Source organism: Oncorhynchus keta, chromosome 20 (assembly GCF_023373465.1).
Source record: "Oncorhynchus keta strain PuntledgeMale-10-30-2019 chromosome 20, Oket_V2, whole genome shotgun sequence".
Classification (NCBI taxonomy): Eukaryota; Metazoa; Chordata; class Actinopteri; order Salmoniformes; family Salmonidae; genus Oncorhynchus; species Oncorhynchus keta.
The window spans coordinates 14,480,633-14,552,721 of NC_068440.1; the positions used below are offsets into that span (position 1 = coordinate 14,480,633).

A 72,089-nucleotide genomic window follows, 5' to 3' on the forward strand; every position below is an offset into this window, starting at 1 on the left:
TACAATATCACATTACAATTTTACACAAGGATCTTAAGGGACTTACAATTCTAACAGCTTTTTTGTAGAGTACAATTTATTTTTGTAGGATAAGAAAATGTGTTTTTTTGTTTGTGAATGTACATTTGTGTATATGAAATTTGTCCAAAAGAATAATGAAATTAATTACATAAAAATGTTTCAGCTTATTTCTATCGTATGTAAAGAATCAAAGCAGTACATCTCTCCACAAAATGTGTTCAATTATAAATCTACTGATGTCTTGCCACAGTTTTCATGAATTTAATGCCAAAAAAGATTCAACACTTTCTGGGTGGTGATTACAAAAGGAGCAATTTGAGTTGATGTTTTCCTTAACCTTCTTTATATAGTGGTTGGCAGGATAATATTTATGAATAATTTTAAATGAAACTTCCTCAATTTTGTTAACAAGTAGGTATGTGTGGCAACATCCAAACTTTTTTGCCAACAGATATTATCAATAAATCCATTCCAATAAGGCATGACAAGGTATAGATACAACATCCTGCTGAAACAAGGATCGTATCGCTCTGTTGTTGAATGGACCAAAAGAGAAACAAATCTTTCCTACTGATGAGTCAACAGGGTCAATAGAAGGTAGGCTCTGGGGGTCAGGTCTTGACACGTTCCTGAATAACAGAGCAACAGCTGAGGGAATGGTGAATTCCTTATAACTGAGTGAAAGACCCTCTGCATTTACCAGTTGGCTCACTAAAAGGATATTATTTTGGAACCATTATTCTAAAAACAAAGAAGTATTTTTATACGATATATCCCAATTATTCCATATATAATATCTGTGTGGAGAAAAATTGTGTTTATAAATTAAGGACCATGACAAGAAAACCTGCCGATGAAAAGCAGAAAGTTTCACTGGAATTTTGTGAATATTATAATTGCAAAACAACATGAAGTTAAGGCCACCAAAAGTTGAGAAGACATGAAGAGGATTAAATTTCCAGATTGAAGTGGGTCTTCTTAGGAATTGTTTTATCCAATTGATCTTAAAAGTATTATTTAAAGTAGTAATGTCCAGAAAATTCAGTCCACCATACTCATGTGTTCAATACAACAGTGTTCCTAATGTAATGGGTACGGTTTCTCCAAAGAAATTTGAAAAGCATCTGGTCTATCTCCTTGCTTATTTTACTGTCAAGATATAAAGATAGAGCGCCATGTTAGTCTAGAGATACCTTCGGACTTGGTTATTAGGACTCTACCTTTTAAAGATAAGTCCCTCTGTAGCCATTGATTGACCTTCTTCTGGGTATTTTTAATAATAGGGTTAAAATGTAGTAAACCTCTAGACTTTTGATCCTTTGTAATGGTTATGCCTAAATATGTAAGTTCTTCTTTTACTGGAATACCATAATATGAAAGTGTCACACAATCTTTGACAGCTATGAGTTCACATTTATTAATGTAAAGATATAGACCAGACGCGTTGGAAAAGGATTGTATCACATTGATCGATATGGGAATTTGGTTAGCGTCTTTCAGAAAAAGTGTAGTATCATCAGCCAGCTGGCTTATAATAATTTCTTTACCAGCTATGGAAATACCTTGTACAGGACTATTATTTAAAGAATTTGCAAGAAGTTGGGTGATTAATAAAAACAGGTATGGAGAAATAGGACAACCTTGCCTAATTCCTCTCTTTAACTCAAATCTAGGTGAGGTGCCATATTTCAATTTGATAGAGCTGTTACCATTTGCATAGAGTCTTAATAATAGCCTTACAGAAAAAATCCCCAAAGCCAAGTCTCTCATTTACATTACATTTTACATTTAAGTCATTTAGCAGACACTCTTATCCAGAGCGACTTACAAATTGGTGCATACACCTTATGACATCCAGTGGAACAGCCACTTTACAATAGTGCATCTAAATCTTTTTAGGGGGGGTGAGAAGGATTACTTACCCTATCCTAGGTATTCCTTGAAGAGGTGGGGTTTCAGGTGTCTCCGGAAGGTGGTGATTGACTCCGCTGTCCTGGCGTCGTGAGGGAGTTTGTTCCACCATTGGGGGGCCAGAGCAGCGAACAGTTTTGACTGGGCTGAGCGGGAACTGTACTTCCTCAGTGGTAGGGAGGCGAGCAGGCCAGAGGTGGATGAACGCAGTGCCCTTGTTTGGGTGTAGGGCCTGATCAGAGCCTGGAGGTACTGAGGTGCCGTTCCCCTCACAGCTCCGTAGGCAAGCACCATGGTCTTGTAGCGGATGCAAGCTTCAACTGGAAGCCAGTGGAGAGAGCGGAGTGACGTGAGAGAACTTGGGAAGGTTGAACACCAGACGGGCTGCGGCGTTCTGGATGAGTTGTAGGGGTTTAATGGCACAGGCAGGGAGCCCAGCCAACAGCGAGTTGCAGTAATCAAGACGGGAGATGACAAGTGCCTGGATTAGGACCTGCGCCGCTTCCTGTGTGAGGCAGGGTCGTACTCTGCGGATGTTGTAGAGCATGAACCTACAGGAACGGGACACCGCCTTGATGTTAGTTGAGAACGACAGGGTGTTGTCCAGGATCACGCCAAGGTTCTTAGCGCTCTGGGAGGAGGACACAATGGAGTTGTCAACCGTGATGGCGAGATCATGGAACGGGCAGTCCTTCCCCGGGAGGAAGAGGAGCTCCGTCTTGCTGAGGTTCAGCTTGAGGTGGTGATCCGTCATCCACACTGATATGTCTGCCAGACATGCAGAGATGCGATTCGCCACCTGGTCATCAGAAGGGGGAAAGGAGAAGATTAATTGTGTGTCGTCTGCATAGCAATGATAGGAGAGACCATGTGAGGTTATGACAGAGCCAAGTGACTTGGTGTATAGCGAGAATAAGAGAGGGCCTAGAACAGAGCCCTGGGGGACACCAGTGGTGAGAGCGCGTGGTGAGGAGACAGATTCTCGCCACGCCACCTGGTAGGAGCGACCTGTCAGGTAGGACGCAATCCAAGCGTGGGCCGCGCCGGAGATGCCCAACTCGGAGAGGGTGGAGAGGAGGATCTGATGGTTCACAGTATCGAAGGCAGCCGATAGGTCTAGAAGGATGAGAGCAGAGGAGAGAGAGTTAGCTTTAGCAGTGCGGAGCGCCTCCGTGATACAGAGAAGAGCAGTCTCAGTTGAATGACTAGTCTTGAAACCTCACTCTCAAGGGAGTGGAAGATAAACCGATGCTCTACTGTGTCAAATGCTTTATAAAAATCTAAAAATAATATGAAGCTATCCTCAGTTATTAGGTCTGAGTAGTCAAGTACGTCTAATACTAGTCTGACATTGTTAGAAATATGTATGTTCCTCATGAAGCCAGACTGTGTTTCATCAATGATTGCATCCAGGACTTCTTTAATTATTTTTGCAAGTAGTGAGGCTAATATCTTATAGTCATTGTTAAGAAGACAAATTGGACGCCAGTTATCGATGAGCAGCACTTATTTTTTAGGTTTAGGTATCAGTGTTATTAACCTTATTGTAGGAGGGAGAACATTGTTTTTAATACTCTCTAAAAAAGACTTCAAATAGGAAGGGAGCTACTTGTTCAGAAAATAATTTGTAAAATTCTGATGTAATTCCACCAACACCTGGTGATTTATTGTTCTTTAGATGTTTGATAGAGTCTATAATCTCTTCAACTTTGATGGGTTCATCACACTGTTTAGATTCTATATCACTGATAGAGTGAACATTATTCAGTGAGTTAAAAAAAACATATCTGTGGATTCCTGACAGTACGTAGAGCTATACAATTTTCTGTAAAAATTGCTGCAGTATTTAGCGATTAATTTTTGGTCATCTGTAATAACACCATCAATGTTTAACTTATGGATAGTGTTATTTTTAGAGTGAAATGTCTCAAGTCTAAAGAAATAGGATGAATTATGTTCTCCCTCCTCAATCCATTTTTTTCCAAGATCTAATAAAGGCTCCTTCTGCTTTTAATTTATATATATTATCCAGTTTATTTTGTAACTCAATTAGTTCCATCTTCTCCTCCCCCAAGAGGGGGAGGAGATCTTAATGATCACCTTTTCCTCCTCAGCTCTTCTGGTCTTAGCAAGATTACTACCATATTTTCTAAGATATTTGGACACCTCAAATTTAAAGAGCTCCCAGTTCTTGCAATAAGATTTTTCTTCACAAGCCCTTTCCCAAAAGTGTGAGAGCAGATCTTTAACCTCAAATGTAAATCCGGTGAAATATATGTCTCATTGTTTTATGCATGTACTGACTCGTCTGGTATGCGCCGTCCATTCATATTGTCGTGTATTAGTGACGTAACCAACAGGATTTCCACTAGTTATAAAGTCAACATTTTCTATATCGTAAAAAATTCATGAAAAAAAGAATGTCGCTTTTGTTTTTAATTTAAGGTTAGGCTTAGCAGTGTGGTTAAGGTGAGGGTTAAAATCAACCGTTAAAAAGATAAATAGTAGAAATAGGCGGGGTTTATGACTTTGTGGCTGGTATAACTATACGACCAAAATAGAAGCCACTTTCTTGTTCGTCTTTTCACTGACAGACCGAGGCTACCGATTTGTTTCAATTCACGCTCTGGGGCTTGAATAATTTCATACGGTAAGCGTGTTTTTGAAACCTTAGCTACTTCTATATTTTCAATGCTGTAATTATACTTCAGTTCTTTCAACTTTGACTTTCTGGGAATTTCCAAGCCAGTGCTATGCTATCTAGCTAGTAGTCTTCCAACAGTGGCAATAGTGCTTTCTCGCTTTTAGCCTCAGTTAGCTCATTTATATCTAAATAAACGGGTGTTCCGCTGTGAAATATCGTTAATAACAACATTTTGATATTTCTCCGCAAAACTAAGGTGTACCAAATCGTTTTAACGTTAAACGTGTTACTTTCCAACATGTCTCTCCCAGGAGATACGCGCTAACACTGCAGCATCAAGATGTCGTACATGCTACCTCATCTCCACAACGGCTGGCAGGTCGACCAAGCCATTCTATCCGAGGAGGACCGAGCCCTGGTTATTAGGTTTGGACACGATTGGGACCCAACATGTATGAAAATGGACGAGGTGTTGTACAGCATAGCTGAAAAGGTAAGATATATGTTATTGTACCAATGTTGATGTTTGTATTTCACATCTGTGACTACGTTTCATTGAACGTTGCTATTTTTACAGTACCTACATCACTATTCCTCACTACAGGTGAAAAATTTTGCAGTCATCTATTTGGTGGACATCACAGAGGTGCCGGACTTCAACAAGATGTACGAGCTGTATGACCCTTGCACTGTCATGTTCTTCTTCAGGTGAGTTTCAAGTTATCATGTCCGCCTTCACTTCAGAGCCCTGCAAACCAATCTCTAGTTTTGACTTGCTAAATTAATGCAAATGTTCAACAAAAATGGGTATTGTGAACACAGGCCATATAGGCAAGTTGTGAAAAGCAAAGGGATGCTCAGCTTTAAACAGCCCCACGCTGCTGTTTTAGTCCTGCATGACTGTGAAACTAAAATATTCCTTCTCTTGACCTCTGCACTGTTCCAGGAACAAGCACATCATGATAGATCTGGGGACCGGTAACAACAACAAGATCAACTGGACCATGGAGGACAAGCAGGAGATGATTGACATTGTTGAGACCGTTTACAGAGGAGCGAGAAAGGGACGGGGTCTGGTTGTATCTCCGAAGGACTACTCTACAAAATACAGATACTGATTGGTTCTTCCCATTGCTTTGTGTGATGCCCAATGGGAGCGAATCTGTCTTTTCAATATTAGACTTTATGAACAGCTGGACTACAGACAGGCTCTCTTTTGATGTTACTGACAAGTCACCTTTTTTCCATTGCAGTTATTAAAACCAGTTAACCAGTTATCACAGCCTGTATTCTCAGACCCAGAATAAGGCTAGTCCTCGATTTTAAAAATAAATAAATCATTCACAATTAATCTCAATTGAAAGTGTTTCAGTTCAGGGTGGCTTAATCTGGAAAATTGGCGCATATGTTTAATATGTGGTGTATATGTGATGTGCCTGGCTGCCTTGCGCTCCCTTCCTCAGGAAGATGACTGACAAGCCTGTCAAATGTGTTGTGAGATCCTCCTGTCTGAGAAGGGCCTATCCGAAAACCTGCTGCACGGGCTCAACTGTCTCTACTGTCCTGGGATGTTCTACTCCACCCAACAACTGGTTGAACACACACAGAAAGCCAACTGACTTCATGAGGCGGGAGTATAGACTACACAAATGACAGCAGTGACCTTCGGTTCCCCAACTTTGACATTAACACCACGGCCCCCAAAGAGATCCTAGGAGACGCAGAGCTGAAACTGGCTGTGGTTACCAACTCTCTGGACCTGATCTTCCTTAAGATGCAGCCTGGTTGTGAACAGGAAGTGTGTTAGAACCCCAGTAAAACAACACGGACCGACTGCCCCTTCAGTGAGAAGTGTGTCATGGTGGAGAGCTACCAGGCCCATCTGAGTAGGAAGCACTGCATTTAAAGCACTGCGCTTTAAATACATCATTCATTGCTTGAAGCCATACCAAGGCACACACACTTAACGGAGCAAACTTCTCTCAAAGTCTGTACAAGAACATTTTGGGAAAATGTGTTGGTCAGTACAAACCATTCTGAAATGTAGCAAATGTTCAAGTGAACTGAACACACCCCTGGCTATCCAAATGTCTTGCTACTCCACGCTCACGGACGTTCATTTTTTTTCTCTGCAATGAGTCTGGATCTGAGTGCCTCGACGATTTCTAGAACACATTCTAGCCATTCCGATTGGTACCAGAAACCGATGACCTTGTTTTGTACAACACTCCTCGTGTTGACTTCACTTCAACAATATGGCAGTCTAGATTGAAAGTATTAGATTCGATTTTTATTTAGTCACATGCATAGGAACACAGATGTAGTTGCAGTGTACAGTGAAATTCTTAAGCTCCGGGATCCAGAAGTGCAAGTGTGAGTGAAACCGAAACATAATAAATATTTTTAACTGTGACTGATAAATATAAATATATATTCGACATGATAAATGTCCATTGGGGTGATGGCATGATCTGTTCAGCTTCTCGGATATGTGTACGCAGAGGAACTTTTTTTGACCGCCTCCACAGCAGCCCCGTTGATGAGGATGGGCCTGTGAGAATGTCAAATAGAAACATCTATTTAACAGGTCGTCCAACTCGGAATTCCAATTTGGGAACTCTTTCTTGAGCTCCGACTTTCGACCTGAAGACCACTGACGTCATGATTTGATCTCATCTTTTTCCGAGTCCCAGTTGTCTTGAGCCTCATTCCCTTGCTAGTCGGAACTACGAAATTCTGATATTTTCGACTTGCTAACTGGTTGTAGTCATACACGTGCCACGTTCAAAGAATCAGCAAGTCGGAAACTTCCAAGTTCCGATTCATATGTAAATGCGGCATTGAAAGCGCCATATAGTTTGCCAGTTTGTATTCCTAAAATCCGGTTATGAGTTACCTCTGGTGTGTTCAGTCATTTTTTACATTTAACAAGGCCATGGGAAAAATGGAACAAACTCAGAAAATGAGGTCTGAGGCTAACACAGGCTTACGAGATCTTATACGTTTTGTTCTGTAAGATCATAACTTTCAGTTAACATGACTTTTATGAATTATGAAGCCTTTATGTTCTTACATAAATTCACAAAAAGTGACCTTGGTTGATGAAGATTATCTCATAGAACAAAAGGTATATCTCCAAAGCCTGGGTTTCCCAAATACCCTTTTCGGGGTTTATCCAAAAACACTATTTTCTCCATAGGCTTTGTCAAATGAACCACGGCGGAGGTAGTGCCTACACAAATACGCCATGTAGTAATGAAACAAATTGTATGGCTTTTATATGCCGTTGTGTTACTTTTTTAGTGACGTAATGCGCAAGCGTAAATAACAGAATTCGTGTTTTCATCAATAGACCCAGGCAACCAGTTTGGTTCAGGGCTTGTGATCATTTTATAAAGGTAAGCGTTTTTGAAACCTTACTTTTAAATTTTCAATTTTTAAATATTATTTGAGACCTTTCAACTCCGACTTTCTGGTGATTTCCAAGCCAGCCAGGCTAGCTACTATAACGTAGCTACCGTCAGCCACGGTGTTATCTAGTTAGGCTTCGAATATTTTTTTTGTTTTTCATTATCGACAATATCTTAGCTTATTAAATAAAATATGGGTTGCATACACATATTTGGCTGATGTTATTGCGGGTGTAGCGAAATGCTTGTGTTCCTAGCTCCAACAGTGTAGTAATAATATCTAGCAATACACACGAATCTAAAAAGTCAAGGAATGGAATTAAGAAATATAAGAACGGCAATCTACACACAATACCCCATAATGACAAACAAAAACAGGTTTTTTAGAAATGTTTAATAATTTATCAAAAATACAAAACTGAAATATCACATTTACAGAAATATTCAGACCTATTACTCAGTATAGTACTTTGTTGAAGCACATTTGGCCGCGATTACAGCCTTGAGTCAGCCAGTCTTCTTGGGTATGATGCTACAAGCTTGTCACCTGTATTTGGGCTATTTCGCCCATTCTTCTCTGCAGAGTCACTTTAACTCTACCGACATGTACGAATTACCTCGACTATCCTCGCTACTGTTATTTTACTTTAATTATGTTATCTATATCTTTTACTTATTTTTTTTTTTACTTAACCAACAATACATTTAAGAAAAATACGTGTTAAGGGCTTGTAAGTAAGCATTTCACTATAAGGTCAACCTTTTGTATTTAGCGCATGGGACAAATACAATTTGATTTGAGATCCTCTCAAGTTCTGTCAGGTTGGATGGGTAGCGTTGCTGCACAGCTATTTTCAGGTCTCTCCAGAGATGTTCAAGCCTGGGCTCTGACTGGGCCACTCAAGGACATTCAGACACTTGGCAAATCAAATCAAGTTTTGTTTGTCACATGCGCTTAGGTTAATACAACAGGTATAGGTAGACCTTACATACATACAAGATGTACATACATCTTAGCCAAATACATTTAAACTCAGTTTGTCACAAATCCTGACATTTAATCCTTGTAAAAATGATCTCTTAGGTCAGTTAGGATCACCACTTTATTTTAAGAATGTGAAATGTCAATAATAGCAGAAAGAATGATTTATTTCAGCTCTTATTGCTTTCATCACATTCCCAGTGAGTCAGAAGTTGACATACACTCAATTAGTATTTGGTAGCATTGCCTTTAAATTGTTTAACTTGGGTCAAACGTTTCAGCTTCCCAAAATAAGTTGGATGAATTTTGGCCCATTCCTCCTGACAGAGCTGGTGTAACCGAGTCAGGTTTGTAGGCCTCCTTGCTCGCACATGCCTTTTCAGTTCTGCCCACAAATGTTCTATAGGATGAGGTCAGGGCTTTGTGATGGTCACTCCAATACCTAGACTTTGTTGTCCTTAAAGCCATTTTGCTACAACTTTGGAAGTATGCTTGGGGTCATTGTCCATTTGAAGACCCATTTGTGACCAAGCTTTAACTTCCAGACTGATGTCTTCATATGTTGCTTCAATGTATCCACATAATTTCCCCTCCTTGTGATGCCATCTATTTTGTGAAGTGCACTTGTCCCTCAAATCAAATCAAAGTTTATTTGTCACGTGCGCCGAATACAACAGGTGTAGATTTTACAGTGAAATGCTTACTTATAGTGCACAAAGGGAGTTAGGTGAACAATAGGTAAGTAAAGAAATAAAACAACAGTAAAAAGACAAGCTATAAAAGTAGCGCGCTACATACAGACACTGGTTAGTCAGGCTGATTGAGGTAGTATGTACATGTAGAAATGGTTAAAGTGACTATGCATATATGATGAACAGAGACTAGCAGTAGCATAAAAGAGGGGTTGGCGGGTGGCGGCACACAATGCAGATCGCCCGGTTTGCCAATGTGCGGAAGCACTGGTTGGTCCGCCCAATTGAGCTAGTATGTACATAATGTATAGTTAAAAGTGACTATGCATATATGATAAACAGTTGAGAAGCCTTTTTATCCTAGACTTTGCACTCTGGTAACGCTTGCCATGCGGTAGTAGAGAGAACAGTTTATTAGCGTGGCTAGTGACAATTTTTGACAATTTTTAGGCCCTTCCTCTGACACCTCCTGCAGCAAAGCACCCCCACAACATGATGCTGCCACCCCCGTGCTTCACGGTTGGGATGGTGTTCTTCGGCTTGCAAGCATCCCCCCTTTTCCTCCAAACATAACGATAGTCATTATGGCCAAACAGTTCTATTTTTGTTTCATCAGACCAGAGGACATTTCTCCAAAAAGTACGATCTTTGTCCCCATGTGCAGTTGCAAACTGTAGTCTGGCTTTTTTAAATTGAGGTTTTGGAGCAGTGGCTTCTTCCTTGTTGAGCGGCCTTTCAGGTTATGTCGATATAGGACTCGTTTTACTGTGGATATAGATACTTTTGTACTGGTTTCCTCCAGCATCTTCACAAGGTCCATTGCTGTTGTTCTGGGATTGATTTGCACCTTTCGCACCAAAGGATGTTCATCTCTAGGAGACAGGACGCGCCTCCTTCCTGAGCGGTATGATGGCTGCATGGTCCCATGGTGTTTATACTTGCGTACTATTGTTTTTACAGATGTACGTGGTACCTTCAGGCGTTTGGAAATTTCTCCCAAGGATGAACCAGACTTGTGGAGGTCTGATTTCTTTTGATTTCCCATGATGTCAAGCAAAGAGGCACTGAGTTTGAAGGTAGGCCTTGAAATACATCCACAGGTAATAATATAATAATATATGCCATTTAGCAGACGCTTTTATCCAAAGCGACTTACAGTCATGTGTGCATACATTCTACGTATGGGTGGTCCCGGGGATCGAACCCACTACCCTGGCGTTACAAGCGCCATGCTCTACCAACTGAGCTACAGAAGGACCACAGGTACACCTCCCAATAGGCTAATTGACATCATTTGAGTCAATCGGAAGCTTCTAAAGCCATGACATTTTCTGGAATTTTCCAAGCTTTTTAAAGGCACAGTCAACTAAGTGTATGTAAACTTCTGACCCACTGGAATTGTGATACATTGAAATATAAGTGAAATAATCTGTCTCTAAACAATTGTTGGAAAAATTACTTGTGTCATGAACAAAGTAGATTTCCTAACCGACTTGCCAAAACTATAGTTTGTTTACAAGAAATTTGTGGAGAGGTTGAAAAACGAGTTTTAATGACTCCAACCTAAGTGTATGTAAACTTCCAACTTCAACTGTACATCACTAGGGCCAAGCTTCCTGTCCCGAAGCCACTCCTGCGTTGTCTTGGCTGAGTGCTTAGGGTCATTGTGCTGTTGGAAGGGGAACTTTCACCCCAGTCTGAGGTCCTGGGTGCTCTGGAGCAGGTTTTCATCAAGGATCTCTATGTGCTTTGTTCCGTTCATCTTTCCCTCGATCCTGACAAGTCTCCCAGTCCCTGCTGCTAAAAAACACCCCCACAGCATGATGCTGCCACCACCATGCTTCATCTTATTTATTTTATTTTTTATTTCACCTTTATTTAACCAGATAGGCCAGTTGAGAACAAGTTCTCATTTATAACTGCGACCTGGCCAAGATAAAGCAAAGCATTTAGACACAAATAACAACACAGAGTTACACATGGAATCAACAAACGTGCAGTTAATAAGACAATAGAAAAGTCTATATACAGTGTGTGCAAATGAAGTAAGATTAGGGAGCTAAGGCAATAAATAGGTCATAGTGGCAAAATAATAACAATTTAGCAATTGAATACTGGAGTAATAGATGAGCAGAAGATGAATGTGCAAGTAGAGATACTGGGGTGCAAAGAAGCAAAAAAATAAATAACAATATGGGGATGAGGCAATTCGTTCCAGTCACAGGCAGCAGAGTACTGGAACGAAAGGCGGCCAAATGAGGTGTGGCTTTAGGGATGATCAGTGAGATACACCTGCTGGAGCGCGTGCTACGGATGGGTGTTGCCATCGTGACCAGTGAACTGAGATAAGGCGGAGCTTTACCTAGCATGGACTTGTAGATGACCTGGAGCCAGTGGGTCTGGCGACGAATATGTAGCAAGGGCCAGCCGACTAGAGCATACAAGTCGCAGTGGTGGGTGGTATAAGGTGCTTTAGTGACAAAACGGATGGCACTGTGATAAACTGCATCCAGTTTGCTGATTAGAGTGTTGGAAGCAATTTTGTAGATGACATCGCCGAAGTCGAGGATCGGTAGAATAGTCAGTTTTACTAGGGTAAGCTTGGCGGCGTGAGTGAAGGAGGCTTTGTTGCGGAATAGAAAGCCGACTCTTGATTTGATTTTCGATTGGAGATGTTTGATATGAGTCTGGAAGGAGAGTTTGCAGTCTAGCCAGACACCTAGGTACTTATAGATGTCCACATATTCAAGGTCGGAACCATCCAGGGTGGTCATGCTAGTCGGGCATGCGGGTGCAAGCAGCGATCAGTTGAAAAGCATGCATTTGGTTTTACTTGCGTTTAAGAGCAGTTGGAGGCCACGGAAGGAGTGTTGTATGGCATTGAAGCTCGTTTGGTGGTCAGATAGCACAGTGTCCAATGACGGGCCGAAAGTATATAGAATGGTGTCGTCTGCGTCGCGGTGGATCAGGGAATCGCCCGCAGCAAGAGCAACATCATTGATATATACAGAGAAATAAAATATAGAAATGTTTCATACGCACAAAAATCTTATTTCTCTCAAATGTTGTGCACAAATGTGTTTACATCCCTGTTATTGAGCATTTCTCCTTTGCCAAGATAATCCATCCACCTGACAGGTGTGGCATATCAAGAAGTGGATGAAACAGCAGGATCATTACACAGGTGCACCTTGTGCTGGGGGACAATTAAAGGCCACTCTAAAATGTGCCGTTTTGTGACACAACACAATGCCACAGATGTCTAAGGGAGCTTGGAATTGGTATGCTGACTGCAGAAATGTCCACCAGAGCTGTTGCCAGAGACCACATGTAATCACGCCAGTCCAGGACCTCCACATCTTCACCTGCTACTTCACCATGACTGCACCTGGCCTAATTTATTTATTTCAATTGACTGATTTCCTATGAACTGTAACTCAGTAAAACCGTTGAAATTGTTGTATTTGTGTTTCTGTTCAGTATAGCTAATGCATTGTGGCCTACTAGGTGTGGTTATACAGCACAGACTGGTTGGTAGTCAAACTGAAACAACATTTAAGAGGAATGGACTACAGAACGGTAGGCTCAACTTTTTTGTTTCAGTCTCGTTTTAAACACCAATTCCTTTCTGTTGCTGACTTTTCTGACTTTTACCAACATGTTCCAGCTTTGTGATGATTGATGACCTTCAGGCATTTCTCTCAGGACACCAAGTTAAAACCCTTAGATGCACCTCTCTGTGTTGATCTGATCTCAATGGATATTTCAGATTCTTTGGGACTCCATGACAGTTTTTTTTTATATATATAAGAGACCATCCATTTAGAATGTTATTCTCTGACAGATGACAGTCATCCACCATTATGTAAACTCAGCAAAGCTTCTTAATCCGGGCACACTGCAATCATCCCTTATTCTCAACATGATAATGATGTAAGAAAAGTACAAATACACAAATATAGGCCTATGTACAACATCTCAAAATAGGACAAGTACAATAGGCTATAAATATACTAAGAAGTGGTAGATGTCCCCTTCCAAATGAATTCTGTCTCGGACCATGAAACCAAACACAGATCTTGGCAAAACAGGGAGTGACGATTTTGACGTACACGGAAGCGCTGATCGATCTTTCGTATTATTTTTTTTTTAATCTTTTGGTTTTTAGGGCGGGGAGAGAGCCGGTGGACGCAGGTGTTTTAGTACTTTCGGGTCAGTTCATGCTCTCTCGATTTTAGCTGGAATGATATTTTCCAGATAAAAGGGATTTTGTAAATAATAGTTATGTGCTGCATGGATTCCTGCTGCCGTCCAGTTAAAACTGCAAACCCATCTAGCGCACTGGGGATTTGAGTCGCTTCGACTAGCCTAGGGACAACTGTAAAGGAAATGTCGAGCGTCGACTTTTAGTTTTCTATACAAATCGCGATCAAGCCAGTAAATCGAAGCTGCTTTTAAATAATATTGCATTAATTTGATTGGTCGACCGACCTGCTGCACGTTTGAGTTTTCTGGCCAACGATGTGCTCAATTGTAACATTCAACTTGTTAGATTGTGCTTTTCTAACCTCTCATATATTTACATTAGTATCAGTAGCGCCACGTGAATGTTTATTGATACACGATCAACTCGTCATTTCAACTCTGGATTTCTGCTAAAGTAGACCCTCAGGATTTCTGCTAAAGTAGACCCTCTGGATTTTACGCTAAACTGTTCAATAGAACATAATTGATGGACACAGTTCTTCCTGCATTACATCCGAGTTGAAAGAAGGGATTTTTTTTTCAATGTCAGGAAGGCATCATTATGTCCCCTTCATTAGTTATTGATCCAGTAGTTGACTGTAAATAAGCATCCAAAGGCACCACTCTATCCACATTCTCTGACTAGGCTTCACCGCTTTATCGAAAGGCAAGTGCAGTTCACTAGAACTTTGCACAACCCTTTGGCACTTTCCATGTTTTGCTGTGCTCTGGTAGACTAGAGAACAGAGAGAGAAGATGAGATGTTTGAGCAGCTCATGTATGTCCTGAACCAACTGGTGGCATGGATTGCTGCGGGGGCTATGGTGTTTGGTGGAGTGGTGCCTTTACATCCCCCAGTACAGGGACATCAGACAGACACAGAACGCAGAGGGATTCTCCACCTATGTCTGCCTCGTCCTACTGGTGGCCAACATCCTACGTATACTGTTCAGGTAAGTTTTGCCACAGGTGTGGTACACTTGTTGCATATTATTCCAAATGTGCATTGATGCATGTGAAGGCTGTAGACTAAGTGCATTTTAAAGAACAGACAGACGTCAACTATTTGGCCCTTCAGAATTTACAGTGTTTGAAAATGACACGGCCTCTCACTGAATAGTCATATGAGTTTGGATAGCACAGTTCTGGCTTGGTTTCAACAAATCCCTATTGTCTCCAGCGCGGGAACTTTATTACTGCCCTTGAGCCTGACTAGTCTCTCCCTCCCGGTCTTCTCTGTCCAGGTTTGGGCGCTACTTTGAGACACCACTCCTGTGGCAGAGCATGGTCGTGATCGCCACCATGTTGAGCATGCTCGACCTGTGTACCAACGTCCGCGTGGCCACCGAACTCCAGACTAAGAAACGTTCATTCACAGGTCAGTATCCTCCTCCCTGGCCTGTCCTTACTCACCTCTTTACACGTGTCTTTAACCTCCCGGTTCCTAGCTCCTCTTTGTGGCTTTATAATCAGTTCATAGCCTCTGTTCGCATCGTGGCGTGAGCTACTGATAATGCTTGGTTTTATCACCAACCTGTAGATCAAACATGCCTTTAACATGTAGAATAAGCTGGGGGGGTTTATCTCTGAGTGTGTGCGGTTAGATTTAAGTGGTTTTAGCAGTAAATCATATTATGTCATATGTTGGCTCATCATGACATTTTCTATCTGCAATGTTTGAAACCATTTGCCTACTGAACCTACTTGCCTTGTACTGTACACCTCTAGTTCGTCTTTGTAATAGGGACTTCCAGGTGAACGAAAGAGAAGAGGAGTCACAGAAACTCAATTAAAAAAAAATCTATCCAGTTTATTACAAGTTTGCAAAATGTTTACAATATCCCACACAGGAGCAGAGAAGTATGTAACTGGCCTCTTGGAGACAGGCCCTTAATATCCTAATCAGACAGCACAACATGTTCTGTAAACACCAGCCCGAGAGGCTTGTAGGAAAACAAAAAGGCATTGATTTGTTAGCTGCTGCAGAATCATTGTCACAAAATAGAGTAATAATCACTGTGTTCTCGGGCCTTGCACCTCCAGTCTGGTGTCAAATACTATCAACAGAGATATGAAAACAATTCAGAATATTCACACTGATGATGCAGGGGGCTGTCAATGCTTTGACCCCGAGCTGCACCACACTTTACATTTCCCAAACCATCTTGCTGTTCAATGTGTAAATGGATGTTTAGTTTTTTTTAAATTGTATTGCTGTGTGTTTTATGTTGTAAATGTGTCTGCAACTTTGTGTGCTGCTATTTTCGGCCAGGTCTCGCTTGTAAAATATATTGTTAATCTCAATGAGACTAATCTGGTGAAAAATAAAATTCACCCGCACCTTTGCACAAACAGAAGACTGATAGATTCATGTGTATTACAGAAAGGGAAAATTATAAAATGCTAAACATGAACATTCTTCATATTAAATATTGCCATAATAACAGGATGTGGATCATCAATAAAATTAGATTTGATCTGTTGCGGAACTAGAGGGTGCTGGCTGCTGTATCTGGCTCATAATGCCCTTCCTCAGCCTGTTGGCTATATAGACTGACTGACTGATCTACACCTGTGTTCCTCTGCCAACGCAATATTAGAACATTAAACTCTCGGTGCTGCACTCATGGGGCCTCAATCCAGAGTTTGGTAACCAATCAAATTGGCAGGATCATGGGAGGTGGGTCAGTTGGTTTGAGATCAGTCAAACTTTTAAACGAATGTGGAGGTTTCAACTCTGTCAGACGTAAAACAAATGTTGAAGTTTCAACTCTGGTCAACATTTGAGTTTTCTACTTTGTCCGACCCAAACGTTGAGGTTTCAACTCTGACTTAAAACAAACATTGAGATTTCAACTCTGTTAATTCCTACAGGGAATTAGTAATGGGGGTCGTCCTTTTGAAATCACTCACCGTATGTCAAGAATAAACCTCTCCTCACTTGACACTGTGGGTCAGTTCTGGTCTGTAGCACAAGGTGAAACCAAGCTCTATTTAGGGAAACCTACCTCTCTTTAGGGAAACCAAGCTCTCTTTTCTCCCTTTCCTCTTATTTTGTAACAGTCCCTAAGAAGTTCTTTCTGGGTAGGTGCCATCTGTCTCTCTCTGCCATCCAGTCATTCATCTTCCTTCCTCCCTTAAACTCGCTCTTTCTGTCCTTACTACATGGACTTATGTGGCACTCCCTCTGTTATTGCTCCATTTACAGTACTAACTGCCACTATCTCATCAGCATCCTCCTGCATTAACCTGGCATGCAACCTCCTGCATTAACCTGGCATGCATCTTCCTGCATTAACCTGGCATGCATCCTCCTGCATTAACCTGGCATGCATCCTCCTGCATTAACCTGGCATGCATCCTCCTGCATTAACCTGGCATGCATCCTCCTGCACTAACCTGGCATGCATCCTCCTGCACTAACCTGGCATGCATCCTCCTGCACTAACATGGCATGCATCCACCTGCACTAACATGGCATGCATCCACCTGCACTAACATGGCATGCATCCTCCTGCACTAACATGGCATGCATCCTCCTGCACTAACATGGCATGCATCCTCCTGCACTAACATGGCATGCATCCTCCTGCACTAACATGGCATGCATCCTCCTGCACTAACATGGCATGCATCCTCCTGCACTAACATGGCATGCATCCTCCTGCACTAACATGGCATGCATCCTCCTGCACTAACATGGCATGCATCCTCCTGCACTAACCTGGCATGCATCCTCCTGCACTAACATGGCATGCATCCTCCTGCACTAACATGGCATGCATCCTCCTGCACTAACCTGGCATGCATCCTCCTGCACTAACCTGGCATGCATCCTCCTGCACTAACATGGCATGCATCCTCCTGCATTAACCTGGCATGCATCCACCTGCACTAACATGGCATGCATCCTCCTGCACTAACCTGGCATGCATCCTCCTGCACTAACCTGGCATGCATCCTCCTGCACTAACCTGGCATGCATCCTCCTGCACTAACCTGGCATGCATCCTCCTGCACTAACCTGGCATGCATCCTCCTGCACTAACATGGCATGCATCCTCCTGCACTAACATGGCATGCATCCACCTGCACTAACATGGCATGCATCCACCTGCACTAACATGGCATGCATCCTCCTGCACTAACATGGCATGCATCCTCCTGCACTAACATGGCATGCATCCTCCTGCACTAACATGGCATGCATCCTCCTGCACTAACCTGGCATGCATCCTCCTGCACTAACATGGCATGCATCCTCCTGCACTAACCTGGCATGCATCCTCCTGCACTAACCTGGCATGCATCCTCCTGCACTAACATGGCATGCATCCTCCTGCATTAACCTGGCATGCATCCTCCTGCACTAACATGGCATGCATCCTCCTGCACTAACCTGGCATGCATCCTCCTGCACTAACCTGGCATGCATCCTCCTGCACTAACATGGCATGCATCCTCCTGCATTAACCTGGCATGCATCCTCCTGCACTAACATGGCATGCATCCTCCTGCATTAACCTGGCATGCATCCTCCTGCACTAACCTGGCATGCATCCTCCTGCATTAACCTGGCATGCATCCTCCTGCACTAACCTGGCATGCATCCTCCTGCATCGCATGTGATCCTTCCTCGTCATATTTGTGATTGATGAAGAACCAATATAGTTGTTATAGTGTTCGCATGGAAGTTCACAATGCATGTTAGCTATAGTCAATAGCTTGAAGTGTGTTGGTGTGTAAAACGCTTTTTATGCTTCTGATATTAGTTTACTATAGCATGTATGTTCATGGAAATTGAATTTTGCTTCAGTTCGTTGCGATGTCTGATTGTGATGACTCAGATTCTTACTCAGAACATTAAAATGCATGCATTCTAGACTCCTATATATTGATTAACCATATGTATTGAGACTATGATTGTTGCTGTTCACTTAATGTTATTGACCGTGAGACTAACTGCTCGGCTATTTTGTGGCTAGAAAAGTCATGATTTGACTGTTTCTTGGTTTGAAATGAACTATGCTCAGTGTTTTTTGTTGTTGTCGATAGCGTGACAACAACAATTGTATTAAATGCTGCATGTGAAAGCTAATGTGCACTACCCACGGCCTGTCCTCTGTGGTCCTGTCTGGTAAAACAACAATGATGATGACTTGGATTCACACCAGCTTGCTGAGGAGGCACAGACAACTCAGATGGGACCGTTAGAGACTGTGGTCTTCCTAGCTCTCTCTTTGTTATTCTACCTCTATCTTTGCCCTTTGTTTCAACTCCCTCTTGTTACATTATAGCAGCTGAGAGGGGCTGAGGACCAGCTGCTATAATGTTGAGAGAACGGAGGAGTCTTGCAACCTTTCAGTCGCTCAATTGTACCCGTTTCATTGTGCTGAGAACTTTGTTTGTGTGAGTAGCGTGTGATGCCCATCATAAATATGGATTTACTAACAATGGATCTCAATGTCGTGTTAAGTTCTAGTTGACACTGCTGCTTTGTACTTGGAGAGCAGTTGCTATCCTCTGTGTGAACAGTAGGTGGTGCTGGGAAATAACAAATGCCCACAGTGCCTGTGAAGATGCAGTAATGCTCTGTGTTGTATATTGGCCATAGTCCTCACTGACAGTGATGTAATTTGCCTTCTCAGAACGACTATCCATCACGCTTTATTAGGTTCACTTGTCTTCTCTCTTTGATTGATTATGCATTGTAGAATCCAATGATAGTTGCAGAGAAAGGTGCAGACTGTCTGAGATATTCTTTTCAGAAATCCAAAATACATTTTCACCCTTTATTCAGCCTCTGTGTTTGGAGTTGTGTGTTTGTGATTGGGAACTAGGAGTTAACTGGCGGAGTTGTTGCCAACTTCTTACAACTTATCAAATTGTTTTTCACCCAGCATGATGTTGTTCTACAGCACAACTCCAGTGGTATGGTAAGCTGGCTTTCTTCTCATCACAGGAGAAAAAGCTTAATTCTGACTTCAACTTACCTCGTCAAAAGGGGCTCCCGAGTGTGCAGCGGTCTAAGGCACTGCATCTCAGTCCTAGAGGCGTCACTTCAGACCCTGGTTCGATCCCGAGCTGTATCACAACCGGCCGTGATCGGGAGTCCCATATGGTGGCCCACAATTGGCCCAGCGTTATCCAGGTTAGGGGAGGGCTTGGCCTTCCATTGTAAATAAGAACTAGTTCTTAACTGACTTGCCTAGTTAAAAAAAATAAACACATTTTAAAAGCTGCCGTTTTGTGTGCCACATGTACGATCATGGTTCTGGACTGTACATGAAACAGTTGGCACTTGGCAGTGGAACCAGAGTTCAGTTGGCACATTTCTTGGCAGTGGAGCTGGAACCAGAGCCAGGCTGTGTTCTCCTTGGCCTCTGCCTGGCTTTGGGCTGGATCTGGAGCTCAGCCTCTCTGCTTTCCGGGCTCTCTGGATCTCTGTCTCCCAGACCTCCTTCCTCTTCTCTGGTTCTGCCTCTCTCTTTGCCCCTGCCTCTACCTCCTTGGCCTGTGCGGCCTCTCAGCCGTCTTCCTGGCCTCTCGCAGTCTCTGGCAATCCATCACCTCTCTCTGCCAACCTTGATTATCATTGACAGAACTTTTGCTCGTCTGTCTGCTATACACGTATGGGTCTGTTCATCTATTGATTAATCCAGGAAGAGATATGAAGGAGAGGCATGTTGTAATCTACTATTGATGAGAGAGGAAAGAGGAATTCCTCAGCCAACAACTCTCTGGCGAACTTCCTAAAGGGCGATTGTCTCAATGTAGTTTGGGAGTAACAGATAGTTCTGACGTCTCCTTATCTTTGTTGGGGTTTCGGGCTTTGTGTTTGGCTACAATTGAGTATTTCAATAACATTTCACCTGCTTTCACTGAAGTTGTAAATGTGAGTGTCAAACTGAGACTAACGAAACAGTATTCTGACACATTACCACTGAAGTGTAATACGGACCCGTGGAACCAGAATATTTCTGTATATTCCAAACGTTGTTGTGTGTGTTCTGTGCTTGTATTGAACTGTTTGTACATCACAGTACGAACAGAGCTGGCTCCCCTCTGAGACTCTCTCTCCAGGCTCCATTATCGCGGCAGGTTGTCCAATCAAAAACAATTATGTCCCAATCACTCTGGAGAAGTGCATTAAGCTTCCTCCTTGTGAGTTCAAACCGAGAGCAAACTCTTTCCTCCCTCCCTGCGTCAGTGGACTGTTTCTTTGGAACATGTTCTGGGTTAAATTGGCTGTGAATTTAGGGTAACGACTTCACAAGACCATTATGTCTCTGTCTCCGCCCCTGTCATTTGGTAATGTGTGTTTGTGTATTGTGCGTGCAAGCATGGAGACTGTACCCTGGATCTCAGCATATCTGGTTGTTAAAAATCCTCAAGGTAGTTCTGGTATTATGAAGTTAGTGACTGGTTATGATAGGATCTTAATCTGGTTTATGAGACGGCTGTCAGGCCGACGGGAAGGTTGACTTTAAAGAGATCGTTCAGGTTAAGAGAGTACGACGTTTAGGTGTATGAGTAAACCTACGGATTACCTACCCCAGGTGGAAGTCAAAAGCTGCTCAAACGGCGGTCTAGTTTGGATAATCTTTCTCAGCTTTGTGGTAGTGTTCTACAGATCCAGGGATACATTTAGTTTCACTCTGCATCAAAATTCAAATCACATGCTATTGTTTGTCTTCTATTCTGTTCCCTTTTTAGGATGTCTGTTGACATTTGGACCAGCGAATAGGAGCGTTCAGCAGTATTTGGCACTACCAGAGATGTGAGGGGAGTTGGTTATTAGGCCTGTGTACTGGTAAAGGGACAGTCAGGGAGGACAGGGACAGTCAGGGAGGACAGGGACAGTCAGGGAGGACAGGGACAGTCAGGGAGGACAGGGACAGTCAGGGAGGACAGGGACAGTCAGGGAGGACAGGGACAGTCAGGGAGGACAGGGACAGTCAGGGAGGACAGGGACAGTCAGGCAGGACAGGGACAGTCAGGGAGGCAGGGAGGACAGGGACAGTCAGGGAGGACAGGGACAGGGAGGACAGGGACAGTCAGGGAGGACAGGGACAGTCAGGGGGGACAGTCAGGCAGGACAGGGACAGTCAGGGAGGACAGGGACAGTCAGGGAGAACAGGGACAGTCAGGCAGGACAGGGACAGTCAGGGAGGACAGGGACAGTCAGGGAGGACAGGGACAGTCAGGCAGGACAGGGGCAGCGAACAGGGGCATTGAGAATAGTCTACTTATATAATCTTTTGTTGCTTATTAGTCATCACTCTCTCCTGTATGGTGTGATTCATTGGTACCCTTCCGATTCACATCCTACTCTCCTCACACACCTTGCTTTGACTTGGCCCCAAAAAGCAGGTTCTTTTTTTTCCTAGACCATTTTGTAGGTAGCTGTTTTCTCTGCATGATTATGGACTATGAATTACATGATTGACAACATGTGATTATGGGAAGTGTAGACCTGGCAGGCTAAACGACACCCTCTAACTAATGTCCTGGGGAGATAAACTACTGCAAAAGAATATCTAGCTCTGGCACATGCCTGCCTGCTTACACATTTACCATTGCTCAGTGAGCAGAAAGTGTGTGTGCGTGTTGTGCACGGGCAACAGGGGGTACGTTTTGACATGAAGCCAGCTCTCTCCCCCACACTGTCCCCGTGGTGGACACACACACACACAGTGGCACCGTGTCAGAGTAAACAGAGGGATGAAAGAGGAGCGGAGGAGGGGAGTCGAGGGCACCCCAGGGTAGATGAGTGGCACAGTTGGGTGTCGCACGCTAAGGTACTGCTGTTAACACCTGAAACAATTCTCTTCTATCACTACAAAAAGCAATTTCCCTCTAATTTCTTTCACGTTGGGAACCTGGAAGTAACATTTCTATTCTGTGGTGTGTCTGCGGAGGATGGGTTTTAGTACTCCTTTATGTTGTTATCCCCAATACACTCATCTCTGGGCGTACATTTCCTTTAGATCCTGTATACAGGTCAGACTGCTAGCAGGACCCTGATTGGGTGCTTTTTGAGTTGCAGACCATAGACATGATGATCGATCATGCACACCCTGACTCTCACATACACCTGTCTGCAATGCGTATTAGTCAGAAATCCCATGTAAATCTCAGACCAGTTTCACATCAGTATTTCAATAAAATACATTAAATTGACATGTCAAACCTATTAGTTGTTCCACTCTAGAATGCAATCAGTCTCAGTAAGTCAGCAGGACGGGTCATGTAAGGTGTCGTACCTCTTCGTGTGTATCAGAAGGCAATGTGATTATGGAAAAGGGTAGGAAACCAAATCCACCATGTCATTTTAGATGAAAGGGGGGGGGATATGCTTTTACACCTGCATTGTTTGCTGTTTGGGGTTTTAGGCTGGGTTTCTGTACAGCACTTTGAGATATCAGCTGATGTACGAAGGGCTATATAAATAAATTTGATTTGATTTGATGATCTAGTCACTTGTACAACTGAACGCGTTCACCTGAAATGTCTCCCGCATTTAACCCAACCCCTCTGAATCAGAAAGGTGGAAACTGTATGAGTTTGTTCAAATTGCTCACTTTTATTTAGTTTAGGTGTGTTGGAGTGGGAATATCAAGGAGCTTGTCTTTTAGATCAGTAGAAGCTCTAATTTCATCATGGAGGTAGAGGGTTGGAAAAATCCTATTGAAGATACTGCACAGTGGACCCCCCGCCACCTCTTCTTCCCCCTCCGTTCAGCGACACCTTAACATTGTTTAGAGCAGGGTCAGGCTCCGAGAAGTATTCCAATACGTTACGTGCAGCTCAGTGTTGACAGCAGGGAAGGCATCAATGAAGACAATAAACGTTTGACATTTTGACATAACATTATCCTCAGCACTCCAAACAAGGATGCATCCTCCTCGCTTACCTTCTTGTCCGTTCGCTGATCGTGTTTACGATTTGTTTTTGGGTACCTGTATAGGTTAAAGGTTGAGGCAGAACAATGTGTTGTGGCAGTGCCAGTCTCCGAGCTCAGATGTCACTATAGATTGTATTGCAGTCCTGCAGTTTGTTATAATCTTCATGTTGAATTCATGACTTAAACTCAACTTTGTTGTTTATTTTTTGTCATTTATTCCCCGGATGAAAAGGGAACAAAGCAAAAACTAACTTAAGGAACATTTGGTGAGGCAGAAACATTTTACAGTAAATCATTCAGGGTTTTCCAAATGCATTTTCCATGCAGCTATGTGTCCTTGTCTCGCGTCACACGCGATGCTTTTATTATGATCTTCTCAAAAGCCAGTGTATTATTATGGAGATAAATTGAGCTGAAAAGTTTAAGAACTGTTAGTTTTATCACTGTTCGTAGTGTCTTTACTTGTCTCCTATCTTTGCATGTGCCTGTCTGCCTCAGACTTTGAATGGAGCCACTTCTGGTCGTGGAGTCGTTTCGTGGACTACATGCAGTGTGTGGTGGCGTAGGCCGCCAGCAGCGTGAACATCACGTACCTGCTGCTGGACTCCTCTGTGTTCGTAGAGACCCTGGGCTTCCTGGCTGTCTTCGCTGAGGCCATGCTGGGGACGCCGCAGCTCTACTGTAACTACCAGAACAAGAGTACTGGGGGGGATGAGGTGAGGACGAAACGCACACTACAGCCGCCATTCAGTTGTCTTCCCGTTCTCTCACTTGATATTCACTCTCTTTCATCCCATCTCTTGCTTCCTTACTCTTCATATCCCAGCTGCTGAGCTTCAGTGGTTAATTTAAGCAATAAGGCCCGAGGATGTGTGGTATATGGCCAATATACCACCGCTAAGGGCTGTTCTTATGCGCAACGCGGAGTGCCTAGGCTCAGCCCTTAGCCGTGGTATATTGACCATATATCACAAACCCCCGAGGTGCCTTATTGCTTAAATAAACTGGTTACCAACGTAATTAGAGCAGTAAAAATAAATGTTTTGTCATACCCGTGGTATACGGCATTTAGGGCTCGAACCACCCAGTTTATAATATGAGATCTGTTACTTCAAACTGGGCTTTTCATTTTAATCTGCAGACCTGTGTATAACCTGTGTATAAATTACTTAAACACTTGGGTATGTAATTCACAGACCCGCCTGGGACTGAATTTAGTTCATTCAGTGAAAGGATTTTCTACTAGAAGTGAAGATATTGTTTGGTTTATATGATTTAAACGGATGACTTTGTTTTGAACAGGAAGCCTCCTTAGATTTGTCTTAAGTTGTTGAATTAATTGGCTTTTTACTGCCTTCATTCCCCCAGCGATTAAATCCTTAGGCAGGATTCACACTGAGACAATTAAATCCATTTAAAACATGAACCTTCATTGTTAATGCTCCATTCTAATGCTGTTATCATCATAATGATTATGGAGATGTTCAATAATAAATAATCAATAATGCAAGCTTTAGTGCCGTTGCTGTCATCATTTAGTTTTATGGCTCTGTTCTCCGTGTTCTTATTGTGAGTCATGCAGTAGTGACTAGTCATGACCAACACACACACACACACACACACACACACACACACACACACACACACACACACACACACACACACACACATGTACACACACAATTGAAATAGTCTCTGAATGACCATGCATCAGACTAATATGGGCGAAATAATATATCACTAAAAATAGAAAGATTGAGTAGCTCATTACCATATTGATTATCAAGGACACATAATAACAAATATACCTTTTTTTAAATAAAATAATCAATTGGTTAAGCCAAACCTCAGAACATGCCATGCCAGTCAGGTCCAGAGATGATTAATGACAACAGAAGTGCATCCCAAATTGCACCCTATTCCCTATTCTCGTGTCTTTGGCTATGCCGTATTAAGTGCTATGACATGCAATTCTATAAAATCCTTTCTCTTTAATTAATTTTACCTGATTGAGCTAATCATGTAAATGTAATTAACTAGAAAGACGGGGCACCACAAGAGCTGTTATCTTCCGAAATAAACTCTGAAAGACCTAGTAATATTTTACACCAATAGCAGTCAATATTAATCGTCACTTTATTTCAGTCTCATCTGAAAGGTGTAAATTCTTGATTGGACGGAGCCGACAATTTCTGGTTACACAAAGGAAAGGGGGTTGGGTGTGAGTGAAAGAGCGGGAAGACTGAGGAACAAAGGGAGAAGCCATGCTATGGTAAATACAGTATCTTATGCATTCTAAATTACCTCCCTGTATCTGTGAAAGTCTACACATTCTAGTTATGTCGTCCTGTCATCAGTCATAATGTCTCAGATGACAACCGTACTGACATCATATTCATTAAGTACCAACGCATATTTTCAACCGTTTCTATTACCGAAATATGGTTCCTTTCCCCTCACTTGTTTGATGTTCCCAGACTCTCTGTTTAACAAAGGCTATTCAAGAGTCCTTCAGTAGAGTCAAGAGAGAGAGAGAGGGGAGAAAGGTATTTATAGGGTGGTCATAAACCTTACCCACAGGCCAAAGTCATGACACTATATAGTGCACTACATTTGACAATGGCCCATTAGGGAAAAGGGTGCCATTTGTGACAAATGATGCTATAGGCATGCTTCTGCTTTTCCATCACTACCAGTCAGAGCTAGGCGCAAGACCCCTCTAGCAGACAGTTACCAAACAGATCATTACTACAACACAAAGAGGAGGGCGACTGGGGACCATAGGTGACCCAACATGGCTGCTAAAATGGTGGATGTTGGCTGGGGGAAGAGATTATAGGGGAGGCTGGTCTACAGGAAGTGAATGCTGATCTGTCTTGTCATGGTTTGATGGGAAATTAAGTTGAAAGTTGATGTAAATATAGTCCTCCATTTCTATTGCTACAGTACAGCTTCAAATCATGTATTTACTTCAAGGCTGCCAAGTCAACCCCATGTCTGCTGTGTGCCTGGCTCTGTGTCTGTGCCTGGCTCTGTGTCTGTGCCTGGCTCTGTGTCTGTGCCTGGCTCTGTGCCTGGTTCTGTGTCTGTGCCTGGCCCCGTGTCCTGTCCCCAGTACAAACAGACTCCGTGAAGAGCAGATCTCAGTGTGGCGTTATCTGCTCAGCAGTGGCTCTGCCTGTTCTGTCCTGCTCCCTCTCTCTCTCTGCCTGCTCTGCTCTGTTAGGTGTCTGTACTTCGTCCGCCCCCTCTCTCTCCCACTGTTTTGTACCTGTTCAGGCAGTTTATGGACTGGGGTTTATGGTAGGCTGTTGCTAGGTTACTTTACCTCTGCACTCGATCCTGTATTTGTTTTAAGGGGATGAATGAGAGTTCTGATTAGCTGAATGACCTTGAGGAGAAAATGTTTGTTCTAAAGCTCCATTGTCAAACTAAGCTCCAAGGTCAAAACAAGCTCCATGGTCAAAGACAATGAATGAATTTGAATTTGAGGCTTAACTACAGGGCTGTGTGAACTGTTTGAAGATGAAACTCTGTTCCACAGTAAATTACAAATCACATAATGATAATCCTGCTGCATGTATCCCCTGTGGCCACTTTAGATGAGAGGAATTATGTTGTGAATATTTCCTGGTGTGGTGATTTAGCGTGAGGTTGGTTTGACCAGTGGTTTTGGAGACTGCTGTATGTAGTGTGTGTGTGTGTGTGGCTGCCCCTCTCAGCCTCTCTGTGTGTAGAAATGATGTCACTTTGGCATTACACCAGCATAACACCAGTCTCCAGCGGTGTGTGGGTGTGCATGCGTCTGTGTGTAGCAGGGCAGCAATGAACACAAACCGACGGGAGAAGTCGAACCAATGACGTTAATGTCTATGAGTAGAACAGAGTGTGTTTTGATGTTATGTTCAGAGACTGGTCCAGACTGGGGTGGGGAAAGCGAGGCGAAGGAGACTGGGGTGGGGGGTGGCGAGGCGGGGGAGCGGGGGAGACTGGGGTGGGGTGGGGGGGAGCGGGGCGTGGGAGACTGGGGTGGGGGTGGGGGAGACTGGGGTGGGGGGCGAGGCGTGGGGTGTGGGGGGAGCGAGGCTGGGGTGGGGGTGGCGTGGGGGGAGACTGGGGTGGGGGGGGGTGGCGAGGCTGGGGGTGGGGGGGCGACGGGGTGTGGGGGAGCAGGGGGAGACTGGGGTGGGGGGGAGACTGGGGGGGGGGTGGGGGGTGGGGGGGAGCGAGGCGTGGGGAGACTGGGGGGAGCAAGGTGGGGGAGACTGGGGTGGGGGTGCGAGGCGAGGCGAGGCGGGGGAGACTGGGGTGGGGGGAAGCGAGGCAGGGGATACTGGGGTGCTGGTGTCTGGGCCCCTGGCCTGAGATTCAGGTAATGAAACATGGAGGGACAGGTTCTGCAGACCACCTACTGACTGCCCTTATAAGTCCTCTCTGTATATGCTGTTTCACAAGGACAGATAGCACTCTGGGAGACTTCCTTATTTAGCCTGCCGTCTGACTGTTTGACCAATAAATCAATTCAGTATACAAGTCTCTGTCTGCATTCAACAACACTACATCACTACCTTGTCAGACTAGTCTGCGACAACTTGTCTAAGCAGAAACATACCCCACCGCCGTCCCCCACATCGGCTTTGGAGCTGCTGATTACCTGATGAAATGCAGAGCATCTTTCATCCTCCACCACATCCGATATATATACTCTTTATTTAACCTCCTAGTCAGTCTTCTGTAAGTGGCTGGGGACTTCTAGAATCATCTCCCAGGTATGTTCTGACTCCGTCCCCGACCTCCCGGCATTCTCTCTGAGTGCGTGTCCCAAATGGCACCCCATTCCCTATATAGGTGGGCTTTGGTCAAAAGTAGTGCACTACATAGGGTGCCCTTTGGGACGTAGACAGTCAGCAGGAGGACTGATAAAACCCTCAAACCAGATTTCACATCATTACACACTGGGCTGGCCCAAACTGTATGTCAGCACTCTGAGAGAAAATAAAGAAATGTTGCTCCTCTTCCCCAGGACTAACATGTTTCGTACCTTGGAGGGGGAGGATGGAGGGAGAGAAAGATGCAAGGGGGAGGGGGAGTATGAGTAGATGCAGGGTAAGGTTATTAAAAAGTTTGTTACAACTGAAAGGGCTAAATGGGAGCTAGGTAGTGGGAGGTGAAGATGGAGACATGAATAATGTAGAAGATTTGACAGGTCCCACTCCTCCTTCTCCCCTCATCCTGTGGGTGCGAGCTATTAGACAGACTGCGATGGGGGCTGTGTTTGGGTTTAGGGGTGAACCTGTACCCTGTAATGAGCCTGAAGATAATTACCTCCAAACCCTTCTGAATATCTGCTAAGTGGCTTCTGCTAGAGAATAGTCTTCTTACTTTGAAGCCACCATTGTGGCCTCAATGCATCAAATCTTCATCAATGGGGTGGCAGGGTGGCCTAGTGGTTAGAGCGTTGGACTAGTAACCGGAAGGTTGCAAGTTCAAATCCCTGAGCTGACAAGGTGCAAATCTGTCGTTCTGAACAAACCCACTGTTCCTAGGCCGTCATTGAAAATAAGAATTTGTTCTTAACTGTCTTGCTAGTTAAATAAAGGTAAAAAAATAAATACAATAAAAAACATTAATTTCATTTGTATGGATCATTGAACATGTTACCTTGCCAATAACATTGATAAAGTGTCAGACAAATTACATTTGGAGAGTGATACCATATTAGAAGTATTGGCAGTGTAGTCAATACTAGGCTTAGGCGGTATCCAGATTGTCATACCTTCATACCGACCTTGTGCCATACAGGGATATTCGGTAATACTAGCACTGAACACAAGGGGAGCTGTTTTCATACCCATCTTAAATCCGAAGGTTAACAATGATTTTGATTTAAAGGATCCCCATTAGCCGACGCCATTGGAGACAGCTAGTCTTACTGGGGTCTGACACAAAGACTCCAATTTACATTCACTACATGATAATGTTTTTAAATGTGTGTGTGCATCTATCAGTTACACATACATGTCAGTACATACACACAACAAGTAGGGCACATGGGGGAGAGATGTTGTGCCATGTGTTTTTTTTATTTGTAAAAAAAAAAAAAAAAAAGTTTGCTGTTCACTTGCGCTATATAAGATGGAATAGAGCTCCATGCACTCATGGCTCCGTATAATACTGGACGTTTCCTGGAATGCTAACAAGTACATGTAAAATCCCATAGAGAATGCTAACTAAATGCTAACGAGCACATTGCAAACATTTTATACAGTTTCTGACCTAAACTATGTAAGTAACTCAAAAATGCTACTCGCGGTTTGCTTCACGCACATAACAGGATGGGATCTTCTGCTGTTACCAACTGAATGCTGGATTGTGGAAGAAGCTAACCACTTAGCTAGATAGCTAACTAGCTTGTAAATTATAAAACAAAAGCACATTTTTAGACAATTAAATTGATAGTTATAAGATATCTAACTGGTAAATGTGTAGTTGTGAATTCCATACTGTAACTAGGTCACCTGGTGCATGCTGCACAACAGTGAGTCACTGGCTCCGGTCTTCGTGTTCTTCGTCATCGTCTGGCATCCAATTTTGCATTACGGCTCCCAACTAAACTATAGTATAAATCCATTACACTTTGGGATACAAAAGGGGGAAAAACAGATTAGACTATTCTGGGAAGGCTTTCCACTAGATGTTGGAACATTGCTGTGGGGACTTGCTCCCATTCAGCCACGAGGATTAGTGAGGTCGGGCAGTGATGTTGAACAATTAGGCCTGGCTCGCAGTCTGAGTTCCAATTCATCCCAAACGTGTTCGATGGAGTTGAGGTCAGGCCTCCGTGCAGGCCAGTCAAGTTCTTACACTCCGATCTCGACAAACAATTTCTGTATGGATGCTTTGTGCACGGGGGCATTGTCATGCTGAAACAGGAAAGCTTTCCCCAAACTCTTGCCACAGGAAGCAGAGAATTGTCTAGAATGTCATTGTATACTGTAGCGGTAAGATTACCCTACACGGTATACCGCCAAGGCCTATTCAATACTAGACATTCATGTATGGTTATGACCCAATCATTATAACCTCACAGATACAGTATAATATTCATAGGATGTATATTGGATTTATTATGGATTCATTTATTAGGCCTAGTACTGCATACCATGATGGAATATGGCATCAGTGTATTTGCTTAGGGCAGAAAACCATTCCCTGTAACGCCTAGAAATGTTTTGTCTGAATAAGTATTTTTAATTTTAAACGTACACCGCAACCTTACAACACCCTACCCAGGTTTTCCCTTGACACCAATTAGATTAGCCCCCCCCTCAGCCTCTCCATCTCCCTCACCTTTTAATGAATGTGTTTCTATTCAGATTAGCGAAAGTCCTGACGTGTCAGGTTTGACTCTGGCACTCAGAGCAGAGGGCCCTACTCCAAAATGTCACGACACAAGGCAGGTTGTATTAAGAAGAGCAGATGAAGGATGCCTCTGCTTTCAGAAAGGACTGTTGTTGCGGTAGGCAGTTATTGTAAACACTTCTGAAGGCTGAGTGCTGTTAGCTAACTGTGGTTGTGCCTCAGTCCTAACCTTGTCAGTGTTTACCTTCCGTCCTTGTCTTCAGTACGAAGCCTGGGGTGACAAACAAAGAGGAGAGAGGGTGGGTGGAAGAGGAGTAGCTGGGGCTACTGTCAGTCTATAGTGCTTCATCCATAATCACCAACACTCTGTCAAGGCTTTTCTCGTTTTAAAAACAAACTGAGTAGAGCAGAGTTCCTGGGAACCCAGCTCGCCATGAAACTTTACGTTTACCCATTATAATAAGCAATGCTGTTTTCTTCATCTAAGAAGGGGGTTGTCAAAGCTGTGTTTGCACAGTAGACAACATGCACATAGAGGCCTCCTGCTGTACCACCCTTCTACTGTAACTGTTAGTGTTTTACTTCCCTATCCGCTCAGTGACACCGAGAGGAGTGACCACATCTCACCCTAAAGTAGGGCTCTCCATCACTGTTCCTGGAGAGCTACTGTCCTGTAGGTTTTCGCTCCAACCCTAACCTAGCGTACGTGATTCTAATATTTAGCTGGTTGATAAACTGAATCAGTTAGTTACAGCTGGGGTTGGAGCGAAAACCTACAGGACGCTAGCTGTCCAGGAACAGGGTTGGAGAGAGAACCTACAGGAAGGTAGCTCTCCAGGAACAGGGTTGATGATGCCCTAAAGAAACACTCTCGTCACAAACTAAAGTCCAGAAGCGTTGAGGTGGCAAATGAACTTGAAGGAATTCCAGTAATCTTTCCTTTTTAAAAAGTTTGTTTTGGAAATAGTGGGTCAGTATCCCCATCTGAAACTGTTTGGTCTGTTATTGTGTTAATCTTTTCCCATGATTCCCATGATGTCTCTTTCTGTCAGGATTAAGGCAGTGTCCGAATGCCTCTAGTTGTGTTCTAAATAGTAAGCTTTTTTAGTATGCGAAAATAGAACGTTTTATAGTGTGACATTTTGAAAATGTAGTATGCTTTAAATTACAGGATGTCATACTCGTTTTGACTTTTCATCTAGTAGAAATCACTGCCGACTAAGGAAGAAAAAACATGTTTTCAGACCCAAGTGTGTTTGACAACAGTTGATAATCTGTTGATAACTAGATTAGAGGTCGACAGATTATGATTTTTCAACACCGATACCAATTATTGAAGGACCATAAAAAGCCGATACCAATTAATCGGACAATTTAGTTTTTGTTGATTTAAAAAAAAAGTATTATTCTAGTTTTTATTATTTGTAATAATGACAATTACAACAATACTGAATGAACACTTCCTTTACCTTAATATAAAATCAATTTAGCCTCAAATAAATAATGAAATGTTCAATTTGGTTTAAATAATGCAAAAACAAAGTGTTGGAGAAGAAAGTAAAAGTGCAATATGTGCCAAGTAAAAAGCTAACGTTTAAGTTCATTGCTCAGAACATGAGAACAAGCTGGTGGTTCCTTTTAACATGAGTCTTCAATATTCCCAGGTAAGAAGTTTTAAGTTGTAGTTATTATAGGAATTATAGGACTATTTCTCTCTATACCATTTGTATTTCATATACCTTTGACTATTGGATGTTCTTATAGGCACTTTATTATTGCCAGTGTAACAGTATAGCTTCCGTCCCTCACCTCGCCCCTACCTGGGCTCGAACCAGGAACACATCGACAACAGCCACCCTCGAAGCATTGTTACCCATCGCTCCACAAAAGCCGCGGCCCTTGCAGAGCAAGGGGAACAACTACTCCAAGTCTCAGAGCGAGTGACGTCACCTATTGAAACTCTATTAGCGCGCACCCCGCAAACTAGCTAGCCATTTCACATCGTTTACACCAGCCTAATCTCGGGAGTTGATAGGCTTGAAGTCATGAACAGCTCAATGCTTGAAGCACAGCGAAGAGCTGCTGGCAAATGCACAGAAGTGCTGTTTGAATGAATGCTTACGAGCATGCCAGGCGGCCAAAACTGCTGCATATACCATGACTGCTTGCACGGAACGCAAGAGAAGTGACATAATTTCCCTAATTATAAGAAATTCATGTTAGCAGGCAATATTAACTAAATATGCAGGTTTAAAAAATATATACTTGTGTATTGATTTTAAAGAAAGGCATTGATGTTTATGGTTAGCTTTGGTGCAACGACAGTGCTAAATCATCACCCGTTTGGCGAAGTAGGCTGTGATTCGATGAGAAATTAACAGGCACCGCATCAATTAGATCCAACGCAGGACACGCTAGATAACCACACACGGTTGATGATATTTCCAGTTTAACTAGTGATTATGTTAAGATTGATTGTTTTTTATAAGATAAGTTTAATGCTAGCTAGCAACTTACCTTGGCTTCTTGCTGCGCTCACGTAACAGGTAGTCAGCCTGCCATGCAGGCTCCTCGTGGAGTGCAATGTAAGGCAGGTGGTTAGAGCGTTGGACTAGTAACCGGAAGATGGCAAAAACGAATCCCGTTCTGACAAGGTATAAATCTGTCATTCTGCCCTGAACAAGGCAGTTAACCCACCGTTCCTAGGCCGTCATTGAAAATAAGAATGTGTTCTTAACTGACTTGCCTAGCAACTTACCTTTTAAAGGTAAAATAAAAAAATAAAACTTGCTTAATTAAATAAAGGTGTAAAAAAAAAATGTTTTAAAACGGTGTCCAAAAAATACTGATTTCCGATTGTTATGAAAACTTGAAATCGGCCCTAATTAATCGGCCATTCCGATGAATCGGTCGACCTCTAAACTAGATAAGAGGACAGGCTGTAGCAAAACGAACGAATGAATGGAGGGAAACAACGCAATTGTGCATTCGGTGATGCCTTCTCAGTATAGATGAGCATGTTAATTTGTTGCTTACTGCATGCATTTGTAATAAATATTATGTAGTATGATGTAGTATGATTAGTACACAGTATGTAGTTTTAGTATGTTTTAAGCAAGACATGTTTTGTACACAGCCACTGTCTCTGGCTCTGCCAACATTGAAATTCTGTTTATCACCCCCTCTGTTCTCTCGCCTCCCTCGCTCCCTGCAGTATAAAGGTGGTGATGATGTGGACGAGTGGGGACACCTTTAAGACGAGTTACTTCCTGCTGACCGAGGCTCCTGTCCAGTTCTGGACCTGTGGTCTGCTGCAGGTGTGAGTGGACATTACCATTCTCTTCCAGGTGTACTACTACAGCCGCTACCCGCAGAAACCCGTCTAACACAGTGCGTCACACACAAACCAGCACCAAGGCACTCTGACACCCCTAACACACACATCGTTATCAGTCGGTCATGTAGCACAGTTTCAGTGTAACTTTTCCTGAAGAATTCCTGCTGAATGACACTTACTACGTTTTTTTTTTCAAAACAGGAACGTCCAGATGTGTATGTGGTGCAGATGGTTATACAAATATATCCCTAAGAATGTATCCCTGTATGCGAATATACCTAAGCATACATACAAAATCTACATTGCAATCATGCACAGTGTGTGTATGGATGAACGCTCAAGGACATGTGGACCAGCTTTCCTGTCCATGGACCTGCATGAAAAACCTTCAGACTCCCAAAGGGCTGGTTACCCAGCCAGTGATAACAATGTACAACCCATCATCAAAATAACTAACAGAAACCTCACTGAATGTACAATGGAATTATACTTTTTGGGGAATTTAAAATCGACATTTAGAATCTACATTTCATTTAGATAGCTATTTCTTCGGTCTCAGTGGATTGATGCTGGTCAGTTCTCCACTGGTCTGGTCTGTCTGACTCGGGCCTCTTCTGATCCGGTCTGGTTGGAAGATGACCTCCTGCTACTTGTAGGAAAATTCACAAGATGAATTCAGCTAAAAGCAATTAAAACTTAATCTTTGGTAAAACCGCTAAGGCTGTCAGGGCCAGGGGCCAGGTTCCTGGGAGCCCAACATGTTTCCTTCAGATGACTCCTAGGAAAAGGTTGAAGACTCAGTGGTTCAGTGGACCGCTATGTTGCTGGTATTACTGACAGTAAGGGAGTCAGTGGAGGGAGGGAGGGAAGTCTCAACTTGAGGAAATTGTGTGAAACAAATCTATATTACGTTTGTTATGCTACTGTTTTAATTTCAATGAGTAGCAACCACGTTGCTAGGCCAGGGAACTGGAGGCCCTTTCTGTTATGGAAACAACAAAGCATCAGGAAGGACATTAAGTATAAACCTTCTGCCTCGAGCACCATTTATACCTGGTTCTAACATGAGTCCTTTGTCCTGATCTTACCAGACAGGTGTGTGTGGATGTGTGTTAGCACCAGGTATAAACAAGGCTTCTGAGGACTGTTTGCTGGTCTGTGGACACTTCATCTTTAGTCTCCTCCCCTCCCTGCTCCTCTCAGCCTCAAGCACCTCTAGAAACCTTTCATTTGTTTAAATGTGATCTTTTTAATTAATTTATTTATTTATATATTTATTCAGCTGTTAAGTGTTTTCGATATCTGCTTTGGGTGGGAACAGTGGCTGAATCAGGAATCAGTCAAGGGTGGCCAAATCTTACCCTGCCGAGGGCTGGTGTGGGTGCAGGGTTTTGTTCTAGCCAAGCAGTAAGTGTGTCCAGACCACTTGGTATGTTTGACCATAAGGTAAATAGAATCTCTCTGGGTGTAACCAAGACTATACCAGCACTACAGCTGTTATACTCACCTCTGGACTGCTGGCTAAAACGTAATTGGTGGTTGTGTCCAAAATGACGTCCTATTCCTTGTTTATTGCTCTACTTTTGGACCAAGTAGTGCAGTGTACAGGGAATAGGGTGCCATTTCAGACGCAGATTGAGTTTCACGCTGGATATTGTATTTAATTTTTATTTAACCTTTTATTTAACTAGGCAAGTCAGTTAAGAACAAATTCCTATTTACCCCAGCCAAACCTGGATGACGCCCTCTGGGACTCCCAATCACGGCCGAATGTGCACAGCCTGGATGGTAAACTCTAGCTGGTAAACTTTCTTTTAATCACTGGTGATTCATATTTGTTTTGTTATCTATCTTTTTATAGTCCTGAAATGCCAATATAATCACAAACCTTGTACACTTGCCCTTTTGTCAAGCTCTTTTTCATGGTGATGATGGGTGCATGCTGCGGTGCATGTCAAATGGTGATAGTTGTTGTAATTGTATGAAGAAGTTGTGCACTTAATGACCTCTGGCTGTGTCTTATCAACAAGGAAAAAATGGCCTCAACCCCTCTCACAATACCCCATAATGACAAAGCAAAAACAGGTTTTTAGAAATTTTAGCACATTTACGTAAGTTTTCAGACCCTTTAGTCAGTACTTTGTTGAAGCACCTTTGGCAGCGATTGGTCTTCTTGGGTATGACGCTACAAGCTTGTCACACCTGTATTTGGGGAGTTTTTCCCACTCTTTGCAAATCCTCTCATGCTCTGTCAAGTCAGATGGTGTGTAGCAGTACAGCTATTTTCAGGTCTCTCCAGAGATGTCCGATCAGGGTTCAAGTCTGGGCTTTGGCTGGGCCACTCAAGGGCATTGAGACTTGCCTCGAAGCCACTCCTGCATTGTTTTGGCTGTGTGCTTAGGGTCGTTGTCCTGTTGGAAGGTGAACCTTCTCCCCAGTCTGAGGTCCTGAGCGCTCTTCATCAAGGATCTCTCTGTACTTTGCTTCGTTTATCTTTCCTTCAATCCTGACTAGTCTCCCAGTCAGTGTCGCTAAAAAAAATCCCCACAGCATGATGCTGCCACCACCATGCGTCACTGTAGGGATGGTGCCAGGTTTCCTCCAAATGTGACACTTGTCATTCAGGCCAAATAGTTCAATCTTGGTTTCAAAAGACCAGAGCATGTGGTTTCTCATGGTCTGAAATTCCTTTCGGTACCTTTTGGCAAACTCCAAGCGGGCTATCATGTGCCTTTTTACTGAGGAGTGGCTTCAGTCTGGCCACTCTACCATAAAGGCCTAATTGGTGGAATGATGCAGAGATGGTTGTCCTTCTGGAAGGTTCTCCCATATCCACAGAGGAACTCTGGAGCTCTGTCAGTGACCATCAGGTTCTTGGTCACCTCCCTGACCAAGGCCCTTCTCCCCTGATTCCTCAGTTTGACCGGGCAGCCAGCTCTAGGAAGAAACTTGGTGGTTCCAAACATTTTTTGGTACCCTTCCCCAAATCTGTGCCTTGACAAAATCCTGTCTCAGAGCTATACAGACAATTCCTTCGAAATCATGACTTGGTTTTTCTCTGACATCCACTGTCAACTACGGGACCTTATATAGACAGGTGTACCTTTCCAAACCATGTCCAATCAAGTTGAAGAAACATCTCAAGATCGACCACTGCGCCACTCAGGTCTTTGATCAAATGCATCACAGTGCTAACTGTGTCACTAGAGTTTCTGGGTTCGATTCCAGGCTCTGTCACAGCCGGCCGCGACCGGGAGACCCATGGGGTGGCGTACAATTGGCCCAACGTCGTCCGGAATAGGGGAGGGTTTGGCCGGCAGGGATGTCCTTGTCCCTTCGCGGACTAGCATCTCCTGTGGCGTGCCGGGCGCAGTGCATGTTGACACAGTCACCAGGTGCACGGTGTTTCCTCCAACACATTGGTCCAGCTGGCTTCCAGGTTAAGTGGGCATTGTGAAGAGGCAGTGAGGCTTTGTTGGGTTGTGTTTTGGAGGACACACGGCTCTCGACCTTCGCCTCTCCCGTATTGGAGTTGCAGCGATGAGACAAGACTGTAACTACTAATTGGATACCACAAAATGGGGGAGAAAAGGAGGTACAAATAAAAAATATATATATTATAATAATAAAAGATTGATCAATGAAAACCGGATGCAACTGAGCTCAATTTTGAGTTTTCATAGCAAATGTTCTGAATACTTATGTAAAAAAGGTATTTCTGTTTATTTGCAAAAAGAAATATAAAGCCTGTTATCGCTTTGTCATTGTGGAGTATTGTGTGTAGATTGATGAGGGAAAAACATTTATTTAATTAATTTTAGAATAAGGCTGGAATGCAACAAAATGGGGAAAAATGGCAAGGGGTACTTTCCGGTACTTTCCGAATACACTGTAAATCAACCTCACTATGGTCCGTCTTATACTGTTACTTGTTGTCGTTAGCCCATATGGGGTAATAATGTTAAAAAGCCAATAGTCATGAAAGCTCTGTGGCGCTGTCATTAAAGACCAATGTAAAAACGTGTATCCTACTGTTCTTTGTGTAAATGTATTATGCTGGTGACGTTTGCATGAAGGGTGTATCTGAAATGACACCCTATTCCCTAAATGGTACACTCATTTGTACTAGAGGCCTGGGGAAAAGTAGTGTGCAATACAGGGAATAGGGTACAATTTCCGACGCAGGTCTATTAGCACTGTCCTAATAATACTATTCCATCAACAATGGAGACCTGGTTAGTATCTTCTGTCAGAGGAACTACTAGCTCACCAACCACGGCCCATGTTTGGGCTCCAGGCGTGTGGCCTCCACGGCTATCAACAACGTACATGGTAATGCACCTTCACTGTGTCTTCACAACAAGCACTGTGTTGACCACACCATACCAACATTAGTCAAAATGATTTACGTAGAGTGTATTCTAAACCAACAGGAATGTGCAGGCCAGCCGCAGCAGAACTAGTCCAGGGGAAATTATACTGGCTGTCAGTTCCAAATGGCACCCTATTACCTACATACAGTAGTAGTATACTACCTTTGAGCAAAGTCCTATGGGCCCTGGTCATAAGTAGTGCACTGTATAGGATAAGGTGTCCCCTTTTGGAAAACTGGGAGGAACAAAAGAGCTGCTGAAGATGCTGCCATGCTTGCCCTTTTTCTCTCTCTCTTTTGTAGGCATGACGTCAACGGTGCAAGTGGGACATTTTTCCCAGTCGTATCCTGGTATTTACTAAATTAACAGATGTGATCGTAGCATTAGTCCAATCTGATCATAGGACGAATGGACTAATGATGCGATCACGTCTTGTAAATTCATAAATATCAGCATGCGACTAGGAAAAATCCGCTTGAACGCACCGCTGACGTCATTTGTCTACAAAAAAAGAGGGCAAGCATGGCGGCAACTTCAGCAGTTGTTGTTTATGATAAGAACAAAATACTAATTGTTGATAGAAAATGAATTGTCTTGTTCACTTTCTAAATCAAAAGGAAGATCATCTCTGGATATACTTTAAGGGCAAAAAAAGAGCAAGACAATCACAAGCCTTCTAATGACCTCCATGTTTGATGGTATTCAAATGTAAATGCACCCAACTCGTATTTACGACTAAACAACTGGTAATTACCACCTTCCCACTTGGTTATAAATGTAGCATTGTACCTTGCGAGCCTAATTATAAATTCTAGTAAACATACAAATTATATAAACTTTTTTTTTGAGGGGAGGAGGATTTCAATTAGTGTACAGAACCCACTGGGTCAGTTCAACATGGATAATTGGGTAATATTTTGTTGAAACTGATCAACGAAATTAGAACCTATAAGTCACCCGCTCAAAAAGACAGCCAAAAGTTTGTTGAATTTCCTATGTGTTATCACTGCACTTTCAACCATCTAAAAGCACAACCAAAGTTAAAATGGGAATACAATGTGATATTTTGTTTATTTATACAGCATACTAATGTGATGTCACTGTGCTTCATCTAATAGCAGAACCAAATGAACTGGATTGCAGTTGAGATTACATTAAAAGTACATGTTGCAAGTGATCAATGCCATTTGAGATTCTGCACAGATTATTACCGCAATTTTTAAGCTCTCTACAGACCTGTGATGACTTACAGATGTTGGATATTAATTTGATCACCTTGTTGCAGGACATTTTAAACTTGTAGTGTATTTGAGACTTAAAAAGGCCCCTGAAGTTTAATTTCCATTTAGACATTTCAGATTGGGAAACATTTTTTGAATGGTCATCCAAGTTGGGAGTCTTGTCCCGCTACTGAATGGACAAGTGTAGTGTTTGTAATGCCTGTCTCTTGTCATAGATTGCAAAATGACCTTTTCATTCAAGACAGGATAAACGCACTCGGGTGCCAATTGAATTAAGTACACCACCCCGTTCACGACAATGGTTTGCTCCTACAGTCAGTGAGTCACATGGCCATGGCTTGCTATATAAGGTAGGCAGACAGACATTCAGTAACTGTTAGATTTAACAGAATGGGCAAAATGAGTGACCTAAGCGACTATGATCGACGGTGCCAGGCGCACTGGTTCTAGTATCTCAGAAAATGTTGGTCTCCTGGGCTTTTCCACGCACAAGAGTGTTTAGGGTTTACAGAGAATGGTGCGACAAACAAAACATCCAGTTAGCTGCAGTCCTTTGGGCATTAACAGCTCATTGATGAGAATGACGAGAAATCGTGCAAGCTACCAGGCGAGCTGCAAATAGCAGAGCAGAACGGCACCACGGAACGCGCAACTCGTCGATTCTTGTCACAATGATTGCCAGGACAGCTGCTCACCGATTTGACAGCTCCAATGCATTTCCACCACCAAAGCATCTGCTATGCGGCTGTCTGCTATCGTCTGTTAACACTTGATCTGATTATTATTATTATTATTTTAATCTAGGATTTGATGTTCTCTTAAGAAATTGTATAAAACCTTACAAAAATGTCCATTAATTGTAATCCACATAAATCCATTCCTGTTGCTACAGGATTATAATTTTCCTGCTGTAGCAAACTGGCTCAAATTAAGATCCTACATCTGTATCTACTGCTATGATAGTTCCGCATGAGCCACTGGCTTAATCCCATTTATTTTTGGTTGAGTTGGAGATATGAATTAACATATCATTTGTTGACAAGTTAATTGGCTATTTATCACCATTTGAAGGAGATGTATCTTCTGCTTGGATAGTTCCATCTGTGCCACTGACTTAGTCTGGCTTTAATTCCAGTTTGTCTACAAATTAATAAATTGTATTCACGTCTCCATCTCAACCAAAAATCTAAATGACAGAATAGGACTAAATCATATCAAACTTTAAATGCATTGATTAAACACAGAAGGTCGCCAGTTCGAATCCCAATGTACCTTTTCGTTTTCCAAACTTCCTAAACATATTAAAGGGCAGCTGAACTCAACAACTAATTTATCTGGTTGAAAATGGCCTGTTACATCGATATTAGTCAGAAACATTGATTAAGGTGTAAAGATGTACTACTAAGTGTAAATAGCATAATTTTGGTCAGCATCTACCAAAACGGATATTTGAGAGATATGGGAAGCTGTTATGTTCTTAGCTCCATTCCGCTACATTTCCCGAGTTAAGCTTACACACAAGTGTTCAGAGCATGCTAGATAGCTAATTAGCACAGGTCGTCGCCTCGTCTTCTGTCTGTTTTTCCGTAAACAAGCGCTGTAACATGGAGATATGGCTGAGTGGGAACACTAACTCAAACTATCAATCAGCTGTGCTGTTTGCGCTCTATTCAATCATATGGCAAAACCTACAGCCAGTGAAACAGAACTGTCCACATTACGCTGCGCCTCGGATTTGTTTACATAAGACAACATATCGTCAATGTATTATTTGAATTAAACTGAGAATTGAGGGAAAAATGAGAATTGAGACAATACGCACTTCCATCCCAACTGTCACTTGATAATATTTAAAAAAATCAATTGTGTACCGCCGTGACCTGATTCGCTATGAAACACTGCCAGACGGACTCACTCCGGTAATACATAGTGAGAAAGTTGTAAAAACTAAGTGGCACCAAAGTACTTTGCCACTTGCCAGTGACTTGTTAAGCTGATTTAGCCTGCTAAATGTGCCTGCTAGCTAGCTACATTGACAAACACAGAGATGGAACTTAGCTAGCTAAGAAGTAATTTAGGGCACTGATAAACAGCATGTAGCTTTGCTTTATTTACGAAATTTTGACAGCTTGCTGATGAAGTTGTAGACATGTTCTTAGAAATCAGTAGTGAGCGCAGCATCAGCTGATTCTACTGTCTGCAGTAGAGAATGCATCAAACACCTTAGCTAGATGTAAAATTGAGCGACAAAGACCATGAATTATCATATTCAGTCTATTTTGAGGTAGAAAGGTTTCTCCCGGGACTCAAGAGGGACAAAACAATATAACTGCGGGTACGATATAGCTAACATAACACACCCTCATCCATCTTTTTTTAATGAGCAGCAGAAAAACATGCGGAATCATTGAGTTCAGCTGCCCTTTAACTAATCACATTTGGCATCTACTGACATTCCAAATGACTGATTTAACAGCTTTATGTATGTGGAAATAACAATGGTGATGCCCTCACCCCTACTAGCACAGTGGGCTAGGCACTGGGATAGGGACCAGAAGGTCACAGGTTCTAACCTTGCCCATGCCCTTTCTCAAAAAATGTCTATTTATCTATATCTACTTAACACACGATTCTCTAGATCTGATCAAGATTGTGTTTTCATTTGTTTCTAATCCCTTTAGTCAGTCTGTTCAGTCCATATTGATTCCCATGGGTTTCCATGATCTAAGCCATAAAATTATTTGTCAATAATTGTTAGATGCTTGTTAGATGCAGGGGCGCAACTGTCACTGGGGACAGGGGGACATGTCCCCTCCACATTCTGAAATTCAAATTTGTCCCCCCCCAGTTTTATCATTGGAATGTGATACCAAACAGGCAATGGTGTGCTTTAGGACCATGTGGATGCCTCCGAGCGGTCGGGTAGGCTGTATGGAGTGTTTATCCAACTGGATAAAAAAATAATAATAATTATGTCCCCCCTCACTTCTAAAACCAAAGTTGCGCCTCTGATTAGATTGAACATAACATGTCTGGAAGGCCATTATTATTCAGAGGAGATGTGAAATTGGAGGAAAACCTCCAGATAGAATCATGGGATCAAATGAATTTAATAAAGTGTAGAATCATACATTGCATCAGCCGAGGTCATGGTTTTCTTACATTTATTAAAATATGCAGATCCTGAGTCTATATAGACACAAACTAAGCATTCTGAAATATGTAAATGTGTTGTTTATAGTTAAATAATCTTTCTTATTGCACTTATATCTTGTTGCAATATTTCTTATCCTAAATATATACCAAAATTATAATATTTTTAGTGTTTTTTCCCTTAAAATAATAGCTTTATCACACTGAATATTTGAGAGAGAGAAGATTTCTCCCCATGCTGTGCTGTAGGGCTATACTCCTGTGTTGTAGGACTTCTATACTCCTGGGTGAAATGTCCTTTGACCACAGAGAACTTGTGATTTTATAATGTGATCAGCTCTACACCAGTAATGTCAGCAAAAAGACTTATGCAGCTGTCTTATAAAATCTTAGAAACTCTTGAACACACTCTGATGGACAGAGCTATGGAGGCTCACAAAATGTTGGAGCTCCTTTTCTTCTTAAGCTTGAAAAAAACGTCACATCCCTGTTTAGATCCTCCAGCTTTAGTACGAGTTTCCCACAGTGCACTGCACACCCACAGGCTCTCACGTTGCACACAGACTCAGTCTTGAGTCTGCATGGCCCTCCTCTGTGACGCAAGGGCGATGGACTTCCTGCGTAAAGCAGAGGCGGCGACAGTGATGCCATGTTAACTGTCCGTCTCGGCCGAGTCCTCGCTGTTCTGAGACTTGCTGGAGTCCTGGAAGTCTGGTTTCTGTCTCAGTGTTCTGTTCTGCTCCTCCTTCAGCTCCAGGTAGGACCGAGAGAACGTGTGGAAGATGGAGGTGACAGGGAACGCCATCAGGAGGATCCCACTGAGGATGCTGCTGAGCGCCACCACCTGACCCGGGATGCTACGCGGCACCATGTCCCCGTACCCCACCGTTGTCATGGAGATCACCGCCCACCAGTAGGTGCCGGGGATGCTGGTGAAGTCGTACTTGGCGCCCATCTCGCTCTCCGCAAGGAACACCAGCGGGGAGAACAGTGCCATGGCAACACACAGGAACAGGAGGAGCAGGCCGAACTCGCGGGTGCAGCGTCGGACCGTCAGGCCTAAGGTCTGCAGCCCCAGGGAGTGGCGCGCCAGACGCATCACGTAGAAGATCCGCAAGGCCCGGAGTACCCGCAGCACCAGGCCCACCTTCTCCAGGTAGTTGTTCCCGCCGCTGGGCTTCTCCCCTCCCTCAGACAGAGAGTCTACGATCACAGTGATGTAATAGGGCAGGATGGCCACCACGTCGATGATGTTGAGGGGTGTCTTCAGGAACACACACTTACTCGGCGTCTGGATGAAGCGCAGCAGGAACTCCAGAGAGAACCAGGCCACACACACAGTCTCCAGGACAAAGATATTGTAGCACCTCTGAGAACACTCACCCTGGAAGACAGAGGAAACATAGTGTTAAGAAAAACTCACAGTAAAAGAGAGTGAACACACAGTGTTGAGGCAAGCAACAATTATAATGCAAGACATTGGTAGGAAACGACAATACATTCACTATTATAAAACATTCTGGATAACTGTTTCCTAATCACACAAGTTGTCAGTTGTTCCTATCCGGCTCGAAGGACCAGTTCAACAGCCACCAGTGGTGTCAGACTCCTCTACACCAGCGGGGGCTCCAAGGGGTGTGAGGGGGTAGAGATTTGCGGAGGAGCAATGTTTCGAGGGAGAGCTGGAGAGGGTCTTGGAGCAGCACATAAACCATCTGAACATCCCTGTTAGTTGATTGGGATCATAAGGAAAAGAGACGAGTAACTTTGATCAAACAGCCTGAGGGATATGTTTTCTTCTTCCTGTGTATTATAAAATAGACTGGCAGTCTGTCAGCAGTACTTTACATGATTTATAAAACTGAGAAGAGAGGCTTTGATGTCCGAAATTCCTTCCTTTAATTGGCAAGGCTAAGATGGGCTATACAGTACAATGTATTTATATTATTATAGGCTCTGTTTGTAGACTGTTTGTAGACTGCAATATCAGAATCTTTGTACCCAAAAAATGAATTACTGGTGTCCAGCCACAATAAATGAAGTCATACAAGTGTGCCATGAGACAGATCCATAGAACTCATGCAGCCACAATGTCAACGGCAACGTGAAGCTGAGGAGAAACCATTGATTCCTTCCCTTTCCTCCCACTCTCTCCAATCTGACTGTTATTAATGCAACTTCATTAAAGGAAATTAATTTCCTTCCTGGGATCAGCGGGGACTAAGCTGAAGCCAACCTTGACTACATTATAAATATATTATAAATACTTTAATTTACTTCTGGCATGATGAAATATCCTTAGTTCCTGTAGTGTAATCAATTTTCCGTCTGCTCTAAATGGGTCCATAAATATTACATAACTGTATTTACATGTGATTATGAAAACAGACCCAGAAGGAGAATGAGGAGCGAGGTGGGGGTGGAGATGGGGTGTATGTGTAAAGGTTTATACTGTACAAACATCTAGAATAATTCATTTCTATGAAAGAAAGAAGCCAAGCTGTCGGCCTCTCCTTTTATTGCACTCTCGCTCTGGGGAACCTAGCTACGCTTCATCAACATGTTTAGGAAGAAGTGAGCATGAAATAATGTCTTAATTACTTTTGCCAACTTTTAGTAACTTTCCTCCAGTTAGTACATCCTTCCATTCCATCATAGTCTCCTCAATTACTCCTTAAATGTGATTAGGGAACACGTGTTTTTGACCAGCGGTTGAGCTCTAACCTGTTAGAGAATCATCACTTGTGAATAAGATGCTAGAGGTGCTTAAAAAAAACAACCAAGAGAATATGCATCTTAAAAACCACTCCAGTGTATCCTTGGAGACATAGTGGAGTGAGGAGGGAGTGTAAAAGCCAGGCTGGGTGACTTTTAGCCTCTCATTATTCCAGTAAATATACTTTAATCAAAGCAAAGCTGTATCTGAAAGGCTTGAAAGGCAAAAGGCAGCACAGAAATCAGCATTCAAAAATATAAACCAGAGCAACATAAACCTTTCTTCCACGTTTACTAATCCAAACAACATGCAACTGCTTCACTATGCTTGGTTATTCACAGAGCACAACAATAAACCCACGGGGCCCAGACGTCATTTCAACATCTAGTTTTGATTTACATTTGGTTGAGTTACCAACTAACATGAATTCAACATGAAATCAACAAAAGATCCATGTCATTGGATTTAGGCTAAAAGTTTTTTTTTTTTTTTTAAATAGGAAAATCCCTTAATGACTTTGCAAATCCAATCAGTATACCACTTTGATTCAATGTCATCACATTGATTTTTTTTGTTGAAATAACGTGGAACAACGTTGAATCAACCAATTTCTCCTCCAGAGGGAAGTGTGTGTGTGCGTAAGTGCTTGCAAGTGTGTGTGCATGTAAAATAAATGCACAATTTGGCCAGTTGTTGTTGTAGTAAAGTCCTTTGATGGGTTGAGTCAATAAGTATTCAACCCCTTTGTTATGACAAGGCTAAATAAGGAGGAAGGAAACCACTCAGTTACAGAGTGGAATGGCTGTGATAGGAGAAAACTGATGATGGATTAACAACATTTAAGTTAGTCATTGTAGATACTCCACAATACTGAGTGAAAAGAAGGAAGCCTGTACAGAATAAAAATATTCCAAAACATGCACCCTGTAAAATTGCTAGAAATATGGCTTGAAATGAAATATAAAATGAAATATGAAATATAACTTTATGTCCTGAATAGAAAGTGTTATGCTTGGGGCAAATTAACACAACACATCACTGAGTACCACCGTTCATATTTTCAAGCTTGGTGGGTACTGCATCATGTTATGGGTATGCTTGTCATCGGCAAGGACTAGGGATAAAAATAAACGGAATAGAGCTAAGCACAGGCTAAATCCTAGAGAAAAACCTGGTTCAGTCCGACAAATTCACCTCTCAGCAGGGCAATAACCTTACACAAGGCCAATTCTACACTAGAGTTGCTTACCAAGACGATATTGAAAGACTTGAAAATGGCTGTGGAAAGACAAGCAATGATCAACAACCAACTTGACAGAGCTTGAAGAATTTTCAATAGAATAATGTGCAAATATTGTAAAATCCAGGTGTGCAAAGCTCTTAGAGACTTACCCAAGAAAGACTCACAGCTGTAATCGCTGCCAAAGGTGATTCTAACATGTATTAACTCAGGGGTGTGAATACTTATGTAAATTATATATTTATGCATTTCATTTAATACATTTGTAAAAATGTTTAAAAAATAAATTGTATCACTTTTCAATTCAGACTAACACAACACAATGTGGAGTACTGTAAGTCAAGTGGTATGAATACTTTCTGAAGGCCCTGTACATGGCTACAGTGGATCAAATGAACACACACACAATAATCAGATTCAGCAAACACGCTACTCTGACCATATCAGAGCTCCAGACAGGTGTGTAGCAGCCATGTCGCGTGTTAACTAAACAACATGGCCAATCACCACAGGAGGAGGACAACCTTTGGTCCCCAAGGTGTGTGTAAGTGGGCATGATTTCAAAAACAGGCTTAGCGTAATGCTGAGCTGGCTGTTATTACACACCGTTTTTCAATGGCTTTAGTCAATTTGTTTACCTCGGCCCTTATAACATTCATCTCCTTCACCTCACTGGGCGGGGCAGGGCTGGGAGAGGAGTGTGTGAACATAGGAGCTACAGAACATGGCCATATTACGTTTCAAGAGTTCCCCATACGAGAACACCCATTTCTTTGGTCTAGATTCTCCAACTGGTGTTAAATATTGGTTACAGAACCACAATAACAACACACCACGACTTGTCAGCAGTGTAGAATGTGGTAGATAATCATCTGTTAGTTGTTTCATCGAATTGTTGTTAGAGCTATGGTACATTCTCTGTGTGAAGGAGTAGCCTTCCCTGTAATTTCTATAAATGTATTTATTGTGTGTTTATATAGCTAGGATCCTAAAATGTCAATTCATTATCACATGTTAATTGATCTTTTCCAATCAGCTCAACCTGAGCACACCACGTATTTCAACGTGGATAATATTTGGTGGAGACGTTGATTAATGATTACAACCTATATTCACCCACTCAAAAAGACAGCCAAAAGTTAGTTGAATTTCCAGTGTGTTATCACTATGCTTTCAACCATCTAAAAGCACAACCAAATTACAATGGAAAAACGATGTCTAATTTTCAGTTTAGTTGTCATCCAAATGTCTATCACTGCCCTTTCAACCATTTAAAAATGCACCATAAAGTACACAGTGCAAGTGATTAATGTCATTCGATATTTTCTGCAGATTATAACAGCACTTGTGAAGATCTCCACAGACCTGCGATGACCTATGCATGCTATCCTGATGCACGCTTTATATGATTACATAAATAGAAATGTATAGTTACAGTAACCTCAATGTGGCCATTTTAAGGTTGAATGTTACACTCGTTTGAAATATAGGCTATTTACGTATTACAAAAGTAATACTGAATTTTGTTTGGTTGACAATGCAACCAAATATCTACATTTAAAGGAGATGTATCTACTGCTTGGATAGTTCCATCTGAGACACTGGCTTAATCCTATTCTTTAACTTTTATTTTGGTTTGAGTTGGAGATGTGAATTCAACATATCATTTGACAACAAGTTGACAACAAGTTAATAGGCTATTTATGGTATTTCAAAAGTGATTTATATTTCCATCTCAACCAAAAATTGAAGTTATACATTAGGACTAGATCAAATCAAACTTTAAATGTGCTTTAAATAATGTTTTATTTGATTTAGTCCTATTCTTTCACTTTCATTTTTGGTTGAGGTAAAGACGTGAATCCAACATATCAATTATACATTTTTAGACAGACCTGAAATTAAAGCCAGACTAAGTCTGTGGCACAGATGGAACTTTCCAAGCAGAAGATGAATCTCCTTCAAATATTGATATTTGGTTGCTTTGACAACCAAACAATTAAACATGGCTAAATAACATACAATTTCAAATCAACCAGAGCTTGAAATCATAGGTCTATTTTATTATTATGGGTTAAATTAAAAACAATAGCTGTGTTATATAGGCCTATATAGCATCATTGATGGTATATGAGTGAAAGTATAGCTACGTTTCATTTGCTCTGTTTAACCTACCCTTTGGAATGACTTTGATAGCAACAGTGAATCTATTTCATTTTTTAAATGGAGATCTATTAACAATCATTCTCACAATAGCACATTGGTAATAGTTAGTGACAATATTATAGCTAAGCAGGGCTGGGCTTCGTTAAAACCCTGGATGGGAGACCAAATGGTAGCCATAGATAGATCAATTCTCCAGTAGGTGGTGCTGCCCAGCCTATTGTTGTTTTTCCTGATAGTGGATATACTGGTGAAGACCTGACATTGGTTTAAAAGGTACAAATTCAACATATTTTTCTACAAGGTTTCTCTGTTTAAATTGAGTTACCATGATTACATAATCATGTGATGGAAATCTCACCCTCAAAACAATAGTTTAGACTTTTTTCAAATCCAACATATTTTCCCCTTAGATTCCACCTCACAATACTTTGACAAATTACATTGAAACAATGTTGATTCAACAAGTTTTTGCCCAGTGGGATGTCCCTTTAATTGTCAGCTGACTGCTTGCAAGCTTTGCTAATGATCAAATTGCACACACCTGTGGCCTCCTCCCTCAAGCGCTGCAGTTTCTTTGAATGGGAAATGGTGTTCAGTGTGTGAAGGTTACTGCTGGTATGTCATGCAAGTTAATAAAAATTGCTTATTTATTATAAAATGATAATCTCCTTCTCATCAATGTGAAAGGGCACTGGCCAGCTATCTCACATTCAGTGAACAGGAGAGCCTGCACCTTGTGATTCTGAAGGCTGTTGTGGTTTAATGTTTAGATGTTAAAGGTGCTACACATAGGATATTTCACATTTTTGCATTGTAATTTCTGGAAATGTCCATAATATACAGTACCAATCAAAATTTTGGACACACTTACTCAGAGACAGTTTTGATGTCTTTACAATTATTCTACAATGTAGAAAATAGTAAAAAAGAAAGAAAAACCCTTGAATGAGTAGGTGTGTCCAAACCTTTGACAGTTACTGTATATTTGCTGATAACGATAGTGATTCACAGTATTACTTCCCCACCAGTGTTGTGATTGGCTGTGATATTCACCTATTGATTTCTACCGCCGGAGCAGCAACTGTTGTCAAAATGGGAAAGCTGTTCTGAATTTGTGGCTGTATTATCTAGCAGAAAATGCTCAGTCATTTCCTGGTTGCTTAAATTCTACACTGTTTGCTCAATTTCAGACTGTGGGCTGACACCGGATTTGTAGACTGCATTGTACTCAGCACTCTATTGTCCCTCTAATCAAACACTTCATGAGAGCCCATGAGCTCATGTTGCGCAACGTTTCAATAGGCGTGAGAAAACAGAGGGATGGCCTCTACTAAAAATAGGAGGCTCAGTTTTATATAGGATAGGCCTACTATATTTGTTTCTCAACTTTCCTAATATTAAGCACATTGCTTATATTTACAACAGGAGTATAGCCTACCTGGCTGGCATGAGAATAAACCACGGGGAAAAGCGTCCTCCATTCACTATTTAAGTGCATAGATGACATGTATTTTCCCCACTGAACCGGTTTTGATACAGATGCATGATAATGGTCCATTCTAAAACAAAACAAATGTTACACATTTACTAAATAATATATATAAAGTCCAGATTAAATCAAGAATAGTCTGATGGCTGACAATATTATCCTCTCACTTGTGAATGATATATTATCACGTGAATTATGCCCAGCATAAGAAACAAAGTATTTTTGTGTGTGACTTTTTCTAATCATATTCGCACACCTCATGTAGCCTAGCCCATAGGCCTATATGTTTTAATATGGTTTGTATTACAACTAATGTGGCCAAATAACTTCTTAAAATGAAGCACATTAACCCGCTTTACAAGGGGTGTAGAGCCTAACTGGCATACATAAGCAGCGTGTGAGTTTCAAGTTTGGGGAAGATACTTTTCACCATATAAAAGCACCTTTATAATAAAAGCATGACATGCAATTGCGATTACTTTTGATAATGGTGTTTTCCGCTAATGGAACATTTGCGCTTACAGCCTACTACCATGTGCGCATTGTTGCGTTTATAATGTGAAGAAATAGCCTAATAGTTTATCAACATTTTAAGATAAACGTCCTAATCTGTTGCATCAGCCACATTACGTTAAAAAGTCTTTGGGATGCTAGTTGTTGTATTCATTTGGGTGCGTTACGAACACACAAAGGGGATGTGCCGTGACATTCTAGGCATTATCGAGTCCTTGTCAAATTGTGAATGAGTGACTGATGTAGTGTGTGCAGCCTGCACAGAAAACAAAGCAGAGCTAATGCCTTTCAAGCAACTATTTTCAAATCATCATTAGTCACGTCATGCAACGTATTAAAAATCAAAACAATGTTAGTAGAACAACTAAAGTAAAATGAATAACTGTATATTAAGCATATAGGATCGACCTATTTCTTTGTTAACCGCTCAACACAGAATAGCCGTATGTGCGCACTCCCTCAAATCGCTTGGAGAGAAAATATCCTTTCTATTTTATTCAGCTTTGCTCAATTGTATTCTTCATACTATCAAATAATGTCACGGAATTCTAAGCAAATCTTGTCTGCTAAATGAACTAGTGTAGCCCACAGCCGTTTGGCATAGCCAGATCAGGACCTAACATAGGACCTAACAACTCATAATATGCTATTCTGTTCTTCTGAAATAGACTACATTATCATGCTTCGTTAGACCTGTCTAATATCAATAATGGATTTATTGTGAAGGTGTAGGCTATATTACCTGGATTTATTATAGATATGTATGTTCCAAAGGTCTGCATCAGTGGCTTGTAGGCTGTGTGTGGAAGCCAGGAGATGCTAAATGTGTTTATGTTAATTAATGGTCAATTACCGTGAGACAGTTATTTGCTTGACAATTACCGTCTGACAAAACTTCATGACCACCACAGCCCTGACCAACACACATCTGTTTTTCTAACTACCTGGACCTACCATTCGGTTTTGAAGTATCGAAACCGAACCATATGATTTGAATGAAAAGGTGACTAAGAATCGCTCATCATTTCAAATAGGCTGCATGAATGTACTAAACAGCATATAAACACTAAATAAGTCAAGAGCCAGACAGGTAGCCTAATTAAATACTCTATACTATTTAAATTATTTCAAGGTTTTGGTCTACAAAGAAATATATTTTGAAGCATTTGTGAGTGTGACACACTAGGCTGGCAGAGACATTAAGCACTCAGCATTTAAACAACATTTCATTGTATTAAATCATTATAGTCTATAAATTGTACATATAGGCTGTGACTTGCATTTTTTTTTAAATGCCTCATTAGGCTCAGTCTTCAGTGTCTTTGAATTAATTTTTAGAAACACGAGTTTGACCAGAGTCTGTGGCTTCAGGCTCATGTGATGGTGCCTGGAGAGCAGGTCAGCAGTGGAGAATATTGTCTCCACACTTGCAGAGCCACTGGGATGCTAAACACTCTTCGGACTATTCTTGCCAGGCTGGGCAGGATGCATAGTTTTTTATTTTTCTGTAGGTAAGCCCAAAAGATCTGAGGTAAAATAACCCGATCAAAATGGAAAGCTCCTTGAAAGAGGAAATTTGCCAGGACTATTGGGTCAAAATCTATGATGGCCTATTGTAAAAGAGGTCAGATCTTTGTTCATAAATACTTTGCTACAATGACACATTTAGCTAGCTACCCACCTCTTTCCTTTCTGTTAGCATGTGCACGTAGTAAGTACTCTATCCTGCCTTCGGGATATGTGTCTTTTCAGATTCCACAATGATTCTTTAGTTGTGGACACTGCATCACCACACTTCGTCTCTTGCTCCTGGTCCTCCTCATATTGGTAAGTCACCTTGATTTGTCACCTGTGTGTTTTAGTAGTTTCTTTATGAAAATATTTAGGATACTTGGTGACAGTAGCTAAAGCAAGGTGCTATAGCAGCACACAAGTAGACTACAGATGCATGCTGGGCCGGGCATGGCCTGAGCTCATGAAGTGAGCGCTACTGGAGTGAAATTGGAGTGGACTAGAAGGCCAAAGCTCCAAATTTTGGGAAACCCGCTCCACACTCCAGTCAAATTGGGCAGGATCCAGCTCCACTCCGCTCACATACTCTGACACCTGGTAGAAAATGGATAATTTCGATAAGCATTTTTCCACGTCTGGCCATGCTTTCCACCTGGCTACCCCTACCCTGGCCAACATCTCAGCACCCCCTGCTGCCAATGACTGGAACAAATTGTAGAAATCTCTGAAGCTGGAGTCTTATATCTCCCTCTCTAATTTTAAACATCAGCTGTCTGAGCAGCTTTTTAATTTTTAATTTTTTTAACCTTTATTTAACCAGGCAAGTCAGTTAAGAACAAATTCTTATTTTCAATGACAGCCTCGAGAATTGCCTACCTTCCTACTCTTCTACATTTGCACACACTGTACATAGATTTGTCTATTTCTATTTTATTTTGTGTTATTGACTGTGTAGTCGTGGCCAAAAGTTTTGAGAATGACACAAATATACATTTTTACAAAGTTTGCTGCTTCAGTGTCTTTAGATATTTTTGTCAGATGTTACTATGGAATACTGAAGTATAATTACCAGCATATCGTAAGTGTCAAAGGCCGTTATTGACAATTACATGAAGTTGATGCAGTCAATATTTGCAGTGTTGACCCTTCTTTTTCAAGACCTCTGCAATCCACCTTGGCATGCTGTCAATTAACTTCTGGGCCACATCCTGACTGATGGCAGCCCATTCTTGCATAATCAATGCTTGGAGTTTGTCAGAATTTGTGGGTTTTTGTTTGTCCACCCGCCTCTTGATGATTGACCACAAGTTCTCAATGGGATTAAGGTCTGGGGAGTTTCCTGGACATGGACCAAAAATATTGATGTTTTGTTCCCCGAGCCACTTAGTTACCACTTTTGCCTTATGGCAAGGTGCTCCATCATGCTGGAAAAGGCATTGTTTGTCACCAAACTGTTCCTGGATGGTTGGGAGAAGTTGCTATTGGGGGATGTGTTGGTACCATTCTTTATTCATGGCTATGTTCTTAGGCAAAATTGTGAGTGAGCCCACTCCCTTGGCTGAGAAGCACACATGAATGGTCTCAGGATGCTTTACTATTGGCATGATACAGGACTGATGGTAGCGCTCACCTTGTCTTCTCCGGACAAGCTTTTTTCCGGATGCCCCAAACCATCAGAAAGGGGATTCATCAGAGAAAATGACTTTACCCCAGTCCTCAGCAGTCCAATCCCTGTACCTTTTGCAGAATATCAGTCTGTCCCTGATGTTTTTCCTGGAGAGAAGTGACTTGTTTGCTGCCCTTCTTGACACCAGGCCATCCTCCAAAAGTCTTCGCCTCACTGTGCCTGCAGATGCACTCACACCTGCCTGCTGCCATTCCTGAGCAAGCTCTGTACTGCTGGTGCCCCGCAGCTGAATCAACTTTAGGAGACGGTCCTGGCGCTTGCTGGACTTTCTTAGGCGCCCTGAAGCTTTCTTCACAACAATTGAACCGCTCTCCTTGAAGTTCTTGATGATCCGATAAATGGTTGATTTAGGTGCAATCTTACTGGCAGCAATATCCTTTCCTGTGAAGCCCTTTTTGTGCAAAGCAATGATGACGGCAATTGTTTCCTTGCAGGTAACCATGATTGACAGAGGAAGATCAATGATTCCAAGCACCACCCTCCTTTTGAAGCTTCCAGTCTGTTATTCAAACTCAGTCAGCATGACAGAGTGATCTCCAGCCTTGTCCTTGTCAACACTCACACCTGTGTTAATGAGAGAATCACTGACATGATGCCAGCTGGTCTTTTGTGGCAGGGCTGAAATGCAGTGGAAATGTTTTGGGGGATTCAGTTCATTAGCATGGCAAAGAGGGACTTTGCAATTAATTGCAATTCATCTTCATAACATTCTGGAGTATATACCAACTGAGGCAGCAGACTTGTGAAAATTAATATGTGTCATTCTCAAAACTTTTGGCTATGACTCTACATTTGATTATGTGTAACCCTGTGTTGTTGTTTTTGTCGCACTGCTTTGCTTTATCTTGGTCAGGTCACAGTTGTAAATGAGAGCATGTTCTCAACTGGCCTACCTAGTTAAATAAAGCTGCCTAAGGAGGCAGTAGGGGCACTCAACTCACAGAGATGCTGTTCGAGACAGCAGGGGATCCAGAGGATCAAGGTGCAGCCCGCCAGCCATGCTGTGTGTGTACGTGTGAGCGAAAGTGCTTGAGGCTAGATGGCCTCAGGATCCTGGTGTATGATCAGAGCAGAGTGATGGTAGCTGTCTCATTCCTCTCCAAAGAGTGTGTGTGTGCGTGTTTATGTGGAAGCCTTGTCTTGGATGATTTTGTTTTTGGCAAAGCGTTCCCCATATGATGACTAACACACTAATCCAATACAATGACTGAGGAACAGACTTTCTCCACAGTAGGACATTTCTTTAGACTTTCGAAGTCATTGATATTTTTCATTTGAGTGAGAGAAGTGTAATCTCCCACATTAAATAATCTATTTTCCTGGCTTCTTTTCCAGTTATTTAAATATTTTATTGTGTTTCTTAAATGTATTTGTTTCTCACTAGACTGAAATAACTCAGTGGAATAATTCCCATAATTCACGCTGGAAATCAATTACATTACAGCAGACGTACGCTGGCCTCAACCCAGGCGGTCTTGTTGCCTGTCAAGAGAGATTCTTGGGGACCATCAATGCTGCAGAATTATTTTGGTATCTGTGCCTCGACACAATCCTGCCTCGGAGCTCTACGGACAATTCAGTCAACCTCATGGCTTGGTTTTTGCTCTGACATGCACTGTCAACTGTGGGTCCTTATATAGACAGGTGTGTGCCTTTCCAAATCATGTCCAACCAATTGACTTTACCACAGGTGGACTCCAATCAAGTTGTAGAAACATCTCAAGGATGATCAATGGAAACAGGATGCAGCTGAGCTCAATTGAGTCTCATAGCAAAGGGTCTGAATACTTATGTAAATAAGGTATTTCTGTTTTTATTTGTTTTTTTATAAAGTGTCATTATTGATCATATTGTGTGTAGATCGATTAGGACCATTTTTTATTTAATAAATTTTAGAATAAGGCTGTGACGTAACAAAATGTGGGAAGTCAAGGGGTCTGAATACTTTCAGAATGCACTGTATTATCAGAGAGAAGAAAATGGATAAAACAAGTTCTACATTTCCAGACGTTTACAGGGGGAGAAATAAGCCATTTTGACATTGAGGTGTGAAAAGACTGAAATTGACACACAAACTCAGAGGACACACTACTTAGAGCAGCGTTTCCCAAACCCGGTCCTGGGACCCCAAGGGGTGCACGTTTTGGTTTTTGCCCTAGCACGACACAGCTGTTTCAAATAATCAAAGCTTGATGATGAGTTGGTTATCCGAATCAGCTGTGTAGTGCTGGGGCAAAAACCAAAATGTGCACCCCTTGGGGCTCCGTGGACCGAGTTTGGGAAACACTCTACTCTGAGGACACACACACACACTTTAATCCCCTATTCATCCAGATAGCGGCAATAAGCACATCCATAAAACTCTACGTGTGTGTACGTGCAGCTGTTATGTGGGCCTGAATCACTGAGCTGTATCAGAACAGACAAGCTAAGTGCTGTCCATCACCAACACCACCTTGGCTTTGTCCTCTGATGCTTTTACAAAAAAACTTTTTTTCAATTTTAATGGATCCACAACTGCACACAGTCAAAGGGATATGAAGGTTAGAGTCTAACTGAGTCTGGAAGACAAGGGTTGTCAGAACATCTCTGTGCAGGTGAGACAAGCCTGCGGACGGAGGAACAACAAGCTAAATGCATAATCAGAATGTAACATTTAACATGGTTGAGGACGCCAACTCTTACTGTAAGACGACAAATGTATTAGATTATTATCTGCTGGTCTCGTTCGTTCGTGAGTTTAGCCTATAGCTGAAACGTATCATGATAAACTGCATCTGAATCTACACTGAGAAATCATTAACACAACATGCAACAATTTCAATATGTTTACAGAGTTACAGTTCATAAGGAAATCAGTGAATTAAAATACATAGATTATGGCCTCATTTATTTATTTCACATGACTGGGAATACAAATATGCATCTGTTGGTCACAGATACTGTACCTTTAAAAAAATGTAGGGGATTTGATCAGAAAACCAGTCAGTATCTGGTGTGACCACCATTTGCCTCATGCAGTGTGACACATTTCCTTCGCATAGAGTTGGTCAGGCTGTTGATTGTGGCCTGGAATGTTGTCCCACTCCTCTTCAATGGCTGTGCGAAGTTGCTGGATATTGTCTGGAAATTGAACACTTTGTCGTACACGTCGATACAGAGCATCCCAAACATGCTTAATGGGCGGCATGTCTGGTGAGTATGCAGGCCGTGGAAAATCTGGGATATTTTCCGCTTCCAGGATATGTGACAAGATCCTTGATATATGGGGTTGTGCGTTATTATGCTGAAACATGAGATGATGGCGGCTGATGAATGGCACGACAATGGGCCTCAGGATCTCGTGACGGGATCTCTGTGCATTCAAATTGCCATCGATAAAATTACATTGTGTTTGTTGTCCGTAGCTTATGCCTGCCCATACCATAACCCCACTGCCACCGTAGGGCACTCTATTCACAACGTTGACATCAGCAAATCGCTCAGTCACACGATGCCATACATAGTGGTCTGCCATCTGCCTGGTACATTTGAAACCGGGATTCATCCGTGAAGAGCACACCTATCCAGCGTGTCAGTGGCCATTGAAGGTGAGAACAACACCCAACTGAAATCAGGTCAAGACCATAGAGAGGACGACGAGCACACAGATAAGCTTCCCTGAGAAGGTTTATGACAGTATGTGTAGAAATCCTTCAGTTGTGCAAATCCACAGTTTCATCAGCTATGTGGGTAGCTGGTTTCAGACGATCCCACAGCTGAAGAATCTGTATGTGGAGGTCCTGGGCTAGTGTGCTTACACATGGTCTGCAGTTGTGAGGCTGGTTGGATGTACTGCCAAATTCTCTAAAATTACGTTGGAGGCGGCTTATGGTAGGGAAGTGAACATTTAATTATCTGGCAACAGCTCCGGTGGGCATTCCTGCAGTCAGCATGCCAATTGCACACGCCCTCAAAACTTGAGACATCTGTGGCGTTGTGTGACAAAACTGCACCTTTTACATTGGCCTTTTATTTTCCCCAGCACAATGTGCACTTGTGTAATGAGCATGCTGTTTAATTAGCTTATGCCACTCCTGTCAGGTGGATGGATTATCTTCGCAAAGGAGAAATGCTCACTAACAGGGATGTAAACAAATTTGTTCACAAAATGAGAGAAATTAGCTTTTTGTGCGTATGGCACATTTCTGGGATCTTTTATTTCAGCTCATGAAACATGGGAACAACACTTCACATGTTGCGTTTATATTTTTGTTCAGCATACCCCTCAATAAAGACAGCGTCCTAGGGATTTCATTCAATTTACATCCATAGTGGGAAGATCTATGCTGATCACCATCAAAGCCTCCCGTTAATGAATATTAGCTCAACTAACGGAGGAGGATGGTGGGCGGACTCCGTTCAAACAGCTCAGGTTATTAGCTCTTACTAATGAAGATAGTTGATTTGGATTTCTCTGAAGTGTTTAGACGCAATCTTGCTCTGCTTAACATTAACACATACAAAAATACAACCCGTAGCGTAACCTACAACATGGGTCTAGACAACCCTCCTTAACCTTCAAACATGGACATGAGAATAAACAGAGAACATTCCATAGATACTGCTCCCTATCAACAAGTACAGAGTATTCTTGGCCGTTTGTCAAGTCTCTCTCTCGCTCTCATTATAACACAGCATTTGTATATATCCTTGCCTGACCTTTGTCTCCCTCAATCACTTACAGTATTTACTCTTTTAAAGCTCAGCCAGTAACCTCACCTAATAGGAGATGAGCGCTTCAAGAGAAGGTATTGTTTGGGGAGTTAGCTCGCTAACACCAACCCTCCTTATAGCTAGCTCGCTAACACCAACCCTCCTTGTAGCTAGCTCGCTAACCCTCCTTGTAGCTAGCTCGCTAACACCAACCCTCCTTGTAGCTAGCTCGCTAACACCAACCCTCCTTGTAGCTAGCTCGCTAACACCAACCCTCCTTGTAGCAAGTTCGCTAACCCTCCCTGTAGCTTGCTTGTTAACCCTCCTTGCACCCCTCTCACCCCGACGCAGAGGTCTCTTTGGTAGCGGGAGAAGCCTGTGGAGGTTCTCTTTAAATCATTCTAAAGCTTTATTAATGTCATTCAGGAGGTTGACTGTGTTGCCCCACAAAGACACTCCAGCAGGAACACTGAGGTCTCAGAGGCACAACTAATAGACATGAAACACCCAGAAGAAGAAGATAATATAATTACTTATCTCGATCAGTGAAATTGGTGCAGTAACATTAGGTGGCCACTGGCCAAGTTTTAAGCCCTATGGGACCCCTGAGGACCACAAGGGGACAACCTCTGGCTTAATGTACTGATTATTAATCTACAGTGCCTTCAGAAAGTATTCATACCCCTTGTCACACACACACACACACACACACACACACACACACACACACACACACACACACACACACACACACACACACACACACACACACACACACACACACACACACACACACACACAGTGAGAGTGGAATTATGTTTTTATGTTTACAAAATAAGTAAAATTGAAAAGCTGAAATGTCTTAAGTCAATAAGTATTCAACCCCTTTGCAATGGCAAGCCTAAATAAAGCTCAGGAGTAAAAAAGTGCTTAACAAGTCACATAGAGTACCACAGTATGTGTCATAATACCCATAAAACCTAGCGGTCAAACAGAGAAATGGTTCTAATTGTTTTTACACCATACATTTTTCCCACTTCAAATAAGGGCTGTGTTTCATGTAAGCTTACCCTGACCTGTTTTGATAACCATGTAAATCTATCTCGGACAAGGTGACTTTTAAAATCAATATATTTCCCTGTATTTAGGATTTGTCGTCTTGCATGATGTCTACTCTGATGCTAATTAGCATTTTCGAATTGAGCCAAATATATTGATAATAGTCATCTTGTTGGAGAGAGATTTACACGGTTATCAAAATATCACGCAAGGGTAAGCCTACACAAACCACAGCCCTTATTTGAAGTATTTCTAAAATCCCCTATGGGAAAAATGAATGGTGGAAAAACAATTAGGACCATTTCCCTGTTTGACCGCTAGATGTTATGGGTATTATGACACGTCCACTGTGTAGCTTTATAAGTTGCATGGACTCACTCTGTGTTTTTTTTTTATTGACTACCTCGTCTCTGTATCCCACACGTACAATTGTCTGTCCCTCGGTCGAGCAGTGAATTTCAAACACATTCAACAACAAAGACCAGGGAGGTTTTCCAATGCCTTAAAAAGAAGGCCACCTATTGGTAGATTAAAACTAATTTAAGCAGACATTGAATATCCCTTTGAGCATGGTGAAGTTATTACTAACACTTCAATATACCCAGTCACTAAAAAGGAAATCACTCAGGGATATCAACCTTGACGCCAATGGTGACTTTAAAACGGTTCGAGTTAATGGCTGTGACAGGAGAAACTGAGGATGGATCGACAACATTGTAGTTACTCCACAATACTAAACTAATTGACAGAGTGAAAAGAAGGAAGCCTGTACAGAATAGAAATATTCCAAAACATGCATCTTGTTTGCGACAAGGCACTAAATTATTACTGCAAACAAAATTGGTCTAAGAAATGAACTTCATGTCCTAAGTACAAAGTGTTATGTTTGGAGCAAATCCAACACAACACAAGACTATGACTGTTTTTATGATAAAAATAAACGCTAAGCACAGGCAAAATCCTATAGGAAAACCTGGTTCAGTCTGGAGTTGCTTACCAAGATGACATTGAATGTTCCCGAGTGGCCTAGTTACAGTTGACTTAAAATTGGTTTGAAAATCTATGGCAAAACTTGAAAATGGCTGTCTAGCAATGATCAACAACCAACTTCACAGAGCTTAAAGAATTGTTAAAAGAATGTGCAAATATTGTACAATCCAGGTGTGCAAAGCTCTTTAAAGGCTTACCAAGAAAGTTTCACAGCTGTAATCACTGCCAAAGGGGATTCTAACATGTATTGACTTAGGGGTGTGAATACTTATGCAAATGAGAGATTTCCATATTTAATTTTCAATACATTTGCTAATATTTCAGTCTGTAACAACAAAATATGGAATAGGTCTGAATACTTTTTGAAGGCACTGTATATTCTATGTTCATTATTCCTTTACTGCCTGAATAAGAGCAATACGAGAGTGCCTTAACAGCAGCAGCAGTGATCTGGCAAATGGAATAATCTGGTATTAATGTGATTGGAGTTGTAGCGTGGCAGTCGTCCCTGACAACAACCCTGAGCCATCACATTACCTCTGTGAAGATGAGTTACTATAAGGGGGAAGACTCGCCATGTGGAGGTTGTCCCTCAAACATCATCCTACTAAGAGGAGAATGTAGATGTGGATGTGCTCAGAGTTTCCAGGTCTGTAACTCGGTTAGGTCAAACTCCTGGTCCTATGTATAACCCACCCGAGTGTGACCCCGAAGTAAAACCCTGTGAGTAGGGAGTAAACAGGAAGTGAACTCACCCTCTCCTCCTCCTCCCGGAGGTCGGGCATGGTACTGATGCAGAGCGTTACTGCGGTTATGGCCACAAACACCACCGACAAGAAGGCAAAGATCTTTCCAGGTAGTCCAGATTGAGGGTTCTCCACCATGTCGTGCAGCCTGCGCATACACCCCGCCATGCGGCTCTCCTCCTCCTCCGCCCCTCCCTCCCCGACGTGCCCCTGCCCATCCTCACAGCTCTGGGGGGTCAGGGTTGTGGTGAGCTCTGCCTCCTCCATCCTCAGATGCTCCTTGAGCTCCTCCTGCCTGATGCGTAGCTTTCGGAGGCAGCACCACTCCAGCCTGGTGTCCTCCACGCCCCAGTAGACCAGCTCCTCCTGGAAGGACAGGGCACACATCTCCCTCAGCAGCCGCAGCCGCCCTGCCGCTAGGAACGTCACGATGGTGCGGAACGCAGATGGGCTGCGGTCAAAGAAGTACTCCTGGCACCCGTCGTCGTAGTCATCACACACCTCCATGATCTCATCCAATGAGCTACAGCCCCTCAGCCGGCCCAGCCGCGTCAGAGGGAACTCCTCCAGAACGGACCAGGGGATACGGTACCTGGTGAGAGGAAAACTCACAATGTTACCGCTGCACAATGACTTTGCACAATAGTCACTGAAATACTCTTCAAATACTATTCAAGTTATAATGCTCTTGAGCAGCAGCAAGACCAATGTCTGGATTATTTGCCTTTTAAATCTTGCACCCAAAGACTTCTGATTATGGACTATTGATTATTGAGATGAACACAGCAACTCTTGACTCTGTTGGTATTGTACCTGATCCCGCCCACGTTGATGACGGCTGATAGGTCGTTCTCCTCCTGCCCCTCATTGGGCCTCCGCAGCAGCCGTTGCCGCTTGAAGAACACACCCTTCTTAGTTACCACCTCCTGCTGGTTCTCAATGGGGAAGTGGAAGGGCGTGAACTCTTTCTCCGTGCTGCCCGCTAGGAAGGCCACCTCCTGGTACATCCCTGCTGCTCCTCTGGGTGACCCAGGGGGTCCTGGTCGGGAGGCGATGGGTGGGGAGTGGGGGGGTTCACTGACAGACTGGGTTGGCAGGGACCTCACCCATCCAGGAGCAGGGTTGGGCTCTATGGAAACAAAGCAGATGAAAGAAAGTTTAGACATAGAAATTACTTCCACTGGTTTATTGGGATGAAGTACTTCAGAATCTCAGGATGAACCAGATACAAGTCACTCTTCAGGCTCCTTTTGTCCCCTCTTTCTCTCGTCACACCAACAAGTTTTGCATCAGCAGGAACCCCGATGCAGAGAGAGGAATTCTTTAAGTTGTGGTATTTAACGCGTCGCTGAGGGCCTAAATGAGATGCTTCTCTTTAAAGGATTGTTTATCAAGGTTCACTAAATTAAAATAAATACAGAGCAATTAGATGTGGAATGTCGACAATGAAAAGAACAAACTGTTTGGATATACTTGGTAAAACTTCCTGTGATTAATCTTTCACGGGCCATTGACTTTGTTTAGGACAACAGAAAAAGTGCAATTAATTCTGCAGCAATAATATCTTGCTTTAATCTTCTTATTCCAACATAGATTTTTATATCAGTATAACCACAGCTTCAGCTGGTGAAACAAACTCCTAAAATGTGGCACTTTCCAATGGCACCTTCCAGTCTTACGACTGACAGAATGCAGCTCTGCGTAGCGAGGGTTAAATGATTCATACAAAGCCAAATTAGATCACAGTGAACTACTGTCAGCCACAAAACTCCTCTTCATGATGCAGCATCACACTAAAACTTTAATCAGTTTCGTTCACAAGAATGTTCTGAACCTCAAAACAGGACACATTGTGACTGTTGGTGAATAAGAGGAAAACTTTACAAACTCTTCCAAAATCTTTTGAGAAACTCATATATACATACATATACACACACACACCGTACAGTTGAAGTCAGAAGTTTAAGTACACCTTAGCCAAACACATTTAAACTCAGTTTCACAATTCCTGACATTTAATCCTAGTAAAAATTCACTGTTTTAGGTCAGTTAGGATCATGTCAGAATAATAGTAGAGAGAATGACTTATTTCAGGTTATATTTCTTTCATCATATTCCCAGTGGGTCAGAAGTTTACATACACTCAATTAGTATTTGGTAGCATTGCCTTTAAATTGTTTAACTTGGGTCAAACGTTTTGGGTAGCCTTCCACAATAAGTTGGGTGAACTTGGCCCATTTCTCCTGACAAAGCTGGTGTAACTGAGTCAGGTTTGTAGGCCTCCTTGCTCGCACACGCTTTTTCAGTTCTGCCCACAAATGTTCTATTGGATTGAGGTCAGGGCTTTGAGAAAGGCCACTCCAATACCTTGACTTTGTTGTCCTTTTTGGCTATTTTGCCACAACTTTAGAAGTATGCTTGGGGTCATTGTCCATTTGCAAGATCCATTAGCGACCCATTAACTTCCTGACTGATGTCTTGAGATGTTGCTTCAATATATCCACATAATTTTCCTGCCTCATGTTGCCATCTATTTTGTGAAGTGCACCAGTCCCTCCTGCAGCAAAACACCCCCACATCACGATGCTGCCACCCCCGTGCTTCACGGATGGTGTTCTTCGGCTTGCAAGCCTCCCCCTTTTCACTCCAAACATAACGATGGTCATTATGGCCAAACAGTTCTATTTTTGTTTCATCAGACCAGAGGACATTTATACACAAACTACGACCATTGTCCCTATGTGCAGTTGCAAACCTTATTCTGGCTTTTTTATGGTGGTTTTGGAGCAGTGGCTTCTTTCTTGCTGAGCGGCCTTTCAGGTTATGCCGATATAGGACTCGTTTTACTGTGTACCTGTTTCCTCCAGCATCTTCACAAGGTCTTTTGCTGTTGTTCTGGGATTGATTTGCACTTTTCGCACCAAAGTACGTTCATCTCTAGGAGACAGAACTCCTCTCCTTCCTGAGCGGTATGACTCTGCGTGGTCCCATGGTGTTTATACTTGCATACTATTATCTGTACAGATGAACATGGTTCCTTCAGGCGTTTGAAAATTGCTCGCAAGGATGAACCAGACTTGTGGAGGTCTACCATTTTTCTGAGGTCTTTCTTTTGATTGTCCTGTGATGTCAAGCAAAGAAGCACTGAGTTTTAAGGTAGGCCTTGAAATACATCCACAGGTGCACCTCCAATTGTCTCAAATTATGTCAATTCGCCTATCAGAAGCTTCTAAAGCTATGATATCATTTTCTGGAATTTTCCAAGTTGTTTAAAGGCACAGTCAACTTAGTGAATTTAAACATCTGACCCACTGGAATTGTGATACACTGAATTATAATGAAATAATCTGTCTGTAAACAATTGTTGGAAACATTACTTGTGTCATGCACAAAGTAGATGTCCTAACCGACTTGCCAAAACTATAGTTTGTTAACAAGAAATTTGTGGTGGTTGAAAAACAAGTTTTAATGACTCCAACCTAAGTGTATGTAAACTTCCGACTTCACTGTGTATATTCTGTATACCTTCTGTATACCAACCCTACCTTGTCACAACACAAATGATTGGCTAAAACGCATTAAGAAGGAAATAAATTCCACAAATGAACTTTTAACAAGGCACACCTGTTCATTTAAATGCATTCCAGGGGACTACCTCATGAAGCTGGTTGAGAGAACGCCAAGAGCGTGCAAATCTGCCATCAAGGCAAAAGGTGGCTACTTTGAAGAATCTCAAATATAACATATTTTAATTTGTTTAACACTTTTTTTGGTCACTACATGATTCCATATGTGTTATTCCATACTTCACTATTGTTCTACAATGTAAAAACAAAAGTCAGTCCCTTCTCCAGCAACTGAAGTAGAGCGTTGAAAGCTGCTACACTAATGGCAAAGATGACAACCTAACGAGCTAGGGACAAGAATACAAACAGAGAATGATTTGACCTGGACACAATTTACTGCTGTGACAGGACAGACAGAAAGACAGAGGTGCATGGACCGAGAGACAGGGAGAAAGGGAGAGAGAGAGAAACAGAGAGGGAGAGAAACAGAGAGAAAGACAGACACGGTGACAGCATAAGAGAATATATGTATTAATGCTGTAATGTGTATGTATGAAAGACAACTGCTGATTTAGAAAGTCCAGAAGAAAACAAGGTTGGGCCAGGAGTATCCATCACCTGCTGATTAAACACAGTGAAACGTGTCAGTGCGCTCCAGTGCCTGGGTGGATTGGCTCAGTAACGCTCCTTTCACACGTACTGATGGGACAACCGAGGGGAAAATAAGCTCCAGATAAAATGTCACATCTTCTGATGAAGCCTTGTGTGTTCTAATGTATTTACCACATGCTCTTTGTTTTATTTTACAATGGGCAGAAGGGGCACAACAATGGGAATGGATTCAGGGTCAAGTGCAGATAATTGAGTGTGTTTGTCCAGAGTTGGGTAGGTTACTTTCTAATTCGATACATTTACTCGTTACCTGTCATCATAGTGGTCTCTGACTTGTGGTCAGACTCGCTCATGTGGAACAAACTTCCATTTACACCTTTTTTCAATGCTGAATTGAATATCATTGACAAAACAGGTATTTTTGCAAACATCCTTTCTGAATTTAAAAGTAATCCAAGAAGTAATACTCTAGTTTTTCAAAAGTATCTGTAATCTGCTTACAATATTTTTCCGGGTAATTTAACTGATTACAATGAGTTTTTTTGTAATCAGATTATATGTAACTACATGTAATCAGTTACTTACTCCCAACCCTGCATATGTCAATAGATTTGCAACATACAAGCAGATGGATAAAAGTATTCTGTGTAGTGTACACAAATGTCATTGGTTAGCAATGTCAGTCAAACTGGCCCCTCCCTCTCTCTCTCTCTCTCTGGGGGCTCAGAAAATGACAGGTCCATAAATGCACAGAACACCACCCCTGAGAGGAGGTGGTTATGGACCGTAACATAACACCCAGGAGACCTAAAGACCATACATTGTCGTCATTTACAGGTATAACAGCTTAAATTTGATCACTCTTACTGCTGACAATTTTCCTGCACTGCATGAAATACAGATTAACTCAGTGATTTACATAAATTAACTGAAAACTTGCACTAACACACGGTTATATTAACAGAGTTGCACTTTTCATGTAGCCTACTTTTGTCCAGCTAATAGCCTAACCACCGATCAAGCAACAGTATGGACTAAAATTAAAATGCTGTTGCTGCAGGATTATTTTGCAACAACAATATTGGTCAAATTAAGACCCTACATATTTATAATGGACCATGTATTCATACATATAGGACCTTTGACTAGTAGTCAACATAATAATGAATGCTGAGACAGTAGCCTGGTCCCAGATCCGTTTGTGCCGTCTTGCTAGTTAGACAGATGATCAATCTGAGGGTAGTACAATGCTTGGTCCTACATGCAGGACTACTGACAGATGTGAAACACAAGTTTGTCCTCTGTGACTTTCCACTGGTGGCAAGCTATAAGTAGCCGCACTCAGGTAGTGCTCACCAGTTGTGACCGCTGGAGGGACTACACCATCCTTCTCAAAAAGGAGTCCCGTGTCGTCTCTGTAGTAAGATATTGTATCATAGCAACATGTCTACTCTACATATCCTGCCATACTAGAGTAATTTGGGCATCCAACTTAATCTGTGACAGTGTCTGTAACAGTGCTCTGATGGTTTGGGGAAGAAGCCAATATCCATATTTGAAGGACTAAACGTTTATCTGCAGAGATAACAGAGAGCTGCTGTGCTGCTCTTTCAGCCATGGCTGTTCTAACATTGTGGAATTGGTTCTTTCCTTCTTAGTGCTGCTGGTGTTTGACTGAACTACTGAAACATGGAAGCATAGTCCTGCTTCACTAACCACTTTCACAAATTCACATTTACCATAAACATTCTGAAAGCCCAAGATGGGGTAATGAAAATGACAAAACCAAAAATCCATTCTAATGAATTCACTTCAAATAGAAGTTTACAGGTTATAAAACGTGTTTTCTAAAGTCCATCTCCTGCCCCGGGGGGGTTATAGAAAAGAGTTTGTGTCACTAATTTCCTTAGATGCATGATAATTGTGACCTATTTAGGCAGCCCTGAAGGGTGCATTCGTAAATTCACTCTGGCTATCTACTCCGATTTCATAGCACTCTCGTCTGAGTGTGCCAGAGCGCAGAATAACTGATGAATTTATGGACGCTCACGTTGAATATGGGCGGTGTCAGCAAATGTCGGCAAAAAAGCATAATTAAATTGTTGTCAGCAGCACAGTTACAGTCCCCAACACTCTGGAGAACATGAAAACAGCCGAACCAGCTCTGCTAGGGTGAGTAAAATGGTCAGAGTGAAGTGTTCTCTCATTTGTGTCTGGAAGTAACTAGCAAGCTAGCCAACATTAGGCAGTTAGCGTGAGTGCTTGACTACTGTTGTGAGGTCAGAACTCTCGGATCAACTCTACTCCTCGGCCAGGGCGTCCAGTGTGCGCTCTGAACGCCCCTATCAAATAACATTTTATTGGTCACATACACATGGTTAGCAGACGTTAATGTGAGTTTAGCAAAATGCTTGTGCTTCTAGTTTCGACAGTGCAGTAATATCTAACAAGTAATCTAACAATATCCCAACAACTACCTAATAAACACAAATCTAAAGGTGTGAATGAGAATGTGTACATATAAATATATGATGGGCGATGGCCGTGCGGCATAGGCAAGATGCAGTAGATGGTATAAAGTACAGTATATACATGTGATATGTGTCACGTTCATCGTATTGATGAGACCAAGGCGCAGCTTGATTTGAATACATTCTTCTTTATTACGAAGAACACTAAACAAACCGCTAATCATAACGAGTGCTGACATGCAACTACACATAGACAATAACCCACAAAACCAAAATGGAAAATGGCAACCTAAATAGGGCCCCCAATCAGAGACAACGATAAACAGCTGTCTCTGATTGGGAACCAATTCAGGCCACCATAGACCTAAATGTACCTAGACATACGAAACCCCCATAGATATACAAAAAACCCTAGACAAGATAAAAACACACATACCACCCTCGTCACACCCTGACCTGACCAAAATAATAAAGAAAACAAAGATAACTAAGGTCAGGGCGTGACAATATGAGTAATGTAAGATATGTAAACATTATTAAAGTGGCATTATCTAAAGTGGCATTGTTTAAAGTGACTAGTGATCCATTTATTAAAGTGGCCAGTGATTGGGTCTCAATGTAGGCAGCAGCGTCTCTGAGTTAGTGATTGCTGTTTAGCAGTCTGATGGCTTTGAGATAGAAGCTGTTTTTCAGTCTCTCAGTCCCAGCTTTAATGCAACTGTACTGACCTCGCCTTCTGAATGGTAGTGGTGTGAACAGGCAGTGGCTTGGGTGGTTGATGTTATTGATGATCTTTTCGGCCTTCCTGTGACATTGGGTGCTATAGGTGTCATGGAGGGCAGGTAGTTTGCCCCCAGTGATGCGTTGTGCAGACCACACCACCATCTGGAGAGCCTTGCGGTTGAGGGTGGTACAGTTGCCTTACCAGGCTGTGATACAGGATGCTCTCGATTGTGCATCTGTAAATGTTTGCCAGGGTTTTGGGTGACAAGCCAAATTTCTTCAGCCTCCTGAGGTTGAAGAGGTGCTGTTGCGCCTTCTTCACCACACTGTCTATGTGGGTGTACCATTTTGGTTTGTCTGTAATGTGTACACCGAAGAACTTAAAACTTTCCACCTTCTCCACTGCTGTCCCTTCGATGTGGAAAGGGGGGTGCTCCCTCTGCTGTTTCCTGAAATCCACGATCTTCTCCTTTGTTTTGTTGACATTGAATGAGAGGTTGTTTTCCTGACACCACACACTGAGTGCCCTCACCTCCTCCCTGTAGACTGTCTCGTCGTTGTTGGTAATCAAGCACACTACTGTTGTGTCATCTGCAAACTTGATGATTGAGGCATGCATGGCCACGCAGTCGAGGGTCAACAGAGAGTACAGAGGGGGCTGAGCACATACCCTTGTGGGGCCCCAGTGTTGAGGGTCAGCGAAGTGGAGATTGGTTGTTTCCTACCTTCACCACCTGGGGGCAGGATGTCAGAATGTCCAGGACCCAATTGCACAGGACGGAGTTGAGACCCAGGGCCTGCGGCTTGATGACGAGCTTGGAGAATACCATGGCGTAGAATGCTGAGCTGTAGTCAATGAACAGTATTCTTACATAAGTATTCCTCTTGTCCAGATGGGATAGGGCAGTGTGCAGGCGATTGCATCATCTGTGGACCTGTTGTGGCGGTGTGCAAACTGAAGTGGGTCGAGGATGGCCGGTAAGGTGGAGGTTATATGTTCCTTGACTAGTCTCTCAAAGCACTTCATGATGACAGAAGTGAGTGCTATGGGGCGGCAGTAATTTATTTCAATAATCTTTGCCTTCTTGGGTACAGGAACAATGGTGGCCATATTGAAGCATGTGGGGACAGCATACTGAGATAGGGAGCGATTGAATGTCTGTAAACACACCAGCCAGCTGGTCTGCGCATGCTCTGAAGATGCGGCTAGGGTGCCGTCTGGGCCAGCAGCCTTGCGAGAGTTAACACGTTTAAATGTTTTACTCACATTGGCCACGAAGAAGGGGGAGGGTGCGAGGTCGGTGGCACTGTATTATCCTCAAAGCGTTCGAAGAAAGTGTTTGTCTGGAAGCGTGACGTCGGTGTCCTTGACATAGCTGGTTTTCTTTTTGTAGTCCGTGATTTCCTGTAGAGCCTGCCACATACGTCTCGTGTCTGAGCCATTGAATTGCGACTCCACCTTGTCCCTGTACCGGTATTTCGCTTGTTTGATTGCCTTGCGAAGGGAATAACTACACTGTTTATATTCAGCCATATTCCCAGACCTCTTTCCATGGTTAAATGTGGTGTTCGCACTTTCAGTTTTGTGCGAATGCCGCCATCCATCCACGGTTTCTTGTTAGGGTATGTTTAAATAGTAACAGTGGGTACAACATCTCCAATGCACTTCTTTATAAACTCACTCACTGAGTCAGTGGATAGATTTATGTTGTTATCTGAGGCTGACTGGAACATATCCCAGTCTGCGTGATCAAAACAATCTTGATGCGTGGATTCCGATTGGTCAGACCAGCGTTGAATGTTTCTAGTCACTGGTACATGGCTTTGTATTAGAGGTCGACCAATTCAACATGGCCGATTTCAAGGTTTCACAACAACCGGTAATTGGCATTTTTGGACGCCGATTTTGGCCGATTACATTGCACTCCACGGGGAGACTGCGTGGCAGGCTGACCACCTGTTAAGCAAGTGCAGCAAGGAGCCAAGATAAGTTGCTAGCTAGCATTAAACATATCTTATAAAAAACAATCAATCTTAACATAATCACTAGTTAACTACACATGGTTGATGATATTACTAGTTTAACTAGCTTGTCCTGCGTTGCAAATAATCAATGCATTGCCCATTAATTTATCATCGAATCACAGCCTACTTCGCCAAACGGGTGATGATTTAACAAGCGCATTTGTGAAAAAGCACTGTCATTGCACCAATGTACCTAACCATAAACATCAATGCCTTTCTTAAAATCAATACACAAGTATATATTTTTAAACCTGCATATTTAGTTAAAAGAAATTCATGTTAGCAGGCAATATTAACTAGGGAAATTGTGTCACTTCACTTGCGTTCAGTGCAAGCAGAGTCAGGGTATATACAGCAGTTTGGCCACCTGGCTTGTTGCAAACTGTGTGAAGACCATTTCTTCCTAACAAAGACCGTAATTAATTTGCCAGAATTGTAAATAATTATGACAAAACATTGAAGATTGTGCAATGTAACAGCAATATTTAGACTTATAGATGTCACCCGTTCGATAAAAACCTGAACGGTTCCGTATTTCACTGAAAGAATCAAATGTTTTGTTTCAAAATTATAGTTTCCGGATTTGATAATATTAATGACC

At 42.4% G+C, this 72,089-nt stretch overlaps 2 protein-coding genes and 1 pseudogene across 2 annotated transcripts in view; 2 read left to right on the forward strand and 1 right to left on the reverse strand.

Moving 5' to 3' along the window:
• Positions 1–4,386: 4,386 nt before the first annotated feature.
• Positions 4,387–5,927, forward strand: LOC118399454 (thioredoxin-like protein 4A). The gene is made up of 4 exons (XM_035795552.1): positions 4,387–4,582; positions 4,888–5,069; positions 5,181–5,284; positions 5,523–5,927. Exons 2-4 carry the CDS (start codon positions 4,917–4,919, stop codon positions 5,692–5,694), a joined length of 429 nt encoding a protein of 142 aa, XP_035651445.1. The 5' UTR covers positions 4,387–4,582; positions 4,888–4,916; the 3' UTR covers positions 5,695–5,927.
• Positions 5,928–10,766: 4,839 nt separating this feature from the next.
• LOC118399455 (solute carrier family 66 member 2-like) lies at positions 10,767–38,666 on the forward strand (annotated as a pseudogene).
• A 4,550-nt stretch (positions 38,667–43,216) lies between these two features.
• LOC118399456 (potassium voltage-gated channel subfamily G member 2) overlaps positions 43,217–72,089 on the reverse strand; it is a 33,007-nt gene continuing 4,134 nt past the window's right edge. Inside the window, exons 2-4 of the mRNA XM_052472123.1 lie at positions 62,905–63,220; positions 62,101–62,683; positions 43,217–44,662 (exon numbers count right to left, since the gene is read on the reverse strand). Of these exons, the coding sequence (XP_052328083.1) occupies positions 43,931–44,662; positions 62,101–62,683; positions 62,905–63,098 (1,509 nt within the window). The 5' untranslated portion in view covers positions 63,099–63,220 and the 3' untranslated portion in view covers positions 43,217–43,930. The remainder of the gene's footprint in view (positions 44,663–62,100; positions 62,684–62,904; positions 63,221–72,089) is intronic.

Excerpts from the sequence above, each read along its gene's own strand:
- LOC118399454 (XM_035795552.1), top strand. The coding sequence starts at position 4,917 with ATGTCGTACATGCTACCTCATCTCCACAACGGCTGGCAGGTCGACCAA. Across the intron at positions 5,070-5,180 it reads TGTACAGCATAGCTGAAAAG|GTGAAAAATTTTGCAGTCAT; the intron begins GTAAGATATATG and ends TCCTCACTACAG. Across the intron at positions 5,285-5,522 it reads ACTGTCATGTTCTTCTTCAG|GAACAAGCACATCATGATAG; the intron begins GTGAGTTTCAAG and ends GCACTGTTCCAG.